This window comes from Chiroxiphia lanceolata, chromosome 4 (genome assembly GCF_009829145.1).
Source record: "Chiroxiphia lanceolata isolate bChiLan1 chromosome 4, bChiLan1.pri, whole genome shotgun sequence".
Classification (NCBI taxonomy): domain Eukaryota; kingdom Metazoa; phylum Chordata; class Aves; order Passeriformes; family Pipridae; genus Chiroxiphia; species Chiroxiphia lanceolata.
In genome coordinates, this window is record NC_045640.1 from 6,776,236 (window position 1) to 6,848,178 (window position 71,943).

General features: G+C 46.2%; 1 protein-coding gene across 1 annotated transcript; it reads right to left on the minus strand.

The window, feature by feature from the left end:
• Nucleotides 1–7,782: 7,782 nt before the first annotated feature.
• Nucleotides 7,783–32,776, minus strand: ATOH8 (atonal bHLH transcription factor 8). Its single transcript, XM_032686624.1, has 3 exons — nt 32,351–32,776; nt 17,867–18,058; nt 7,783–9,437 (listed from the first exon to the last, which is right to left on the minus strand). Exons 1-3 carry the CDS (start codon nt 32,774–32,776, stop codon nt 9,432–9,434), a joined length of 624 nt encoding a protein of 207 aa, XP_032542515.1. The 3' UTR covers nt 7,783–9,431.
• Nucleotides 32,777–71,943: the final 39,167 nt, after the last annotated feature.

A 71,943-nucleotide genomic window follows, 5' to 3' on the forward strand; every position in this document is an offset into this window, starting at 1 on the left:
GAGCAGGTTCCTCCCGAGCCGCTCGCTATCAGGAACGCAGGCATAGTGTTTCCATGAGTAAGCCTCGCTTGCAGGGGTGCATGTTTGCAGGATGAGGCCATGGAGTGAATTAGTGAGTGAGCTCCCGGCCTGTTGTGGAGCTGACAAGGTACATGTGATGTGGAGCTGGGCAAATGCACGCTCGAGAGCTTTTAATTTCACGCTTCCTGAGCAAGCACACTATTCTCCGTGAAAGCTGCAGGACTCTTACTGCTTTTATTTCTGTATTAAATTTAGCTTTTCTTTAAAGCTAGGAGAAACTAAAAAATGGGGGTGATACAGAGCTGGGGCATATTTGCATGTGGGCTGGGGCAAGTGACATCTTTCTGGTTTGCACAATATGGTGTGGTCCTGCCCCGTGCATCTCTGAGAGAGTGTACATCACTGAATATTCAAAAGTACACGTTGCAAACATTTTTCTCAGCTGTGGCCCTTCCCTTCTAAGCACAGTGGGTAACAGATGAGGTGTGAGGTAGGGGTGTGCAAGGGGACCCCAGGCAAAGTCAACAAGGGTTAGTACCCCCAAACAGCAGGTCCCCAGTCAGGTCCTGATTGCAGTCTAATGTCATGTTAACATCGCAGAACTGGAGCTGATGTGCTCCCACAAGGACTAATTAGTCTTGATTCTGGATGATGCTGATGTGTCCAGACCATTTCCAGGTCTGAGGCCACCTCTGGGATCTGTGCACCGTGCTTTGGGCTGCTGTGCTCCCAGATGTTCACATAAAGATACTTCTCCCCCACTTAGTGAAGTGCAGTGAAAGAAAGACAGTACTGAATGTAGCAAAACTGCTGGGTTTGCTTCACATAAATGTAATTTTTTTTTCTCCTTTCCTCTAACTCACTGACTGCCTTAAACACCACCCTGGAACAGCAAATCCTCACCAGATTTCCAGTCCTTACCTGGCTTCTAATCCTTTAAACCCATTTTCCTTCATCTAGTAGATAGCACATGGAAAACTTTAGGTTCATGGTGACACTGCCCGCATGGATGTGAATGCAGTCCAAGCAAATAAATCCTGAGTGCAAGCATTCATACATGAAGAACTTCACACTCAGAAACATGACCACACTAAATTGCTGCCAGAGTTTTAAAGGCAGCTTTTGAAAATATTGGCCCTGCATCTTGTATTTCTGGAGCAAATGGCTTGATTCATCAGGGAAACACCAGCTAACTGCACATCGGGCTGCATCCTGGGGATGCAGGGAGGAGAGAGGCTGGGATGAAGACAGCTCTCTGCTCGTAAGTAAATACACCCTGGACTGATTAGCTACCAGAGGAAAAGGAAATCTTTATGATTTCTGCCTTTATTTCTCATGTTTCTGTAATTAAAGACTTGATATAGAAGAGTATCTTTCAAGTATATAAAGCATATGCTCCCCAGAAACACTCAGCAGCAATGTTTTTGGCTCCTGTAACTAATGCTAGCAGAAGGTTCAATTTCCTGACCATCGGCACCGGTTTTTATTAAGAATGAACATTTTCCCCTTTGTTTTTCCCCCAGTTCCCAAAGTCTTATTGATAGTTGATTATTACTATTTTATGTGAGGTCATAGCACTTAGGTTTGAACTGTAGAGCTGCAAATGTGCAGTCTGTAAAACTCAGGTCAGTGTTGGACTGCAGAGATAGAACATGTCTATAAACCACCCTGAGGCTATTAACTCCATCATGGAGAATTTAGGAGATTCCAGAATGACGATTTTTATCTCCAATCTTCATTTAGCTTTTAGAAAACTATGTTTTATGATTGACTCAGGACCATTATACAGTATTTTTGTGCAGGATCCTCTCTATTTAACTCACCAAAGAGGCACTGCTCTCTCAGGGAGCACCCACTCAGCATTTTGTGTCAGCCCCATGGCTCCAACAGGTGACAGATCTTCACAGCTCTCCCTGTGTCAGCCTTGGCTGCTCGGGGCCCAGCTCACCCCACAGTCTCTCTCTCTTCTGCTGGCTCAAGGCTGTCCATGGATCTTGCCAACTTGTCTCACTTTCAGCCCTCTCAGGCTTCTTCCAAAACAACTCCCTTGCTTTCCTCCCTACAGCAACCCCAGGAATGATTTATGGTGTAATTCATGATTTATATACTATTACAATGTGTATCATGGAAAGGGATGGAGCAATGGGATCTTCTGCTTTGCTGCAAAGACCCCTGTACTTAAGCCCATGGTTTACGTTCTCTTACGTATGTGGGATGGGGGCTAGGATATTAGGGAAAAATTCTTCACTGAAAGAGTGGTTAAGCAGTGGAACAGGCTCCCCAGGAAAGTGGTGGAGTCACCATCCCTGGAAGTGTTCAAAAAATGAATAGACTTCAAGATATGGCTTATGTTGGTATTAGGTCAAAAGCTGGACTTGGTGATCTTGCAAGTCTTTTCCAACCTTAATGATTTTATGATTCTATGATTTTCTATGATTTGCCAGGTGTCAAATGAGAGGGAACATGCTCATGGTGACAGGAACTCGATTTTAATATCTACAAATATTTGAAGCTACATTATATTTTGTTGCACAAACCCCATCCCTGACACTGTGCCACTGGGACACCAAGCAGGTTTCTTGTGCTTAAAGCTGTGACAAATCCCATGAACTTCAGGAAGATCAAGCACGTGCATGGATGCCCCTGAATCACACTTGTTGTTTAAACATTTATATGAAAGGACACAGATTTATAAGTTATTGGTGTGTTGTGGGTTAAAACTTTTAAAACAGTGTCTTGGGCAGGCTTATTCTATGTGTGACTTAGGGTTAAATTTTATACTCCTTACCTTTTATAACACCTTTTGCTTCAATCAGGATTTTCTTGAATTCACCCGGTTATATCTGAGGGCAGCATTTGTCCTTCTCTCTGTTGCTAAGTGTAGTCATACTTAAAGTGAAGAGATGTAGGATCCTTAAAGGAAAAGGTACAATTAATAACAGTAAAATTCAATGACAAGGTGTTGTGGAAAACATTTTGATCTGAACAAAACACTTAGCTCTATACAAAATGAAATATTGTCTGATATCTAGGGCTTTTCATAAGCAAGTGGAAACAAATGTAATTACGATAGGCAGAGAGAAAAAAAATCAATGTTTTGCTTTGAAAATTAGCCTTTTCAGGATTGTTTTTTCTGGCTCAGACAATCCGACAACATTTTATGAAATATTTTGATCTGCTTGAAATTGTCTCTCTTTCTCTCTCTCTTCTTGTTTTATTTTTTTGTTTTTTAACCAAAAAGTTGTATTTTTGGCTGAAAATTTTTACTGCATCCAGAAAGGGAAATTGTTTTGTCAAGGGTATTGTAAAAAGCCCTGTGTTTCATTGCCTTTTAATGGAACCTTAATAGAAGTTGGCAGCACAGATGACGAAGCTGGAAGGCTGCAATGAAATTAAAACAATCAGAAGTTGTTCTGAGGTTCATGACCATGAGAAAGCCCTCAAAGCCTGTAACTGTTCACTGGGCCATAAAAATGGCTGATCTCATTTCTTCTCATCACGTCCCATCCTTGGGAGAAACACTCACAACTGCAAGAAGCCCACAGGGGACCTTACTATTGCTATTGATTTTAGATGGAAGATGCGCAGATACTGCAGTGAGGAGGGGAAGAATAAGCTTCACCCAAAAAAAAAAAAAAAAGGCATTGAAATCTGGAAAAACTCTTGGATCTGGGAAGGAGAGGATAAATTTAAATCAATGTCAATGTTTCCAGCCGATTTAGAAAAGCCTGACTATGCATTAAGATGTAATGACCTCTGGCAGACTTTTAATTTAGATGAGAGCATTTTAACTTTCTTTTTTGATGATGAGCATAGCTTCTAAATCCTTTGAAACAGTTGCATCTGAATGAGTTTGTGCTACTTGCAGCTTACATCGCACCCACTGGAGGTTCCTTGGGTTTTTGCTGGGGTATTCCTGAAATCAGTTAGAAGAAATATTCCCCCGGGATAGCATTACCTGGACTGGCACTTCTCTTGCTCTCCTGAAGTGGTTATTTGTCCCCCTTCATTATTGCTACATACTCAGAAGGCTTCTGGATTTTAGTCTATCGATTTGTGTATTGCAGAGCCTTTAATAATGGTTATTTCCTGGTTGTGAATGCTGAACTTGGTCTAGGGGGACCTGTTTGTAGCATAGTTTTCTGTAATTACCCAAAATTTACACAGCAATTCCAAGCTTATTATTTGGAGCATAGTATGTAATTACAGGCATAACATATTAGGTCCTAATAACAGCAAATATATGATTACACAAATCATTCATGTTGCTGTGCTGATACTTTTATATGGACTAAGTGAATACAATTGCTAATAATGAAAATACACATCCTACAGCTGCAGTGTAACTGGTCCACTGCTACATGTAGCAGGGCAGGGGCAGGAGAAAGGAAACTTCCACTGAAGTACAGCTGAGTCCATGAAATATCACATTCAAAAACTGAGGTGGAAAACCCTCTCTGTATAGTTTATCTATGACAATTGTACTCATCACAGCAACCACTCAGGAAGCGGGATCTACATTTTGTTGTTCACTGATGGATGTCCTGGTTAGTTATGGGAGAGGGAGATGGTTCTCCAGACCCTAAAGTTGAAGAGGGAGAGAAGGAAACCTACAAATGCAACAGCAAGCAGAGTTGGGGCAGCAGGTCACTAGCTTGGAAGAACTGGGCTCAGCCCAAAATTTGGACTAAAAGTGCTTTGCAGCACTGTGAACCTTCCCTGAAAGGTGATCGCTGATCCCTGCCAAAGGTAGGTAGCTTGTAGGGAGAAAGTGATAGCGTTGTCATCTGTCAGACAGCACTGGGTGTGGGTTAAGGACATAGGAGGGGTTCAAGGCCAGTCCTGACCTTTGCATGCAGCTCTGTGAGGGATTTGGGTTGATGCACATGGGTTTATGAGTGATTTGGGTTGATGCACGTTGATTAATGGGTTGACTAGGCACTGCCATCCTGGCACTGCAAGATGTATCATCTCAATCTTTGACATGGAGGGTAGAACCAATGGAGATTTCTTTTTCCTATACCACTATATCAAAAAGTTCGGGTGGTGCCTTCTGTTTCAACATCTACATATTTATATCTACTGCATGGTTCAGGCTGAAATTTGTTTCCTTTGCTGACAGGTTAACCTACTTTCTGGGCTCTGTCTGCAGCAGCCCACCAGCACTTTTGCCAACACTAACCCGGATTTACAATGTCGAACCCCCTTTTTCCACAGCAGCAGGATGAGAGTCAGCCACTCTCATTTTTTTCAGAGCATCTCCAGAGCACCTCGAAGTGACAATAGGAGGAGAAAAACACAGTGGCTGGGGTGTGTCCTGAGGCACACCCTCCGGGGCACACAGTTTGGAGTTATCAACAGGATCCAGTTTGCACTTGGCCAACTTGGTTTGGGCAGAAGTTTCTGCTTTGCCTGTGCCATCCTATTTTGGTATGGAAATATCCCAGTTAGAGTAGAGATGATGAGCAGGAACCATGGGATTCAGAACCAGCCTGCCAAAGTGATTTTACCCAGCCATGCAAATGCTGATGGGTCAGCCTGAGTGGGAGTATTTCTGTTGATGCAGAACAGAGGGAGAGGAGCTGCTCAGCGGAGCCTGGTGAGGGTTGTTGTGCAAATGTGGTTGTGTTGGTCTACAGAGGTCTACAAATCATACAACCATAGAATATTCTGAGTTGAGGGAGACCCACAAGGATCATCAAAGTCCAACTCCTGGTCCTGTGCAGGACAGCCCCAAAAATCCCACAATTTAACTGACAGCATTGTTCAAATGCTCCTTGAACTCTGTCAGGCTTGGTGCCATGACCACTTCCCTTGGGAGCCTGTTTCAGTGCCCAACCACCCTCTGGGTGAAGAACATCATCCTAATGTCCAACCTAAACGTCCCCTGGCACAGCTTCATGCTGTTCCCTCGGGTCCTAATGGCTATTTCCAACTTTGAAAAAAGTTTACATTTAGAGGTGTCTGTGCAGGACAGAGCTCCTCCTGAAAGAAGGACTCAGCAGCTGCAAGGACATTTATTTAACAAGCAGGTGGATGGTGACTGCTGCTGCGAATCCTGTGCCGTACTCTGAACAAGTCTAACAGTGTTGTCACATTTATAAGATGACCCTCACTTTGGTCCTTGGCTTTGTTATCTCCTTGGCTGCTAAATTCCTTCAGCAATTGTTAGATCAGAATTAAGGGGAAACACTGATGCCCTTCACCCACTACAGCTGGCATCTGTACAGTGGATGAGTAATGGGGCAATGCTTTACATCCAGGCAATGTCACTGTTTTCGTGTGTGATTTCTGGTTAAATATGGCATTCTGGTTTAATATGGCATTCAGCATCTGGGAAAAAACCAAATAAATCCCACTGGCCTCTCAGCACCCCCTTTAGATAATGAGCATCACCTCCCCTCTGTTCCATGGTGGATCATGGTAAGCTGAGGGGAACTGCCATCCTTTGTGGTGGCTGTGTTATCAGGGCTCCCATGCCCTCCCATCCAAGAGCTGGAGGTCAGTGCCAACTGGGAGCAAAGGTTTTGGCTCTGCTGACCCTGGGGAGGTGACAGCATGAGGGCTGTTTTGCTTTTTCAGAATGATAACAAACATCATTCCCTTGTTATCTGCAGAGGAGAGTGATCGCTCGGTGTGTTTGCTGGGGAGGAGTGAGGCAAGGTCAGCTCCGTACCTCAGCTGACGCTGGTCTGTGCCTGGCCAGGAAAGCAAAGTGTCACCTCCATGACGATATCCAAACTCATGACTGCTACCCTTTGGTAAACATTTATCCTCCTTGTTGTTGCCAGAGTTGGTTGCTGGAGCTGGGCTGGGATGCACGGGGCAGTTGGGGCAGCACTGCTGCTCGTCTTGCCTCGTCTGACCTTCTGCTGCGATACGAAAGTATCCACACAGCCTCTTGCAGAGTCTTGCTCACTTAAATCAGGCAAACCGGTTTATTTTTTTAACTTTTAGGGACTATCTTTCTGCCAGCATTTACTGGAGGGTGGGAATAGCAGGGAATTTTTAAGGGAAGTGAATCTGGGAATTTGTAAATGAGCAACTTGATCCCAAGGGTTAATGTTTCCTAATCGGGGGGACAAAGAATACTGCATGACCTAAAGCCCCAGTCGCAACCTGATGATGCTGCCCAGCTTGTGTTTACGTATTTGCAGCAAATTCCTTACCTATAACAGGCATAAAAAGGGGAAAAAAGGGCATATCAGCAGTATTGTGTCGCTGACTCTCCCTGCAGACCTTGCCTTACTGATAATTATTAACTCTCTCAAACTGAGAGCCACTGCAGAACTCATAACTAAAATATGATGCTGTTTCTCAAATTAACAATGCTTGGTGAATGTTTCATTCCACTCAAAGAAAAAAATGCCCACAGGGTTTCCTTAGCCTGTGCATATCAGGACAACTTGGGGTTGTCCCCATTATCTTGCTCAAAACCCAGATGGGAGAACTGCAGCATGGCCCACAGAAAACCTGCAGTTCCTCCTTTAGGCCATCTTTTGAGGTTGTTTCTTCCACTGCCTTCCAGTCCTCTTCCTCTGTTTTCTCTGGCTCAGCCACACGCATGAGGTCCAGTTTCTTGCTGGTTTTTGAAAACACTCGCACTTTAAACCCAACCCTTCGACACGGGTGAAACAGCCCAGGAGTGTTTCCTGTGGTCCACGAGCTCCACCCCTCTCCCCATTATAAGCTAAAAAGCTGGCTTTAATGTGTATAATGAAAGACATGGTTAAAAATGGTGCTTTAATAAAGAAATACAAATGACAATCTAAAAATATCTTTTATTGGGCTGCTAATAATGACCAGCGGTGAGAGTGGGGGGGTAAGCAGTATAATGAGCTCCTGGGAGGGGGCTTGGATACAGCTGTTCCATGTGTCCCAGAAATCAGGTAGAAGATATCTCGAGCTCACCAGGAGCCAGGGGACTTGGCAGTGAGCAGAATGGCACACCAGACCCAGACCCTGCTCTGGTGAGCTCAAGTTTTGCATAGCAGCTCCCCAGCTCGGTGCTCACCTGCCAATTGCTCAGCTTGGGAAACAAATAGGCAAGCACTGAGGAGTTCAAGTTTTGTATATTCATGTCAGTCAAACAGAGACTATTCCCTCCCCTGCCCAATAATTCTTGCCCATCCCAGCCCCTTGCCCGCCCCAGTGCCGGGTGATGCCCGGCCAGATCCACACTGGAGTAAGTCAGACACCCAGGAACCTGATTCATGCTGATGTAGCCAGGATGTGAATGTGGCCTCACAAATAACATTTCCCCCTGAGTGGGAAACAAAACATGTTAATCTTCTTGGTTTGGAAACCCATACTTTTCCCCCTTGAACACAGAGCTCTGTCCCCCCATCATTAGCAGATGTCTTGCATACGAACTGCATTACCCATAAAGTCTGCTTACTCCAAGCAAATGTTTCTCCACCTTTTCTTTTTTTCTTTTTACTTCAATTTGAAGTGAAAGGTACAGTATAGGATTCAAATGCTTTTGCATTACACGGGTTTCTGATCACTTGAAAAACCCCACAGAAAAAAACGACTTCGCAAACCTGAAACGCTGTCTGAATCATTTTGCTGCATTTCGTTCTGCCTAGCTGAACTTCCTTATGATTTCTTTTTTTTTTCTTTGCTTTACATGGCACTTTGCTTTTGCTTGTTTATAACTTTATTCCTTTATTAAAAAAATAAATTCATAGCTCCTGTTTCAGCTCTCACTTCATGTCAGTATTTCTACCCTGTGGATGTGTCACACAGGCAGGAACGTCAGGAAATTGCCCAAAAGGCAGAACTACAGAGTAGCTCAAAGGAAGAAGCAAACCTGAATGCCGAAGCACGGTTTGGTGTTGTCCCAGCTCTTTCCCACACCAAATGCTGGCTCCAGGGCTGCAGGCAGGGACGTGCAGGCAGAAGAAATAAGAGGCAACTCATAGAAGGGTTCAGAAATTGGGCTTTGTCACCGACAGCTGGCTGGCCTGCTCGCCATGATCTGAATGGCACCTCTGACTTTTCTTTGGCTCAAAGATTTAACATTAAGGCAAAAATCAGACACAGTGCAGAAGCTCCATCAAATCTTTGGCACAACAGCAGCAACAACAACAACAAAAAATTACTGTACACATGAGCTGAGAGGGTAACATTTCCCAGTTAAGCGAAGGGAAAAGTGCTAAATAAATTGCACGTACTAAAAGGTGGCTGGCTTAACAACAATAAGAAGCATCCCTGTCCTTTGTTTTTTCTTTTCTTTTCCTTTTTTCCTTTCTGTTCCAGAGATTAAGAGAGTTCCTTGGCCAATCGTCATCTCCAAAAGGGGTTTCTGCAAAAAAGCTGCTTGCAGTCTTCATCTGGATCATGCAACCTCTGCCAAGACCAGATGTAACTCTGGCTGGAAGCTCGTCTGAATCCTCCCTTCCTGGTTTTTACTCCTGGAAAGAGAAAGATGCACCATCAGAAGAGGGAAGACATGGTATCCTGTCGGCTCCTTGCATGGACAACTGTCGCTGACGCACACTGTAGCATCCTTGGGGACTGTTGGCCATGGATCTGTGATTTTTAAGAACAGGGCTCACAGAGGAACCATCTGTAGGTGCCACAATGGTGGCCAGAGATTGCATAAAGGAGAGGGACCGGCAGACATAGGGGATGTGGAAGGTTTGGGGAGGAAAAACAACACGGTAATTAGGTGTTGGCTCCAACTTCTGATGTAAAAAAAGAATAATTTAGAAGTGAGACAAACACCTGCTTTTGAAAAGACCTGGAGCCTTTTGGTCTATTTTCAGTTTCAGAAGCTGATCTCAGAAAGCAACAAGCTGGGTTTGTGCAGGAAATGGGCTTTATTTCTGTATTTTAGCTGTTGTATATACTTTTCTGTGTACATGGCTGCTCTGCCTGTGGAACTGCAACCTGTCCCATGAGCCTGTGTATCCCCTGCGAGTCACTCCCATGGCAGATGTACTTGGGTAATTGCACTGGGCTACAGGATATTATGGCCAGGTTCACTGGAAAATGCTCAACTTCAAACCAATTTCAGACAAGGAAAACCTCATCTAAACCCCCTTTCACATTAAAGCACTGCGAATTTCCCACAAACAATTGTTAGCGTAGTTCAAAATGAGGAAAATCCTCAGGGCCTGAGGATTTCATGAGATCACATCTCTGTTGTCCAAACTGCCTTCATCGTGTGGGCTCCCAAATCCTCATTTAAGTAACTTAGGAATTAGAAACTTGGAAATGAGATCCCGTTTACCAAGTGCAACCACCGTTTTTTGCTTTTTGCCAATGCATTTAAGAGCCCTTCCTTTGGACATGGTCACTAATTTCCTGGAGAGATCAGCCATCTTTCTGACAGTCTTAAAAGGTTAAACTCCTTAAAGGTTAGCCTGGAAAACATTTTTTTCCTCAATCTGTTTTGCTTGTGTACTGCCTCTCTTTTTCCATCACTAGATATTTTAACATTAAGGTACAAAATATTAGTAGCATACTGCTACTTGATTTATTTTATGACTATCATTAGGGCAGCTGCTGTGAGATCAACCACCACAGCTGAGCCTCCACACCAGGTTAAGGTGCAGGGGAACCCAAAATCCACCTTGCCACCCCCTCCTGCCAAGTGCAGACCCTGGGAAGCACAGGATTGCCCCAGGACCATCAGGGTTTCCCTTGATAAGAGTATTTCACTGAAAGTACCCACATCATCCTCCACGCAATAAATGCTGGTGTCTGCTGGACCCCAGAACTCCTGGAGTTGGGGTCAGCACACCTGGATATGGTGGAGGAGGCTCTGCTGGAGGACAGGATGGAGCTGCATCCCAGCACATCCCAGGAATAACAGTCCTTGGATAAACTCACTCCATCGGTTCCAGCCCGCAGCAGTTGTTCTCCTACATAAGCAATCATGATCTCTTCACATCTGGCATGTGCCAAATCTGAAAACAGAGCTCATTATTCCAATTATGAACAGCAAGGAGGTGTCTCTGCAGACTGGATGACCCTACCTGAGTGCTTCTCAGAGCAGAAGATGTAGAAACTATTGCCCTAATTCAAGGCCTTAATTGGTATTTGGGATTTTGAATAAATGAGGTTTGGGTGGGAGGATGACAAAGAACCTTGTGTATTGCAAATGTTTCTGCTGGGAACCTCCTAACATTATTTTCCAACAATAAATAATATATATTAATAATGTGTAATAGAAAAGTCAGTTGTTTAATTTATCCCACATGGAAAGAAAATGTAAAAGAAGAAAAAGGAGGGAAGCAATGACCACTCTCATTAATATTAAAAGACAGTAGAGAGATCAATCCCCCCCTGTTCCCGCCTAGAACAGCAGTCTTAGCAAGCAAAACCTTTTCAACTGCAGGAACGAATTACCCAGCAGTAGCAGCCTCCTGTCCTAAGCCAAAGCCACCAGAGTCACAGGCCTCTGGTGCCCTTTAAAGTCCTGAACAAACAGGACCTGGGATTGCAGTTAAAACCTCCTGCATTTGCTGGGAGAGACCCTACCCTCCTGCTCAGGGTGCTGATCAAAAGCATTGGTGGGTTTGGGGAAGCAGGATGGTTTTAGGAAGAGAAGTCTCAGCGGCAGCTCTCCTCTGTGAGGTCTCTGGGGGGCAAGAGGGAATATGCACAAACCAGCCAAGGGCAGGTAAGGGCTGTCCTGTTGTACCTTTGAGGGGAAGGAAATGCAAAGGGGAATAGAGAGATCCCTCTGCACCGCGATGGAGATGCTCAGCACACCTCACTCGTTTGTCCCCAGGCACTGCCCAGTGCTGGCCATGGGTTATGTTTGGTGGGAACAGGCTCCGTTCTTTCCCCCTCCACCCTTTTCCACTCTAGCCAGGAGCTCTGAAGACAGATTTATTAGCGTGGGTCTGCTCTAAACTAATAATATCGGAACTCCCATGGCTCTTGAATTTGACAACTGGCCCAATGACCTTGGTGAGTTTGCAGCATCCCAGAGCATTTCAATCTCTATAAATCAAAGCAGTTCTGGAATTGAGTCAGCCTTTGTTCCAGGGTTTCTCCTGTCTCCTCTACTCACATTTTCCTTTTGCTGTAGTTACCCAATATCTGTGGGGTGGATCTTACCCTATTCTTGGTAACACCCTTGCTTTAAAGGGAAGGGACCCTTTGCTGGGACTCTGCTCCCACCATGGGAGCAAATCCCTGGCCCCAGTCTTTGTGTGCTGTGACATGGCTACTCCAATACCCCTTAAAGCAAAGGGGCTTTTGGGGTGCTGTCATGCAACAGGGAAGTCCCACCTCACATCCTTTCGCAAGGAAAAGCTTTCAGCCCTGCTCTTTGGGGTACTGATGCTTAGCCCCCCCAAGGGTGTGCAGTGGCTTTGGGGATGCACACAGCTGCTGCTGCCTCCTTGTCCATCCTTGGGTGAACTTATCACGAGCCTTAACACCCGCGCCCCACCTGCAATTGCTACTTTTGCTTGCAGGGACATATAAAATCCAAGCAACAAGCAAATGAATCTCACTACCCCCTCAACACCTTATTTTTAAGCGGGCCCCTAGGTGTGTAATCCTCCAGCCAGCATGGGGCAGGGGTAACTCATGACCAGGCAGATCCAGGACCTCCCCGTGCCCCCAGGGATGCTGCCATCCCGCTGTCCCGCGGCAGATGGACAGACGGCTCGGGGCGGGTGGCTGCTCTCCTGTGGTCCAGCTCCTCCCCGGAGCCCGCGGAGCTGGCGGCCGTGGGGAAGCAGACTGGCTGGCTGCCCGCTCTCGCCGGCAAGTCCTAGCAGGGAAATGAAGCTATTTTTAAAGAGGAACCTCTGCTAAGTCAAACTGCAGGGAAAGGGAGGTCAAACCTCATCATGAGACCCCCCTCCGCACACAGGACAGGGAGCTGCGAGGAAGAAATGCCACGAAGATCATCAGGGTTGTACTGTGCTGGCTCTGAATGGTCCTGATAATCAATATCAGATGATCAATAACAGCAAGCCCCAGCAGCCAGGATCATCCAAGGGGTGGGACCTGTGGCTTTATCTCGGGGCTCTGTCTAAATAAATCACAAGTCATGATACAGTGTTATCGAAAAAATATGCTCCAATAAAATGGTTTCAGTGCCATACAAATCAAGCCTGACACTACCATTTCTCTTTCATAATATAAACCCTTTACTCATTCACTCCTGCAAGTAAAAACGCTTGCAGAACGCCCTCCTGTCAATTTTTTTTCAGTGGAAAGAAGTGTTACCCACAACGGGAGCTCTGCTTTTATGAAAGTAGCAATAAGGTGGCATCAAGGCATGGCACAACACGACAATAACTATTTTATATAATGCAATAATTGCATACATAATGTCAGCCCTTTTAGTGCAGCATATTGCAACAAACAGAGAGGCTTTTCATTCCACATGCGATTCTAAATCATTTAATTATCTGGGAAAAGATATATATATATCTCCATATATATGTGTGTGTGTGTGTATATATATATCTATAAAGCGTATTTTTAATTTTTAATTCCTTGCATCTGTGCTCATCCACACACACAGGCACAAAAACAAGAAACTAAATTCCAGCCCAAAACTTTTATTGAGCTCCAACTGCTCGCCTGTTATTCATAACCCAGTTTCCTCTCTCACAAAGAGACCTTTCGCATGGTTTTGGTTTTTTTTTTTTAATGTGTGTGTGTGTGTTTCTTTTTTTTTTTTTCCCCTTCTGCCTCGCTAACAGCTGCTCGCAGTGTTGTATCCTGAGTGATGATGAGGTTCTGAAAGTGTTTTTTTGGAACAGATGGCCAGGAGAGAGCTGGGGAATGTGCCAGCAGCGAGCTGGGGAATGCGCCAAGTCCTGCAGTGACTGAGTACTCCGGGTTCCAGCTCGCGTGCCTTTCCCCTGCCCTCTGCCCCAAGTGGCGCCAGCAGGACTTCCCAGCTCGCGCTCCGAACATCTGGAGTCTGCGACTGCCAGAAGAGCCGGGACGGGGGGAGGATGAAGCGAAAAAAATCCCTCACCCATCCCTCCCTGCTCCGGCTGAGCTCCCAGGGCCGCGGCGATGTTGCTGCCTAGCACGGGGGCTAATCAAGAGCAAAGAGGGGAGGGGAAGGGAGAGAAAATGAACCTTGTGATGGGCGCTTGGGGTTTTTAGTGCTGGGTGTGCTGTACAGGGTATTTATTGGCGGTCGGATCCTGCCCCGGGTAGACCAAAGGGCTGTGTCTGTACTGCCTGCTGGGGGAGTAAGGTCTGCCCCATAGCCTTGGGGCCGGATCCTGTGGGGCTGGGGGGCCCAGGGGGCTGCAATGCACAGCTCTGCACCTCCACAAACCCCAGTCTCCAGGGAGAGCCCCTGGCCATGTACCCTACAGCCCTAACCCGACCCTGAGCTGTAACACTGCCTTCCTGCAGGAGGAAAGAGACTGTACGAGCAGCAAGCTGGACCCCAAACATTACAGAATCCATGTGAGGTTTTGAGACGACCTCAGGATCTGTGCAGAAACCACGTACATCGGGGATAAGGAAACTTGGACTCCCCTTTCTGATCCAACCCCTTTCTGGAGGATGCTCCTGGATGGAGCTGAAGGCGGCTCCCTCCCTTTTCCCAGGATATCAGTGTGGCCCCAGTAGGACTTGGGGCTCTGCTGAGGGTGTTGTAACCCAAACCTCCAATGTGATGTGACTTGGGTGCATGGTGAAGGGCAAGGCTTACTCCAGATCACTCTAAAACTAAGCAAGAGGCAGCTTGAAAAAATGAAAACTATCATCAGAATTTACCCCCTCACACCACAGGCAGCTTTTTTCCTTTTTTAAGAAAAAGGCATTTGAAGCCTCCTTTGTTGCTTATAAATGAGATCTCCCATCACCAAACACCCTCAGTCAAGTCTCAACTGCAACAACTAAAATCACCTTATAACTGTAGTTAGGACTGAAAAGGGGATTTTTGTTTTTCTAGTCAAGTTTGAAAGGCTAAAGCCAACCTTTCTAATTAAAAAAATGGAGTAGAAAGGAGAGGAGGGAGAAAATTACTCAGTAAATTTCCTATTGCAACAGCAAAGTCTGAACAACAACCCAACGTTAGGGACACTGTCTAATTCGTCCTCCGAACCAAAGCAAGAGGCAACGTACAATCCAGCAAACGCAACATCTGGAGTCCCTGCCTGCCAAAACAAACTCCAACCAGCTACTTTTTTTGTGTGAAAAGCTCACGGTGCCACAGCACATCGCAACCAGAGAGCTGAGAGAGTGAGTGAGAGAGGCAGAGACACAATAAAATGGAGATGACAGGAGATAAGGGTGTTGTGGACCCAACCGCGGAGCTCAAGGATCAGAGGTCTGTGCTCAGGCTTGCTATAATTTTTTTAAAGAGAGAATATAAAAGGAAACTTAAAAAAAACCAACAACAACAAAATAACAACCACCCCAAAGTCGATAATTCAGAGGAACTGCTCAGTGAGCAGTGGTTTCAGAGACCTGATTAAAAACACACAGAGCTTACAAAAACGTGCCGATTTCAACATTAATGAGGGCGTGGTGTTTTTGGGCCAAGCCATTGTATCCTCATACAGCTGCCTGCGTGAGACCTCCCAGTAGAGACATCCCTTCACACCACCTGACATCCAGAGCTTGGATTGTCCCTGCACAGCCATCCCGGATCTGTAATTTCCCCCTGACAACAGTCCTTTCCTCCCTTGTGCTCACGATGCCATTGATTTGCTTGGCTCAAGGAGAACGGGAGATAGCAAGACAAGTCCTTCCAACCCAGGCTTTGCATTTCCACTCCTATCTACTGGGAATTATCAGAATTATTTAGTGGTACCTGCTGGTTTTTGCTTCATCATCATCTGAATGTGCTCTTGCCATCACCTGAGCAAATACTGCTGGAAATAAAATTAACCATATCATCCCAAGAAAATCTACACACTCTGGGGCTGCCCTAAACTTGGACTTTCCAAACCAGCCGAAATGCATTTGCTAGAATTCCCAGCGAGAAAAGCAAGGCAGAGCTGGCATTAAGACCCTGCCTCAGGTACATAGCCTTGCTTTCTTTTCAGACAGGGCTTTTGGAGAAGGGTTAGGGCATGTGGCCTTCAAGAACGTGGAGAAAAGGTAGATTTTCTCCTGGTGACACTGTTTCAGCGGGTTGGCGGTGGCCTGTTGCTGATACCGTGTGAGAGTTTCACTGTTCACACACTCTCAATGGGCTGAGGGCTTTTCTCCATGCATCTGCTCTGGAGAGAATTTTAGAGAACAAACGCCATAAATAGAAGACCTTTAATTCTTAATTTATTTTTTTAATTAAGGATGGGCCCAGCCCTAAGCCTCAGATGTGAACACCCTGGGATTTGGAGCCATTTAAAATCTGGCTCCATATTTTCTGTCTTTAAGCTTGCACTGGTTTACATAAGCCAAGACAATGTGTCTCAGCCCATCGGGCACCCAAAGGCTGAATACCAGCCCAGAAATGTGCTGAAGCTCATCATGAAGGATGCTCATCCTCTTCTTTCCCCCCGTTTTAGCTCTGGGAGGAGACCCAAAACCTACCTAGCAATCTGCTAAAGTCTCAAAAAGGATGCTCATCCCCCTTTTCTCCCCCATCTTGACCTGGAGAGGGGACCCAAGCCCCAACTAGCAATCTGCCCAAGCCCCAAAAATGATGCTTTTGTTCTCCCCCATCTCAACTTCGCTGGAGACCCAAGAACCAACTCTCACCTTGCCCTGGAATTGGTGGCATCATATCAGTGTTCCTGGGACACCACTGCCTGTGGCACTACAGACCTCACAATGAAACCCCAATTTCGGGCTGTGCCCAGGAGCTCCCCCCACATCTCCCAGCTCCAGGCAGTGCTGTGGCTGTGGGTGAGTGGTGCTGTGTCTCTGCCTGGCACTGCTGCTCCGGGGGCATAAATACAGCCCGTGACAGCGAGAGGAAGCGACAAGGGAGTGTGCTATTGTGTTTATTTATAAACTGAATTGCTGCAGGATGATTTGTTGGGCTAAAGAGGAGGAAAAGTGAGGAAACCTGCCCGGATCACAGGCAGATCTTAACGACACCGGGGAAGGAGCCTGCTCCCCGGCTTAGCTGCCCATTCATCCATTAAAATCCCACTGATTTATTATCCCGCCTGACAAGCAAGCCCAGAAAGCAGGGGGAAGTTCAATTCAAGTTTACAAAACTCTTTTTGTCATAAAAGCCTGAACAAAGACATCAATCACTCCTTTAATTCACCCATGTCACTCTCTGAGAGGAAAACTGGCAGAACGCTCCGCTTCCTCCTCCCGCCGCTTGACGATGATTTCACCTAATTGGTTCAGTGTTAAGTAACCTAAAGGAATGCAAGGCGTAATTAGATTTAACGTTGTTTCCTCAAGATACCCACATGTCCTTCAGGTCATACATCTTACTAATGTGTTTATACATACAATGTCTCCATTAGCTACCTTTTTTTTTGTTGTCGGGCGATTTTTCTCAGAGATAAGTGTTAGATTAAACAAAACAGAAAACACAGGCGGGCGACCGTGTTTTATGGGCTCCAAAAGGCGACTCAAGGTTGGTTTGGTTTAACAAGTAACAGTCCCAAGATGACTCTTAATAGGATCACGCTCGTGTTGAAACACACGATAGGCGACTAACGAGGGGAAGAGCCCGGCGCAGAGGACGGGGAGGAGAGAAAAGCTTTTGATTAGGAAGGAATGTGGTTATTACAAGATCAGACAGATAGAGGAGAAAAAGCAAGAGAGAAAGGCAAGGGATAAAAAAAAAAAAAAAAATCAGGAAAATTTCACGAGGTTGGTAAAGGAAGGAAACCACTTTGGATATTTTTTTTTTTTTTGGCTTTTTTTCTCCCTTTTGTAACTTTTACTGTTATTTAGGGGGTGAGGGGGGGAGGCTGTAACATACCTTCCTTTTTTTAGATCTTCCTTCTGCTTGTAAGGTCCTAGTGCACTGCTCCACGCATTCAGAGAAGCTCATGTTACTGTGGTCAGCGCTGTAATCCAGGTCTGCTAGTCTGGCCAGGGAAAGGATATAGTTACAGGCTATTCTCAAGATGGCCAGTTTGGACAACTTTTGACCATAAGAATAGCAGGGAACCTAGAAAGGGTAACAGGGAAAAAGAAATAATTAAAAATTAGGCCATATAAACAAAATATCTTGCTTGAAGCATGGCAAAACAACTGGAAGTTATTTTCTTAGCAGTTTTTAACATAAATAGAAACTCTAGCGATAAAAATGCCATATGGTCCCAACAGGTTTTTAAGAAGAACTCCCCCGTTGATCTCCATGGGGATGAAAGCAGCACGAAGCCTCTTGATTTCAGCGGGGCAGTTCTGCTTAAAATGTGATGGCAGGATACGGCCTGGGATGTCTGCCTGCTGTTCAGTTCTTGGAGGCCCTGTTTCTCTCAGAAACCTGCAGCCCCCATGCCACCCAGTAACTCGTCTTGAATTACTCACTCCCCACAAGTAGCTCCCGTGTCATCACAGGTCTTGCAGAATAAGGCAATAAGGAAGTATGAGCAACTATATCACAACCTGATGTTCTTTGTGCTCAAACAGTATCGATTGTGTCTTCCAGCCCATGCAAAAACATGATGTTGCTGAGGAGCAAGACCTGGAGGCAGCAATTCCTACCTGCTTAAACATCCTATCATGGTATCTCACCCCCTCAAAAGAGACCAAACCGGAGCCTGGTTCAGGGCCCTGGATGTATCTTACACAATTTATTTCCTTCACCCTTAAGGATTTCTAGTGCAATGTGAAACATTCAGACAATTCAAACTAAACAGGATGTGTCTAAATAACCGAACAGTGTATGGTTCCTGCTGCAGAAGGGTTGATTGCTTTTCCATCGCGATCCAGCAAAAAACTTCATCTACACTCAATTTTGGGCATGTAACTTTAACATGTTATGTGTTTAACACCCAGACCCTTCCCCAGCTCCATTGTCCTTCTCTGGACATGCTCCAGCACCTCACTGTCTTGTAGTGCGGTGCCATACACACCATCTACTACTGATACCCCTGAAAAGACATGGAATCATGGAATAGCTTGGGTTGGGAGGGACCTTTCAAGTTCACCTAGTCCAAACTCCCCCCTGAACCAGGCAGAGGCATTGCAGAGAATCTATTAAATCATTTAGGTTAGTTCTTCTGAGTGTGATAGACTTGAGACCCCATTTTCTAGTTTGCAAAATTGCTAAAAGTCATTCAGCGCTTCGTGCACAAGAGTCTATTGCTTACGGGAAACTGGAGCCAGGCATTTATCTGAAATCCATCCTGGCCCCTCAGGTTGTCTGACCACCCATGAGTCTAAGTTTTCATACTACATCAATCATGGGAATGCCTCAATGTCCACCAGCCATCTGCCTCCGTACCAGTCTCCATCCTCCTCATCCCTCTGGAGTGTCACACTCAGGGTTGAAGATTTTTTTAATGCTTCTTGCCATGCTCATGCCTCAGCCTCTCTTTTCTCCACAGGGACACAAGCATGGGATCATCCCTGGAGTGATGTCCCTGATTTTACATAAAGTAAGATGGGTTCACCCCCTCCACAAACTCCACAGTGACCATACGCAGATTCCAAAGGAGGAGCAGAACAGCCCAGGCTCCAACTACCATCACCTCCACAACCTCATATAGATGTGCCATCCCTGTATTTAGTAGCCCATGACAGATCTTTTCTCTCCATTAATTTGGCCTGATAAGCTGAACTCCTGTCGATTTTGAGCAGCCACAACATCCTTTTGCAAAGTTTTCTTCCCGGTCTACATAAATTTTTCCTCCTTTTGCTTGTTTTGAACTTGGCTCCTACTGTCTTCCCTTGAGGTTCCCTAGTTCCTGTATTAGAAAAGAGGACAACAGATTTTTATTCATGTGACACATATTTTCAGTCCTCCAGCATCTCTTCATCCTCTTTTCCAGAAGGAAAAGATCAATCCTCCTTAGCAGACAGTTGTATGGAAGCCATCCCGTATCTTTCATGACCCTTGCTGCTCTTCCCTGAACTTTTCCTAGTCCCTCTGGAGCTGAGAGGATCAGAACAACACAAAGTATTCATGTTGTGGGTGCATCTATCTAACAGATGCTTATGTTAAATATTCCTTTAAATGTTCTGTTAAATATTCCTTTTTTTACCAGCTCTTGACTTGATTTGTGAGTGCTACCAGACACTGACTTGGGACTTCCATTGAATCATATACAGAAACCCTGAGGTCTCCCTTCTCTGAGATAATGGCCAGCTCAGGGTCTATCATTTCACGTGTGGACTCTGGTATGGTTTTTCCTGTAAGCATCACTTCACTTTATCTGCACTGTATTTATTTCATGTACCATATTATTACCCAATCACTCCAAGTCATAAGGTTCAGCACAGCTTGCACAGTCACAATTTCAGGTGGTGGGACCTTTCAGGTCTCCAGCCCAACTCCCTGCTGAAAGCAGAGTTAAGCACAGGGTCAGGCCCTAGTTTGTCTGCTCGGGACATCCCTCCCTGCAGGAACTGGCCCTTTTTCCCTACCCACCACTCCCTCCCTGTACACTCATCACTAATCCACACTCCTGTCCAAGCTGCTCAGTTTCTTCAAACGTTTCTAGGGAAGACCTCTGCCACAGGACTTACAGAAATCCAAACCAATTGGCTGGATCACCCATATCCATGAGCACATGAATTTTAGTGCTGTTGACCCTTTGGGTCATTTGTCTTGCATGATACATAGAATCATTTGGGTTGGAAAAGACCTCTAAGAACATTGAGTCCAACCATTAACCCAGCATGGCCAAGCCCACCACTAAACTGTGTCCCTAAGCACATCTACATGTTTTCGGAACACTTTCAGGGATGGTGACTCCACCACTTCCCTGGGCAGCCTGTTCCAATGCTTGAATACCCTTTTAGTGAAGAAATTTTTCTAATCTCCAATCTAAACCTCCCCTGGAACAATTTGAGGTCATTTCCTCTTGTCCTATCACTTCTTACTGGGGAGAAGAGAATCACCTCCACCTGGCTACAACCTTCTTTCAGATAGTTGTGGAGAGCAATAAGGTCTCCCCTGAGCCTCCTTTTGTCCAGGCTAAACATCCCCAGCACCCTCAGCTGCTTCTCATCAGACTTGTGCTCCAGACCTTCCCCAGCTCTGCTGTCCTTCTCTGGACATGCTCCAGCACCTCAATGTCTTGTAGTGCGGTGCCATACACACCATCTACTACTGATACCCCTGAGAAGACATGGAATCATGGAATAGCTTGGGTTGGGAGGGACCTTTCAAGTTCACCTAGTCCAAAGTCCCCCCTTTAATGGGCAGGGGCATTGTAGAGAATCTATGTATCCTATGGGAATACCCTGTGTCCCTGCTGCACTGACCTCAGCTGCACAGAGCAGAGACTTCTCTGCTGGTAACACCAACTCAAAAGGGATGGAGCCACTTCCATGCCTCTTCTGCTGGAATTGGCACCGTGTGTGCCATGGGATTTGACATACACCCTGTAAGCCCCTCTGCAAAACTGCCAGTCAAGGAAAAGGCAAGGCTAAGTGTTGTTCCCATCACTCCAGAGGGAATCAGAGGGGTAGCCAGAAATGGCTGGAGTCTGGTGGCATAGAGATCCCCTTTTGGTCTGACAAAACCTCTCTCTCAATCCCTGCCTTTACTTCTTTGCCAGCATTATGCACCCACCAGTGGTACTTGCCTTCAGACCATAGTACCTGGTCCCCAGATGCAATGAGCTGAGTTATTTTGAAAGCAAGAGCTTTGAGCAGCAGAAACACCCAAGTCTTTCGACGCCAATGTAACAAGAACAGCAGAGTGCCCAGATCAAACAGCATCAAGAAAGAACAAAGCAAGATGGAAACTAAAATAGAAGGATTCGGTGCAATGTGGGAGTAATTTCAGAATTAGAGCAAGAAGGAAGTTAAATCGAGTGGAAGTAAAATAGAACCACGAAATCCTTGAGGCTGATGCACAGACGCTGTCCAGTTACAACACAAGAAGGCAGACTAATGTCTTTTTTCCTCATCTGTTTTGCTCTTTCTTTTGTGTTTTGGTTTTTTTTTTTTTTTAAAAAAGAAAAAAAGAAACAAAATAAAAACCAATCTGGTTTTTTTTGTAGGATATGTTTGCTACAAATGGCAAGGAGGATCTCAGCGCTAACACAGCTGACAAAACCCTCAACTGGGATTACACAACATTTTTCCCACACCACTGCAGCAGAGTCCAAGCTGGAGCTGCCCCATACGTCCATGGGAAGAGGTTCACCTTGAGCAGCTCAGATACTGCTGTGATGGGTGCGGGGCACCAACATTAAAAGATAAGAGATTTTTTGCCATGGTAACAGTGTTAGAAAAACTATTTTATAGGAACCCTCCCTGTCTTGGCTCAGCTCCTGCCATTTTAATGTTTCCTTTTGAATTAAACATGGGAAATTAAGAGAGGAATGAGCCACTTAGTTCAGATCCAGAGTCAAAGCTTCCCCAAGTGTGTGTGTGTGTGTGACTTTGGCATTATCTCTTCTTTAACACAAAGTCAGCAGGAAGGAGGGGACGGATTTGCACAGATTGGAGAAAAGGTTGTCAATGACACACCTGGATGCCAAGAAATCTTCAAAATCCACCTTAAAACAGAGAACGTGTCTTAGAAATGGGAAAATGCCTGACACTGGTGTGGCCTTGCAGCTGTAACCCTCCCAGCTTCCATGGAGTCTCCACTACACAGATCTTGGGCAGGTGGTAACACAAGCAGGTATCTGTCACACTCCTGGCAAGCACCAAGCCCTTCCGTCACTTTCTTGTTCCTCATGCCTGAACTGAACAGATTTTGGAACTTTGGTGGGACAGCTCCAAAGATGGTAGCTGAGCAGGTCTGTTCAGAGCCAGGGGGAACCAGGGCAAAGCTCAAGTTCCTGTGCAGTTAACGAAAATATTTCCCTTATCTGACCTCACTGATATCTCCCGAGCAGCAGCACAGCTCACCCTCTTGCCTGCAATATTTGCAGTGATTAAAAGGAATTAGGAAGGAACTGCAACTGAAATTTCACACTGATTCAAAGGAATGCAGTTGTCTTCTAGAAAGGCAGAAAGGCTAGAAAGGATACTGGCACCATCCTGGGCTGTGGGAGATCAGCATGGAGTGGGCTGGGACCAGCAGGAACCAGACCTTCACTCAGAGTATGTTTCTTAGTTGTGTCTGCAAAGGGCTCTGCAGAGTCTCCTGGGTCTTATCAGTGACCCTGAGGCTGGCAGGAGTTGAAGCAAGGCAAGAGGAATGCTCCTGAGACATATTCCTGTGCAGAAGAGCCCTTCTTTGGCAGGAAGATAGAACGGGATGTGACCTAACAGGTCTCTTCCATCCTTGACGTCTGAGATTCAGAGGCAGCGCCCTTGGAAAACCAAGGATGCTCCCTTTGAAGTCTGTGGGAAGTCTGCCGTGCACTTGACCAGAGCAGTGCTCGGCCTGCAGCCAGCCCTCTCCAGAGAGGCAGGGATCTGCTGCAGCTCCCCAAAGGGTCACTGACATCCACTGAAGACATGGGATGGGCACTGATTCTGACCCAGGGCACAGGAGAGGAGACAGTGAGATGAGGCTGAGGAACAACTGGAGAAACAGATGTGTGAGTGGGTACCCCTGAAACATGAGGGTGAAGGGTATGTTCACCATGGTGGGTCTGTGGGGAACAACCACGAGCATCCCATGGACTTCAGGAGCATTAAGCAAGTTCACATCATTGAGCCTTCTGCCAGGCAGCTCTGTCTTTATCAATACGATACGATTTCTGTAAACACATTCTGGACCTGTGCAGATAACATCTGTAAAACCAAGTCTGCTTTTACACTGCATAAAGACACTGGAATAAAGAAGAGTGTCGAGTGCTGGGGGTCCAGACCTCTCTGGTATTATGCTTGAATCGTGACTTAGCAGCACAGACATGCACAGATCCCCTCCACACAAAGGTCATGCAGGACAGAATTGGGTCCCCTGGGCACAGCGGGGAAGACAGGGTGGCTCCACAGCAGAGAAACACCCATGTTTGCGATGGCTAAGCTGCCCCGACAGCTAGTTCCTCAACATGCCATAAGAAGCTGCTGAACCTACCTGTCTGCTAACTGATCGGGTTTATTTTTATGCTGGGAGTTAAAACACATCAGGCCTCCCTCCCTCCCCTCCCCCAGGAGAGCACTTGGCTGCCTCTCCCCTGCATCCGAACACGCAGCCCAGCGGCGCTGTCTCATTGTTTGTGCTGCGGCTCCTGCCAAAAATATTTCCAGAAGGTTCATACAAATGTCCAGTACTTAATAGTTCTGGCTTTTGTACATCACTCTTTCCACCCCTGGGTGAGTCAGATGTTTCTTAGAGTTAAGACACCTTGGGGGAATGGTGGCAGGTTGGGGCAGCAGGATTGCCAGTGTTCCCTGCTTGTCGGTCCTGAGCACAGGGGAAGCCTCTCTTTCATGATCCTGAAGTATCTCCAGGGCTGATGTCTGCAGTGCTACTGCAGATGTGTGGGTACCTCATCCCTGCAAGTGTCCAAGGCCAGGTTGGATGGAACTTTGAGCAACCTGGTCTAGTGGAAGGTGTCCCTGCCCATGGTAGGGGGCTGGAACGCGATGATCTTTAAGGTCCCATCCAACTCAAATCATTCTACTTCTAGGAGTAAGAAGGCCTCACCCAGAAGATGAAGGCCTTGCCTGTTTTCAAGACGTGTTACATTGCGGAGTGTGTTTGGGAAGGGTTCGGAGCCACCCTTTTTCTTTCCACCCAATTTTGTGGTAAAGTGAACACATATGGGTCCTCCTGCTTCTCACAGGACTCATTGTTTGATGGTCTGGTTGGTGTGTTCAGATTCACCAGCAAGGAACTTGGCTTCCTTACCTTGCTCTCAACAGCTACATGCCCTGAGTCCTTCTAACATCCCAGGTAGGACAATGATGATTTAATGTACAGATGTATGATGGAAAAGCCTGCAAGCATTCCCAGGATGTCCTTTCACAGTCCTGCCAGACCCCTTCAGACCTGGTTCCCAAATACCCCTCCTCCTGCCCACAGCACAGCAGCAGCTAGCTTCCAGCAGTGGCTCCTCCATGCCACTGGTACTCACTACACTGAACTGGACCTTTGCGGCAGCACGGTGTGGGTTGGAACAAGCAAGGACAGATTCTGCTTTGTGGATATATGGCATGGTTCTCAGGGGAGTGCTTTTGGAGAAGGGCCCCATAAGAGTCATAAAATAGTTTGGGTTTGCAAAGGACCTTTAAAGGTAAGCTAATACAATCCCCCTGCAATGAGCAGGGCCATCTTCAACCAGATGGTTTTCTCAGCCATCCCTCTGATCATCTTTGTGACCTCCTCTGGACTCACTCCAACAGGTCCATGCCTTTCCTGTGCTGAGGGCCCCAGAGCTGGAAGCAGCACAGCAGGTGGGGTCTCACCAAGGCAGAGTAGAGGGGAAGAATCACCTCCCTTGACCATCTGTGGGTGTCACAGTGTCAGATGCTCCACAGAGCTCTATTCCAGCCAACAAGGGGCAGCTATTCCATACCATGGGTGAGGGAGGCTTTTGTTTCTCTGCCACCAGACTGCGGTGGTGGGGAAGGGGCAGCCCCGTGCTAGCACAGCAATCATTGCAGTTTGAAAGGAAGCCCCATCCCTGTCCCACCACAGGGAGAGAAGTTCCCACCCAGGGCCCAAACCCAGCTGAAAAATGCCAAGGAGAACAAAAGCAGCATCGCTCAGGCAGGAGCACTAGTCCTGAACGAGGTGCCTTTGCCTCTTGGGTGGGTGCACGCTGCCAAATAACCCAGCTCCCGGTTCCCTCCCAGCTCCTGGCTCCCCCATCACTCACATTGCAAAAACATGAGTTCACTCCTTGGAGCGAATGAATTGGCTTCCTCCAAACAAAACCTAGGTGTGGTGCTGGGTGAGTTCACCCCGGGAATCTCTTCCAAATGGCAGTCTGGTTAACGCTGCCCCAGGCCTGGCTCCACTCCGTTTTGGACAGTCCTCCCGCATTATCCCCATTTTGCTACCCCAACGCCTCCTGCACATCCTCAGGGCATACAACAAACACTCTCAGTATGAAAAATATCAAAATGCTGGGCTGCAGCAAAGCTCTTACCTTACTGTAGGCTCTTTGAACCACTGCCCAAAATAGTAACTACGAAGAGGACTACTGGGTATCACAGGAGAAATCCCAGGGCCACAAGGCACAGAAAATCTCCTCTGAAAGGGGCTACCCTCAAGCACTATAGTGGGGAAACACTTTTTTGGGTGACCGTTTTGTAATGGCCATCTCCATCTTTAAGGTCTAATGAATCCGATTCCCCTGGCAAATAGGAGACTAAGCTCTACCAGAGATAATGGCATTGCCACAGCCTCAGCTTGGCCTTGGTGACTCTTCAGTCACCACCCACTGCTGGACACCACGGGGTTTTCCACTCCTTTGCTATCACTGCTTAGACCCAGGAGCTGCCATGAGCAGCTGCAATGAGCATAACCCTCCCTCTGCTTGCATCCCTGCATGGCACAGGGGACAGTGCAAACTGGGACCAGGATGGGATATATCACTTTGGGAATGCACACGGCAGGGACCAAAAGAGATGTAGGATGGGAACAAAGAGCCTGGGGGGCTCTGCTGCACGGTACTGTAAAGTGTCCCATCTCCCCACTGTAGTCCGGAGAGGAATTTGAGAGTGGATTAAGGTAGGGAGCAGAGGCTGGATTCAAAGCTTGACAGAGAAAAGCAGACTCTTTCTTCCAATTTCAGCGGGAGCCATAAGAAAACATAAAGGTTAACTTAGGGTGGCTGCAGCAGGCAGAGCAAATACCTCCCGACAGGAGTGGGATTTGTAGCAAAAGATAAAATCAGCCAGACAGCAGCCAAGAAAGCAGAAAAGCCCTGTTCTTGGTGACACACAGGCATTGTTTTCAAGATTTTTGTCCTTTTGTCTGGTTTCTCCCTTATTTTCTGTCCTCTTTTGTTGCTTCAGGCCAGTATTTTGCCATCTTCTTTAGCTGTTAAACCACAGTGCCACCCCACTCTGCCCCAGCTGGGCTCTAAATATCCATCAGCGTCACTCGGGATGGGCTGTAACCACCGAGATACTCCGGTTAACACTGTGCTGTTCAATGACAACACACAGCAGTGGTGTTGTACATGATGTCTGGAAGATGTTCCAGCTCTCCTGAAGTCCAGCAGCATCTCTCCAACCATCTCTTCCCACCCAGCTGTTGCCCCCAGAGCTCAATGGGTGGTTTGTCTTCAGGAGCTGGGTTTTAAAGCATCTTGGGGTTTCCTGCTTGTGGGATCACAGAGGGATGAATCACTGGAAATAGGGTAGGGAGATGTCAGCAGGTGATGGAGGAAAGCTCTAAGCCTCCTCACCACACAGAAAGGACACGCCAGAGACACTGGTCACATGCAGTGTCGCGCCTGCAGAGGTGACAAACCACGGCTGCTTTTGGGATGACATACAAAGAGGGCGAGCACGTAATGACACATGCCCAGAATAGCTTCAGCCTCCTCTGGCTTGTGGCTAAGGACTGCTCAAGTCATGGGTCCTGCCTCCATTTAGTGCCTGGCTTGTCCTTCAAAGCCCTGCAGACAGCTTGCCCACATGCCACCCCACAGCCATGTAACCTCCTCCTGTGTGGCCTTGAGACTGCTGCTCCTGATGTCCCACCATGCTCCCAACAGGAGCAAGCAGGGGCTTTTCTGCACTGACTTAACAACAAACCACAGCAGCCACGTGCATGCCGGCAGCAAAAAGTGAAAGGATACTAGTGGGGGGAAAAAAACCTCCATTCCAGCAGCTAAAAAACCCTATAAAACTCTAAAGTATCTCCAGAGCCCACATGAGTGCAGAGAGCGAGGCTGTCAGCTGCTGAGGCACAGAGTGTCCTGGTAATGCAGTGATGAAAAGATTTAGAAAAATGCCAATATACTTCAAGGGAAAATAAATGCCTGTGGACACATTTGCTCCCAGCGCAGACTCCAGCTCGCTGTGGCTTGATGCATCGCTTTCTCGAGGAGGAGCTGGACAGCAGTGCTCCAGAGAGAAACCAGATGTGCAAGCCCAGGCAGGCTCCAGATCAGGAAGGCTGCTGTGGTTGTCTCTGTCCATCGACGGAGAGTTTGCTGCCACCTTAGGGTCTGTCAGCACAGCTGAGGAGCTCGATCCCAACTCCTGCAAGTGCAACATACTGGTGGGAGCTGGTTTGCTTGGCTGCCCACGCAGTCTCATGGTGAAAAGCACTATCTCCTTCCAGCCAAGTCCCCCAGGAGCAAACCTGGTGGCTAAGTCCATGCTGCAACAGATGTTGAGATAGTCCAGTCTTGGGATTTGCTGGAGTATGAGACTCTTGCTGCCAATAGGAATTTGCAGACAATAAAAAAAAAAAGGAGCCAGCATTGCTTGGCGTGGAGAGCAGTTGCTCTGAAGATATGCAATGTTGTTGTCACATCTTGTCTCCTCCAAATGGTTGCACTGCTTCACAAATCTGAATATCCACCAGCACAAGGACTGGTAGGAGTCTTCACATGGAGGAGGAGATGCCCTCAGGTTCTTGCAAACTTGGCACTATGACTCATCAGAAATGTTTGGGTTCACTGACCACCCACAACGGCAGGGAGACGGAGAGAAAAAGGATGGAAGTGACAACCCATTATGTCACTTATGGAGGGTCCTGCAGCAGCAGTGTAGGAATCCACTGACCAGGACCTGCCAGGGCATTCAAGGGCAGACCAGTGCTCCAGAGAGGAGCTGCCCAGTCACGAGGAAGAAGCAGAACCAGGAACGGACACCAGAAAGGCAGCAGTAGAAGGGCAGCCAAGGATAGCAGAAATATCTCCACCATCTCAAAGTGTTTCACAGCAGGTCAGTGTTTTCCAGGGGGAACTACACTGTGACCCTCAGGAGTCTGCTGTCAGTGGAAGGATCATCACTTGGACAAACGATGCTTGGGGGACTGAGAGTGGGAAAATCTTTTCCAGACTGAGTAGCTGAAGATCACAAGTGCCAAGACCAGGGAGAAGGAGATGTTATCTCAGGAGCATCTGCTCTTCAGCCCCACTTCAGTGCTATGGCCCTATGGTGAAGGCAGCAGTTCAATACAGAGAGAGGGAGAGAACCTTGTTCCTGGTGGCTGTGACACCAAGGGGTGAACACAATGGCAATGACACGCCTCACAGCAGCAGGCAGCTTCCCAGAGCTGGCAGCTGCCTGCCTACCTCCCACCTCTGAGGGGGCCCTGCCCTCAGCTAAGTGCTCAGAGACATAGCTGGATTAGCCTCCCCTTGTGTGAAACAACTGTGTTTGGCTCTTCCTCCACCAAGAACTGGAAGAAAAAAAAAAACTCCACACCCCTTCCTGCCATCTGGAGAGTTAGTCGACACAAGCCAAAACATGTGTGCCATATGTACACAGCTGCGGAGCGCAGGGACGCCGCTGTCAGCCCATCTGCCCGGCACGCTGAGTGCCAGTCGCCTGCCCTGGGGTGGGCTGCTGAGACAGGGAGAGTGTCCTGCACAGAGGCATGACTTCCCCTTCCTCCTCCTCACCAAGCATGGACAGGCTCCCTACAGCTTGGCTGTGGTCTGATCCTACAAGCAATAGGGTTTTATCTCACGCATGCCAGTGAGGATGGGTATCTCCAGCCCTGTACATCCAAACACGACAGGGAAAGGGATGACACCTGTGTGGGTGCTGGGTATCAGTGGTTGAACAGGGCTCCTGCTTCCAGCAGCTCCACATCCAGCACCTGAGCCCTTCCCAAAGGAAGAGTGTGGGGCGGGGGCTGGCTGTGTGCAAGCGCGGTACTCTCCCCTGCTCCTCGCCTGCCTGTCTGCAGGGAGGTATCAGTTTCAGTGCCTCAGGAAAGGCCTCCCAGCTGCTTAAGAGCCTGATATGTGATGACAAGGAGGGGACGGAGGACTAACCAAGGAACAAGAAGCAAACCGAGGCCTGTGGCAGACAGTGCACAGGGATTGCTTCAGGGATGTGGAAAGACAGTGCTGACCTGAGGCAAGAGAAAGCCTCCCTGCTGTGTGTGCCTCTGCCAGCGCATCTCCCTGCCCCTACTTCCCGACCCGCTGACCAGGATGAGACAAAGAGCAACGTACTGTCTTCTGATCTGAATCGCTCCTCAAAAACCTCTCCTCCGACCCCGGTGTGAATGACTTGAGTGACAAGGCAGCGCCGTGCGTAAGTGCAATGAAGCTGACTGTCACCTGATGTCACGTACAGCACCAGGCACGCCGCTGGCAGCCCCACAAGAAATGAATACAAATGTCATCCAATGATGGTCGGGACAGCCAGCCCACCCCTCAGCAAACTGCTAGGAAAACCTCGCAGCAAATATTTCCCAGAGAATGATTTCTTTCTCTTTGCAGAGTGAATACAGCTCTGCCAGTATGTTCCCGTGCTGACCCTAGAGACCAGCTTTCATGGGAAGAGAGGACAGCAACTTGTTCTCCAGGCTCTTTGGACTCCCAGCTGAGTCCACAGCTGAAATGATTTATGGAGACAGGGCCAAGGCCAGGAATCTGAGGCTTTTCAAGAGTTGCCCATTTCCCAAAAGAGCGCAGCTTTAATTTGTTGCCTGCCTGACTCCTGCTTGAGGCTCAGCCTAGAACAAGATTGCCAGTGATTTGGGAAATCAGTGCTACTTCCCCTTGTGGTTTTGGTGGTGTAGATGTCTGTCCATGGAGAATTAGACTGACACTTCCAAGCGTGTTACAGACAGTTGCCAAACAACCGAAATATGGAAGCAGGTTATAGAAACAAAATATATCAAGTCTGGAGTCTGCATGTACAAGGGGCAGCCTCTCAGCACTGGGGGACAGCATCCAGCACACACTGGATTACTGGGATTTATGACAGGAGCTGTCAGATCCCACCCTGCGCGGTGATCAAAAATGTTTTAGTTTAGATGCTCATCAGTGATTCCCTCCTGACATACAGCCCCAAGTCTCAGCCTGCGCTTCTATTGAGGTCAGGGCTGGAAGCCTGTTCACAGAAGCAGATGACAGGGAAGGATTAAATCTTGGGGTGCAGCTACTCAGCACACAGCAGTCATTGAGAAGGGCTGCAGGCAGCATGATGGAGTTAGGAACAAGCAGAGCTCCGCTAAGCAGGAAAGAGCATTGAGTCCCAAAGTGAGCACACTTGCAGAATAGCTTGGATTAGTAATGTTTGAAAGATGGTAGTGAAAAGCCTGGGTGTATGACCCCCCCTGCAAGCAGAGCATGCTGCTCCCACCAGGCTGGAGGGACCATCCTGGGAGAGGCAGCGCTCAGCATCTCTCACAATCAGACTCATCTGCAGTTCACAGCCCTCCAAGCCCTGTGCATCTCGTCCTCTCCACACACCTGGAACAGTCCCATCAGCATTGACCAGAAAGGCAGAACAGCCAGAACAGCTGGGCTTGCAGAGTGTGACAGCACATCTTTGTCTATCAGTGAGCTGTTACACAGTGCCTACACACAGTGAGGGCTGAGTACTGGGGCCAGAGTACTAATTTATCCTTGTGCAGAAGATGCAAGAACCTTGTGGCTTCTCTGGATCTCTCCTCATCTCAGGGAGATGATAGAAGGATTTAGTCCAAAACATCATTTACCTTTCAAAAGCTCCACCCTGACAGTGAGAACCCGTCTATTATGCTTCACAAACAACCATGAGGATTTTCAAGTCCTCTCACCAGGCAAACCCAGCACTGCACACGCTTCAAACACACACTACGGTAAAACCCACGGGAAACTAACTGGCAGAGGACTACAACTCAACTTGGCTATCCCTGGCAGACAGGGCACATGGAAAGCTTCAGAGGCTGCTGCAGGAACCCCAAGCGCCCTGAGGGGTCAGGCACCCTGCACTGAAGTCAGCAAGAACATGGTGCTGCCCAAATTCCCAGTGATTCCTTTGGGGCAGCTCACCGCAGCCAGACAACTAGCAAGTACACGTGCTCTTGCTACAAGAGCATCACCCCAGCTCGCAGCTTGGCCAAGTGCCTCTCTCCACACTCTGTTCTCACTTGGAGGGATTTCTCGGGTTTGTTTTATTTCTTCCCCCTCCACACCATTCCCTCTCCGGGGGAAAAAAAAAATAAATAAAAAAGAAGTCCAAAACTTTCTAACTGCAAGCAAATTAAAAGCCCTTATTTATTTATCTTGAGCGTTAGCACAGTTCTAGGGTTGGTACTTCCAGGCATTTTGAACCGACTTCCCCTCCTGTCAGGCGGCTCCTGCCCTTCACCTCCCCCGGCCCCCGGCAGCGCGGGCGCTCCCCCGCGCCCTGCGCACCCACCAGCCCCCGACGCGCGGCACAACGCGGGGGGTGGGTTTGGCGAAGCGATGCCCGGAGCCCCCCGCAGGCGGGCGGCGGCTCCCGGGGCGGCGGCAGGTACCTGCTTCCGCAGCGCCTCGAAGGCGGCGCTGATGGTGTGGACGCGGGTCCTCTCCCGGGCGTTGGCCAGCAGCCGCCGCGTCTGCTGCAGCGCTTTGATCTCCGGCGAGACGCCGGACGCCTCGCCCGGCCGCGGGCGCGGGGAAGCGGCGGGCGGCGGCGGCGGGGCGGCGGGGAAGGCGCTGCTGTTGGCGGCGGCGGGGCCGAGCGGGGCGCTGCGCGGCTCCCAGGCGGGCTGCGGGGCGGCGGCGGCGGGGGGCGGCGCGGGGGGTGCGCGGAGCGCCGTCCGCCTCCCGCTCAGCACTTTGAGCTCCACGCGGAAACTTTTGCAGCCTCCGTGCTTGCGCCGCAGCCGCCGCAGCCCCCCGAGCTCGGCGGGGCAGAGGCGCGGCCAGGGCTCGCCCTCGGCCAGCGGCGCGCTCCGCATGGCGCGGGGCGCTGCTCAGCCGCGGCCGCTCCGCCGCTGCGCTGCTCCCGGTGCTGCTGCTGCTGCCGCCGCCCCGCTGCCGCCCATCGGAGCCCGCCCGGTCGCGGCGGGCAGCGCAGCCCCGGCGGGACGGCTCCCTCTGTCTGTCTGTCTGTCCGTCCGTCCTCTCCGAGCGAACGTGCGCCCGCCCGCCCGCAGCTCCCCGCAGCCTTGCCTCCCGCCGCCGGCAGCCGGCCGCCGCGCAGATGAGCGGCTTTAAAGAAACAGGAAGGCTGGCCTCTTTTTTTTTTTTTTTTCTTCCCAAAACAGCTGTGCTGCCAATCTCCTTTGTTCATCCCCCCCCACCCCCCCTTCCCTTCCCTCCCACCCCACTCCCACTTTCTTCTTTAATCTCGCTCTTCCATGCGATGGAAGAGAAATCCTGCCCCCCGGAGACTCGCCGCGACCCACCGCGTGCGCTTCCCCCCCAACCCCCCGCCTGGCTTCCCCAGGGAAATCTGTGATTTGCTTTGGTTTCCAACCCACTTCATCCCGCTTCTCCTCTCCTATCGCTGCTTTCCCGCATCAAGACCCTCATCTGCGGGGCCGGGGGCGCCTGACTTCACGTTGCCTTCTAAATGCGCCCGGGAGCACGGCGGGCACCCCGGCGGGATGGGGAGCTGGGGGAGCTCCAGCACCTCGCAGACATCCCTCCCGTCGCTCCTGGAAACCTTCGGTTGCTGCTCCGCTACCGAATCGGATCCACTTGGAAGAATTATTCCGCAGCAACGGGCTGCCCTGTTTTTCACGGGGATAACAAGGGAGCTTGCACGCGTGGGTACTTGCTACCAGTCGTGAGCAGCCTTCTGCTGGCACCCCGAAACCCCTTAACTCCCCTTACCCCAGCCACGCCGGGGGGAGCAGGGCCAGGGGTCTGTGCAGGGTGGGCAGGCAGGGTGGGAGAGAGGGATGGAGAAGTGCAGTTCGCAATCAGAGCTGTGGCACAGCTGGGAATAGAATGCTTTTCTTGGGACTGTAGGAAAATTCAGGACAGAAGGGACCTCAGGAGATCCTCTGTCATTTTTAAAAGTATCTCTGTTATTTAGGTGCCTGGCTTCTGCTTTCAAGTCACCTAAACCGCTTAGACATTAAGTCATACTGAGAATCAATGGGATGTAAGCTGTGAGATGCTTGAATTCGCAGCAGAGAAAGGGCATGTTGGTTCCTAAACCTCCTTCTCCCAGGGCATGTCAGCCTAGCAGCCATCAGAACCACATGGGGTGAGCAGAGGGAGCTTCTATTGACCTAGCTGAGGTCCATGATGCAAGATGAGCTCTTGCCTGGTGACTAATGTCCTCTGCTTGGTGCTACTGTGACCAGGCTGCCCCAGAGCAGACATAGCAAGGAGTTCTTCAGGTGGAGAAAGCAGAAGTACTGGAGATAGTACTGGAGAAGATATGCTGAGCCCTGGTTCAGCACCACATCTGTAACAGCCGTGCTGCCTCCTCCGTTACATGCTGTGTCCCAGGTGTCACTGCAGCTTGATTTTCTTTTGCAGAAGGATTTCAGGTGAGTCAGTTGAACTCAGAAGTGCCTGACTTCCCAGTGTGGGTAGCAGCACCCCCCTGCCTTGTGGTGGTGCTGGCAAACTGCCCTGATATCCTCAGCTAGAGCCTGTGAAATATTGCTGCTAATACTAGGGCATGCCTTAATGACTATTTTCTCCATCTTTCATCTGAGTTCCTCTAAGTCTCAAAGTTGAGAGCCAACAAAGGGATTTTCAGTTGACTGGGTTTCTCCCAAATGTCCCTGTGAGTGGCAGTAGCGCCAGCCCCTCCAGCAGGGTCTGTCCTTCAGTGTAAGCCTGTGTTAAACATTTGGTGGCTCTTCTCACAAGAGGAGGATCAAACCCAAGATCTTGGACAAAATTACAGTCTCAGCCATTAAATTCTGCCTACCTAAAATCCCCTTGCTCTTCCAGCTTAACTCCATGGACCAAATCCCTTTGGGTGGTAAATAGATGAAGCCCATTAAAATCAAAGACATTTGCAGCCATTTTCACAATTTTTTTCTCATTTTGCCCTTAAAGCATGTGTGTCTTCTGGGCGCTGCTTATGTAGCTGCTCCCTTGGCGGTCACTGCATTACAGAGCACTTCCAAGAAGAAACCTAAACCTGAGTGTCCCTAGTCACATAACCTCCTGTCAGACCTTCCCCTTCTCTCCTTTTAGTATCCTTGTGGTTATGGGTATCACAGGATGGCTGGGGAGGCCCAAGTCAGGGCTGAGTCACGATGGTCCTTGTCCCTGAGAGTGACGCACTGTGTGGTGCACCCAGCCCGTCCCTGCCTGTTCCCCTTTCCTAGGGGGTACAGAGAGACAGCTGCCAACCGAGGAGACAGACACTGTGCACCTACAAACCTGCATCAACTGCATTTACCCGCTTTTGCTTCCATAGTTAAAGCTGTGCAAACTGTGTGTGGACTCTGTTGTTACCACCCGAATGGGCTGTTCCTGTTTGCCTTAAAGGTGATTGAAACTGAAACTTGCCTGAGACTAAACTGAAGAGAGACAGATTTAAACTGCAGTGAAAGGGTCCATGCAACCTCTTCTATCAGCCTATGTTATTTAGATGAGAGTTACTTTTTCAATTAAGCAACAGTGAGTTTCTTGAAGAGCAAACCCAGCTCTTCAATGCATGCCACAGTAGCCCCAGAACCACTGGCATGCTTTCCACGTGCAGTGGAGATGGGAAGCCATGCCTGAGCTCACAGAGACCACCTGGCCTCTGGAAATCAAAGCAGTGTGGCCGTGCTGGCATTGATATTTGGGCCAGGAGCAGCATGCTCCTAGCCTTGTACCATGCCACTGGAGAAGCATGGCTTTCAGGAGCAAATGCAGGAGAATCTCCAGGTGGTGCTGACTGCTCTGTGCCATATGGATGCAGCAGCTCTTTCTGCTGCAAAATGATGGCATGAGGTGAAAAACAGATGGAGGGAACCACCTGGCTATGAGGGAGTGATGCAGAGTAACAGGACCATAGCCACGAGCTGTAGCAAAGCTTCTGACCTTTCCTTTCTGCAGAACACGTTATGTCAGCCTTGTCTGCACTCAGAGTTGCATCATTTTGTCAGTCCTATGGTGTCCTATGGGTCTGTTTTTCACAGGTATGGGTAAGGCAGGTACTTGAAGGACATAGACACGCTCCATCTATGGCAGAGCCCATCTGATGGTGTCACTGTCCTGTCCCATTGCCCTGCCTTCTTCTTGCTGTTCTTCCATATCCTCCCTCTGCCAGCTCTGGAGTTCTCTGTGCTTGAGGTGAGCAAAGCTGTCCCAGCCCAGTCCTGTTTAATATGCCTGGCATTTTGTGACGTGGTGGTGTGGCCATGGCTGCACACTGGTGAGGTGGGAAAGGGGTCGCTTCTCTGCTTTGATGCCCACCAAGAAAATAGCTTCAGTAGAAGCACCAGCCAAGAAACTTGTCATGCAACTCTGATACCTCTGCCTTCGAGAGTAAATAAAGGACAAGAGGAAATGGCCTCAGGTTACACCAGGGGAGGTTTCTGTGGGATATTAAAAAAAAATTTCATGGCCAAAACAATTGTCAAGCTCTGGAACAGCCTGCTCAGGGAAGTGGTGGAGTCACCATCCCTGGAGGTATTTAAATGATGTGTAGATGTGGTGCTTAGGGACATGGTTTAGTGGTGGCCCTGGCAGTGCTGGACTTATTAATGGTTGGACTTGATGATCATAGAGGTCTTTTCCAACCTAAACAATTCTATGACTCTATAAATAAGGAAACAAACCCTTTACCAGTTCCCTGTGAAGGACATAAGAGTACTGGGTAAAAATCACTGGACAAGGGTTAACCTCTCATCTCAGCATCCTCTGGCACTGTGCTACTCAAAGTCATGGATTAACTTTGTCCAGTACAGGGTCGAGCTCTCCCTGAGACCACAGCACCATGCCCTAAATCACCACTACACCACTGCCTTCTGATAGTGGGTGAAACACTTTGTTGGGTGGCTCTCTGCCCTGATAAAAACTGATGCAGTTGAAAGAAGTGACTGTGAGACCCCAGAATGTGTCTTCAGACAATGTATTTTTTAAAAAGATAAATAAGTAGAAAGGAAAAGGAAATGGAAAGAATATACTAAGTGGCAAGAATTAGTTGTAGGTGCAGTTGGGGTGTTTTAAAGGCTTGTCCTCGGTGCCCAGGATAAGGGTTGGGGGAAAGGCATGCTGCAGGTGGGTGTCAGAAAGATGTCTCCCAAGCAGAGCCAGAAGGACAGGACATCTCCCCCAGGAAAGCATCCTGAGCATTTCTGAGAGGTGATTCAGCTGGTGACAGCTTTGTACTGCTGCAAAGCAGAACACACTTCAAACCCTGTGAAAAACCAGAGCTCTGCACTTGTTAAAAAGGAACATCTACTCTCATGTACATTTTCCAACATCCTCCTTGTGCAAGGGGAATTATTTTAAAATGCTGTTGAAGAGCAAAACCAGAAGTCTGATCGCAAGTGGCATGCTGAGGATATCAACATAAAGTTGAATCATCAAAGCGAGACTGAGATGCAACCCTAATCCTTCTTCTTTTAATGTTTAAATATGTGTCATGTACTCTGACATTATCATTAATAGTCTGACAGCATGTGAGCAGCCGTCTTCCTCGGGAGGCTTCAGAATTCCAGTATGTGTTTCGAAGTGTGCAAGATATAAGAAAGGAGAAAGGGGGAACTTTTCATTTTTTGCAGTAAAAATTCCGTTGGGAGCACATTCTTTTATTGTGAAGTATTTAAACAACAACCAAAAAAAAAAAAAAAAGAAATAAAGAAAAAGCTTGGCAGGCTAGAGGTTTTGTCCAGTCCTTGATCTGAGAAAAAAAATAAAAAGGAAAAGGAAAAAAATTGGAAAAAATGGCTCTGTTTTTATAGTTCTATGAAAAATACATCTTAAAAAGCAGCAATTTGAGAATATAGGCAGGCAAGGAGAGGAAAAGTGAGAAAAGGCTGCTGAAACACATGTCTATTATTAGTGAAGAGAAGTGAAATTTCTCCAGCATTAGGAAAACCCTGTAGCATTGCTAAATGCCCATAAAATGTACAGTGGGAGTTGTAAGAACCCGTAAAGTTGGTGGTCTCTCATCAGTGGGGTTTTTTAAAGCTATTTGGAGACTTGGCAAATGTGCATGGGCAGGATTATGGGATAGTCCTCTTGGATAATATGAAACTGAGGAAGGATAGTGAAGTGAGGTAGGAAATGAGAATTATTCACACACAGTGTAAATTGGAGTCATATCTGTCACTGACTTAAAAATTTTATTTCTTTTTAAATGCTTATTTTTTACTTGATACAGTCAATATGCACTTAGAGGGAAAAGTGCTTATGACAGTCTGAGGCTTAATTTTATACTCTTAGCTTGAATGATGAGATTTAATCCCTCCCCTCCCCTCCCCTCCCCTCCCCTCCCCTCCCCTCCCCTCCCCTCCCCTCCCCTCCCCTCCCCTCCCCTCCCCTCCCCTCCCTTCTGCAACAGTGATCAAAAGTCTGAAAAATATATTTTGTCAGTGTATCTCAACAAAAAGCAAAGGGTGAAGGTGCTCGTGGCCCATTCACGTCTCCATGAGGAGGATATTGCTGCTGTCCAGCAGCTTTCCAGTCCATCAGAAAGAAGTCAGTGATATCCAGAAGCAGAACAAATGAGGCTTGTGATAAGAGCTGAGCAGTTATGCCGAACATAATGATCTCTGCAATATGTTACGTAAAGGAACAGTGGAGTCTACCCTGCTTGAATTGCACAAATAAAATCTGGACACCTTTTAAAAATATATGTTAAGAGTTTAAGCTGTGGACTTGGTGCAGGAGTTATTGTGTGATTTTATTTTATGTGGAAAGCTGGACTGAATAATCCCACAGAATCCCTCTGGCCCTGATATCATTGAATCCCCAACAGGTATCTGATCTTCTGATACATCAACGCACTTCTTGGTGGGAGACACTGGGTCCTTGACAGTCTTGCAAATCAGTTTGGAGGCACTCTGCTGCAGGTTGAGAGGCTCAATTTTATAAAAACATGAATTTGTTTAAAATTAAAAAAGCCTGAATTTCTCAGCCTAGCCCTAGTGGAAGTACTGCATTACCCAAACCAAAGCCTCAGTGCCTCCCTCCTGTGACCCTGGGGCCATCAGGGCCAAGGATAACTCATCCCTTGACTTCAGAAGGAGCAGATATTGGCTCCAAAATTACTTGGGTGTTACATGTATGGGAGGTTGAGCAGCTGGGTAAGGACCTGCAAAAACCTCAACTCTTTCTCCATCTGTGAGCCAATCCACTGATTTATGCACAGTTGCACTGGCAGCTGGTCTGGCTTCAGCTCGATCTGACCTCACCGAGCATTAAAACCAGTAAAAATCCTCCTATTTGTTTGTTTAGGACCTGTCTGAGGCTGGGAGGTTCTTCCTGTGGTCAGGAGAGGGGTTGTGTGTGGAGATGGGCATGAGGTGCAGCCCCAGCTCTGCCAAAACTCCTTTAGTCGGCTTTTCCCTGTAGTGTTCCTGGTCTCCTGTGGATCCTGGCAAGCAGGAGTACTGGGTTCTTCCTTGCCCTAGCCGACCTCCTCACTGCAGTCCCTTTGCCCTACAGCACCAACAGGATGCCCAGGATCAACATTAGCTCAAACTTAGTTTCCCCAAGTGCACTGGGCATCCTTTGGGCTTTGCTGATTCACTTTCTAGAGTTTTGAGTCCCTTGACAAAAAAAAAAAACAGAAAAAAGGATGAGATGTGAGGATTAAAGTCTTTCACTCAATATTCTTTTGTTTTAGAAAAAGGACAGTGGACCTTAAACAGAACATAGGTACAGGAGAGTCTCTCTTTTAGTTAGAACCTATGAATTTTTGGTGGAAGTTTACTTTTGTGGGTGAGTGTAATGCAAGCACTTGTTTGCCAGATTTTTCAGTGGTGGCTGTTGACCGTGGTTGGTGAGGTCCCAAGAATTCCCCATGGCTCTTAGTAGTCACAGGAAAAAGAGTGCAATTAGATGCATATTTATTGTAAAGTCTCTAGTCAGATGCTTCAGATGTAAAAGAGCTTTTAATGGTGAAAAGGGAAGAGTATTACCCCTGAAAGCTTCATTTACATGAGCTAATGTTCCCACATCTCCAGGGGGCTGTCACCACATGGTGGACAAATCGAGATTTTGAAAAGTTAGAGGATTCCCAAAGAGGCTCATCTTCATAAAGGAGGTCTTATGACCTGCTAAAGTTCATTATTTTCTTGTATTAATCATTCATCAGATGAGCTGAATTTATTATTAGAGTATATCAATATTGTAGCTTGGTATTTTTCCACAAAACTTCATGTAGCAGCTTATTTCTGGTTAAGGCTGAACTTCACATTGGGGCGCATTACTTTAGAGGTATATTAGGGAATAAGGTCATGGGAATCCAGGATTGTGCTGTCTTGGACTTCTAAAAAAGAAAGTTTGTAAGAAACTGAAAAAAAAAAAATAAGAAGCATGTTGAGTGCAGAGTCCTACCCATGCTACATCATCCCAGCTTCTGACAGTCAGCATCTAAGGGGTCTCCCAAACTAAAAGCTGAGTTTGAATTCTGGTGTTTAGCAGCCCTGCTGGAGCTATTATTTTAAACCCATTTGTACTAATTTGTAATTTTTAGTGTTCATGACAGTCCCGTAACTCATTTGTGAGAGAAATGTCCTTTTTTTCTGTCTTTAACTCTTTGTCTCATAATTTCATTAGTTAGTGTCTGGCCCTTGAAGTTCTGAGAAATGGTGCACAATTATTTTCCGTTTATTTTCTCCATGCAGCTCATCACTTGAGAGACCTCTCTCAGATCTCCTCTGCTGTTTTTTATCCCAAGATGAAGGGGTTTAGCCTATTTTGGCTCTTCTTTTCTGGAAACTGTTCCCTGTCTCTGGTGTCTTGTTACCCTTTCTTGCCTTTTATAGTTCTGCTCTATCCTATATGAGATTGGTGCATTGGAGCTATGTGCAAAAATTTGTTATATTGCTCTGAAGTTTTTTCCTACTGGTTTTTAATTTTGTCTTTGCGTTTTAAATTCCCATAAAGCACTAAGTTCTCATTTTTAGAAAACCACCCACACTAGCTCCAGGATCTTATTCCCAACAAGACTAGCTAAGGCAGTGCTCATTATAGTGAATGTATCCTAAGGATTGCTCACTTCATATCACTTCTGTTACGCTGAATGTTGTCTTCCATTTTACTGTGGAGCCACTTAGCATTGTAGGTCCTTCTGAATTTTTTGCTCACAGCTTTAGTTTGGAATATTTTAGGTGATTTGGTATCATCAGAAAAAGTCAACCACCCTGCTTTTGACTTCTTATGCCTTTTCTAGAATAAATGTGTGTGTTGAGCACCAGAGGTCCTAAAGGCTAGAGCCTCATCCAGTCCTGCAGGTTGGCTCCCTTTCTTGTGAAACCTGGTCATTTATTCCCTGTTTGGTCTCCTATCTTTAACCAGTTGTTGAGTCATAAGAGGACCTTCTCCCTTGTTCACGAACAATTTAATTTTTTCATAGGTTGCCCCACTGGGAAAGGCAAGTGAATGGTATTATTCAGATCACTATCCCCCAAAACTCAGTGACCCCCTCAAAGACCTTGATCTGTGAGACGTGACTTCCACCTACAGATGCAATACTTGACTCCTCCCCTTTACACCTTGCTCTCTGATGTGTCTGATGCTCTTTTTTGGAACACTTTTCAGTTTGCCTTACACAGAATCATACTTGTCTGTATTCATTCCTTTTATGAGCCATTTCTGGAAGCTTTTTCATTTTGCATCACATTTACTGCTTCTATTCTTTTGACAAAGGCTGATTTAAACAGCAGGTTGGCTCTGCACCATGGATAACCATGCAGCAATTTCCTCTTTGGATTTCCATAGAGCTCTTGAGTGAATACTGTCTGGTCTTGCAGATTGGTCTTATTCACTTTATCAATTTGTTGGAAATCTTTTCTACTCATGCTTCAATTTGAGGTATCTCTTCAGACATGTTCCCAGTAAGGAAAGGCTGCAGTGTGGGGTGCATCCTTAGTATTTATTTGACTTTGCTATCATGAGATAATGTGTCTTGAGTGCTCATCTACTGCATATTGATCATCTATCAGTCTGAACAACTGTCTGGCAAACTACTTGCTTTGAAGTGTTTGAGGCAGCTTTTATTATTACCTTCCAGAGCTTTAGGAAATTGCTCTTCAGAATGTTTTTAATAGATTTATATTGATTTTAACATTAGTTTACCTATGTTCATGTTTCTTCCATATTCCCTTTTTGAACTTCATCCCCATACTTTGCTTCTAATAGACTTTATTCTGTTGTTCATTCTATTAACATTTAGGTACTGTTTAAATAAACTCTATGGGTCCTGAAACCATCTTAAATTTCCCTTTCAACTTCCTTACAGTACAAGTCTTCAGTTTTGTGTTACTGCCTGTCAGCATCCTAAAAGTAGAGAAAAAGTTCAATTACTTAACATATGAAAGATATGACTGATAACCAATACATCAGTTTAATGCAGGACTTAGGTTAATACTAGTCAGTAAATGTCTTCCTAGGTTTAATATGTTATAAAATATGACCCCTGCCAAAATCCAAGCCAGTTCTGCAATATGGTTTCTCCACCTTGGCCTCCTAACATGTTTCACAGCACATACCAACTTTCTGACAATTTGGTCTGTGAACTTCTCACTTCCGTGCTGATCAGGGTCCTGTGAACTATGAACAGTGTACCAAAAAGAAACAGGGAAAGAGAAATTAGTGATGGGTTGAAGTAAAGCTGTGAACCTGTTATACACAGAGTATCTCTATAAAGCCCAGAGTGTTGATGCTGCTGGAGAACCAAGCTTTGGCTAAAATTTGTTGATCCAATATGAAGCAGCCTTAGAGTGGGAGTTTGGCCTCAGGATTGTGTTTTGGCATCCTGCTATCTTGGATATGAGTCATTCAGTGCTGAGAACTGGGCACATCCATCCACCTGGGTGACATGAAGGCAATGTGAAGAGGTTGATTATCAGTTGCCACATCTGTGGTTTGGCACCTCCTTCCTTCTTGACAAGTCACAGGAGTGATGGTCTCTCAGCTGGCTGAATATGGATTGGCTTCTTGTTGTTGAATTTGTTCCAGTCCCTTCAGCCTGGTGAAGACACTGTAGCAGGACTGTGTCAGTGAACCCATCCAGGCCTTTCTTCCCCGCCATGGGAGCTTTCACAGGAGAGCAGAGGGACCACTACACCATGGCCATCCTCCAGTCTGCATCCAGAGGTGCACACCACATCAGAGGGCCCCTCTCTGAGCTCCAAGTGGGCCAACATGGAGTTTTTCCTTTCTATCTTTTTTTTCCCTTGGGTGGGGGTGAGGAACATTTAGCCATCCGGAGCCATAATTATGCTATGATTGATTGATCTCGTTGCTGGAAAATGTCCTTTTTTTTTTTCATTTATCATTATGCATGCAGCTGGAGTCTTTTCTGCTGTTCTTGAGTGGTCTTGGATATAAGTTTGAGCAAGTCAGGCAGGGCTCAAAAGAAGTGAATGAGGACAAATGAGGTCAATGGATATGAATTTGAAGAATACAGTGGTCAGGATAAGTGAAGTGAGTGGCCAGAAATTTGGCCAAAATATGTATAGGAACACTTTCAAGAAGAAAATAAAAGTTTAGCCTGGAATTAAGTTGAAGATTACAAAGAGCAATGCCACAGGAGAGGATCCAGGACAAGGGCAGATGGGATAGAAATGAGATAGGGCAAATGTGCATCAGGGAGCAGGTCTGAAGCATAGGAGAGATCATGCTCAGGACATAAAACCACAACCCAGGATGGTGAGGAGCAGAAAGCAATGAGAAGGACTCCTTGAATAGTGAAAACTCTCAGGTGCTTGGGCACTTTTTTATTTTCTTTTATTTCTTTTTTTTCCCCTTGCTACAGAGTTCAAAACTAAGGCAGAAGTCAGTACTGATATGGAAAACATTTTGGGATATAGCCAGAGAGCACATGAGAGACAGTGACACAGAGACTGCAGGTCCCATGAATAACTCTGAAAATGGGCTGTGAGTAGTCCCTCACAGTACTTGACTATGTTTGTGAGACACATTGATATTCATGGTATTAAGTGGCGTCACCCAAAGCAAAAATAGCAACAGAGCTAACACACAAGAGTTTGGGTAATATCTCATTAGTGATATTTCTTGGCTTCTCTAAAATGTGATTAGACTAACCTTTTCCTAGGTGTCCAGATGTTTTGTTGGAATATGTTCACTGCTGTTTGAGTGCCTGTTCGAAGGAGGAACACCTTCCAGCAAAGCTGTAGAAAGCACTTTTCTATATAAAGTCTTGCACTTTCAGGCGTGATCCAAAACCATCTTTCCATTGGTTTTCACAGGCTTTTGGATTAAGCCTCATATGCAGATTTGCCAGTGCTCTCGGATGAAAAACAGTGAAGGATATGAAGTGCCAGATGGCATTAAGTGAATTTTATTGGGTTTGGAGGTAACAGAAACCCTAAGCTGAATGGACCCAGAAATTCTGGCTGCTGAAGTGTGATTCCCCATCTGTACTGAACATCAAGATGGCTCAAATAAAGGTCAGGGACCCACATTACCATTCTCTGTTCCACTGGTGGCTTATAAAATATTTTAGGATGCACTGAGTGGGCTGTATATGAACAGACTGACTAGTTTAGCAGATGTCAGCAGTACAAGAATGTCTGCCATGATCTGGTGTCTTGTCCTTTGATAGCTGTTCAAAGAGCAGGCAGGAAATTGCACTGCTGAAAAATAAATTGGATATTAGCACAACAGAAAGAGCTGATAATGTTTCTCTTTGTGGTACTGGGCTGAGCTGACCAGAAAGCTAACCTTAGCTGCCCTGAAACAGGAGCCTTTTGAAATATATGCTGTGGACCCGACTCCAGTTTTCTTGTGAACATTTTTATTCTTGTGCTTTCCACCCACCTTTGAGCAGAGCCAAACATGATGCACAGGCAAGCAAGACATTGAGGCCCCTTAATTTTCACATTCACCTTAATTTACAGCCATTTTACTGCTGCTGATTGCTCCTAATGACATTCAGAGCCCCTGACAAATTCCTGAGATACTCATTTGCTTTCAAATCTGCGGGTACATATCCTGATAACTATTAAACCTGGTCACAATCAAGGTGGAAATGGGATAGGAGGAAAGCCATAGAGCCATTATGAGGATCTATTGCTGAGCTTACCTGTAAGGGAGGGTAAAAATGATTTCTCTGTTTCAAGATCCAGATGACACTGATATTTGAAGTAAATAATGTGCACTGAACTGAGCTGGACAAAAGAGCATTTTCAGGACTGCTCCAAAAGGTTTACCTCTAAAATGTTTTCTGTCAGAAAATGCCATTATGGATTAAGCAACTTTTTTTGGGAAGTGTCTGTTTTCAGCATGAAATTTCAGGTGTTTACTGACGTTTTTCATCTAAAACCAGAAAGTTTATTTTTAGCTGTTTCTATTTTTTTTTTAAGTAAAAGTCAGGATTTTTGTGAGAAAAGAAGAAAACTCCATTTTCAGACCAACTGTAGTCCATTCACTCTTCCAGATGGAGAAGAACCTGAATAATGACATGTTGAGGTGTCAAGCTCTGTGTGAACATCGGAAACCCCTAGTAGGGTCCTGGCTAGATAGGTTTAACTCATGTCTGTCACATGGCTTCACTGCCTGCCATAGCAGGAAAGGAAGGAAAGGAAAGGAAAACAGGACATGTATGAAACCCCTAGTAATAATTTGTAACAAGATCCTAAAACTTCTCAGGGTTGAAATCATGCACACATGTTAAATGTATGACTGCCTTTAGTATAAAATATTTGTACTCATGAAGGCTCTTTGAGTGTCTTTCTTTCTTAAGAAGTGAGCTCCAAATACCAGGTTATGTGCCTGAGAAAGGAATCTACCATGTTGCCTCGGGTGACAGCCACAAACCTTTTTGTGACCAGCTGCTTTTGGTGCTTGGTGCTGGCAAGATAGTGTGGTGCTGGCTACACTAGAGTGTAGCATTTTGATGTTCTGACCACGTGTACCAAGTTGAGATGACTGATGTACCACACACTGGGATTTTTTGGGCAGTCAGGGTCCTATATTTGTTTGTGCTATGTGGCAAATGGTTGAGATACAGCCAGAGCAGGACACAAGGCCAGCTGAGTGACTGCCATTCTTGATGGTGGAGACTTGATGGTGTCCACAATTTGCCTTGGTCTTCTGTCACAAACTCTAGGTGCCCACTGGTGCTGATGCTCAGCCAATTCTTCAGTGCCAATTACCATGTGAGCTGGATGAACCAGAAAATTAATTTGGAAAGGCTGATACAGAAGGAATTTGAGAGTATCTTTCTCCTTGGAGAGAAAGGTTTGTGCAAGGTGCAAGGCCACACGAGGAGAAATCCAGTTCTGCAGAGAAGTGTTTTGCACATCCTGATATGATCAGATAATCACAGAATTGTTAGAGTTGGAAGGGACCTCTGGAGTTCATCTGGTCCAACCCTCCTGCCAAGGCAGTGTCACCTGGAGCAGGTGACACAGGAATACATCCAGCTGTGTTTGGAATGTCTCCAGAGAGGCAAATTCCATTACCTCCTTGGGCAGTCTGTTCCAGTACTCTGCCACCCTCAGCATAAAGAAGTTCTTCCTCATATTGAGGTGAAAATTCTTATGTTTTAATTTATGGCCACTGCTCTTTATCCTGTTGCTGAGCACCACCAAAAAGAGTCTGGCACCATCTTCTTGGCAACTATCTTTGAGATATTCCGCGTGACAGTGGATGTGTTGTTTGTGACTGCTCAGCAGAAGCAGTGCAGGGGCAGTTCAGGATTTTAAGTGCCTTCAAGGTGTGTGCACTCCTTGCTGGATCTGAGCCTGCGGCCTGAGGTTTGCTGGAGAGAATGACTGCTCCTTTCCCCCATAACCTCTCCTACCTTCAAACACAGTCCCACAGAACTGCACCCCGGGGTAGGGCATGGGGTCCCAACGTTGCACTGACACTGTGTGCCTGCATCACCCTGCCCAGCACCCGCAGAGTTTGGGTACGTGTCTCCATGCACGGCACGCTTGAAGCACTCAGAGTCATTGTTTGATCGTTTGGTTCCACAAACAATCTTGCTCCCTCCGCAGGAGGAATTATCCTGTTTTCCATCAGTTGATTTTGGATCTTCCCACTGCAGAGCGATCCAAGCAGTGAAGAGCTTCTTAATCCCATTAGTGCAGAGCTGTTCTGAATAAACTGACTCACAAGGTAGCAGCTGAAAGGCTCCACATAAAAAGGAGAGGTTTGGTTTGTCCTCCTGAGATTGATGCACAGCCTCTGTTTTGCTGCTGAATTCCTATGTGCCACAGAGGGACCCTCCTTTGTGCTCCTGCTCCAGAGGCAAAGAAGGCAGCACTGCTTGGCTCTGTGACGTGCAATCATCTTGGCCATGGATGTGTTGGATCTCCGGGGGGAGCTGCTGGAAGTGATGTGGGAAGCTCAAACCTGAAGTCATCCTTCCCTGCTTGCCAGAATGAATCATTAAATCATTTGCTTTTACAGGCTGTGGCCAACTACAAGCACCCGTAGAAAGGGAGAATTCAATCTTGGTCTGCCTCTGTGCAGCCACACAGGGCCAAATCCCAGCCTGTTGCCAGTGGCTTAACACTAATGATATTCACTCTTTTCAAAACTAAGGTAAAAGTGGGGTTTGTTTGTTTATTTGTTTGTTTTTTCCTCAAATCTGGTCTCACCCAAAACTTCTTTAAGGTATTTATAAAGCACTGTTGGGAGGAGTTGAGAAAACCTCTTGATGCATCTGAGCATCTATCCAGAGATTCCTCCTATTAGCCCACCTTAGCAACATAGGGTTAGAAAGGCAGAAAGAACAAGAAGGAAGTAAGTGCATGCAATGGGAACTCCCCTTTTAATGTAGGAGATCTTTCCTCCCTGACACCCAATGGTCTGCCAGGAAATGTCCTGTGTTCACTGATGATGAAGTTGGGCTGCCACAGCTGGCTATGGGTGAGCTAAAACTGTCAGAGCTGGTTGTGGTTTCTGGATGATTCTTCTGGCAGTGGGAAGGAGGATTTTTTTGAGAAGATGATTTTGTTCAGATTGAACAACTTTACTAAGCACAAGTTCCTTCAGAAAATCCAAAGTTGATGGCAAGCAGAGCCTTTGATTGATTCTCTCATCTCATTTCCTTTTTTTGGGTGGAAACAAAGCAATGGGGTTTTTTCTCTCAATTACTGAGATAACCTTTTTTAATGGACAGGCTGCAGAGGCGGGAAGGTACAACAGCAACAAAACATACAAATAGCCCAGCAGACTATGGACACCAAAAGACAGAAAAATAGCTTGAGGTGTTAGAATAAACACAACTGGCACATGACTTATTGATTACACCCGTCATATGATCAGCCTTTAGCTAGTTATAAATATTATATTAGAAGTATTAGTGAAACCAGATGGGTTGCAACCAGTCCAGAATGTGGTGAGCCTGCGGCCTGAAATAAAGAGGGAAGAAGCACAATGCTTTGGCATTAAAAATTATTACTGTGCTAGAACCAAGAACTGATGATGAAAAAGACGAAAAGTCACAGAGCCAGCTGTGCTGTGCACATGATGCCTGGGAAATCATTTTTCTGTGTCCCAAAGCACCAAAATCTATTTCCTAAGAGCCTGTGGTTCATGTTAGGCATTTCATCCTGATGCTAACTAGCTCTGTTAATTAGTCAGATTGCACTTATTTTGGGTCTGCAGTGAAAGAAAAGAGAGAATGTGGAGGCCATCACCCATTGCAAGTTTCTTCCGAAAGGCCTGGACATGGCAGGACTTTTCCTCTGGGTGTTTGAGGGTTGCACAGGACTGATGCTTAGGTTGTTGTGGAGGAGCTGAGGAAATAGGTAAATACATGATCCTCCATCAGTACCCCTTTCCCTGACCCCTTCAGATGCTATCCCCAATGTCTGAGAAGGTTTGAGTCCCCAAATACATGACGCCTGCTCCAGCTCTGGCCTCTGACTTCTTCATATGTACTCAAACACATCCCATCCACTTCACGTCTTTTGTGAGTCCTCCCTGTGTTAGCTCCTCTCACAGAAATTTGTGCTGGTCTCATCTCTGCTTGGAGGACCCCAAACATTCAGCTACAGTATCAGGAGACCTCTGGAGCCCCATCAGCTCAAGGGACTGGACCAGGAGCACCAGGAGCACTGGGCATCCCATGAACAGTGACCAGAGGCAGCAGGACTCGGTGGGGCTGGGCTGGCCGCACACATCGAATCCTGCCGTGGAGCGAGCATTATAGGTGCATTAGCGTTTGCATCAGTCCCGGCCGCAGAAGAGCCGCGGGGTTGTCAGCGGGGAGGCTGATTTATCTCCGTGCCCGGGGACGGAGCGGTCAGTGATCCGGCATCAGAGCGCTGTCGCCGGCTGTTAATAGCCGGGCGGGCCAGGGTCGCGCAGGTGCACACCCGGCCCCGTGTGACAACCCGCAGCCCGCGCAGCTGACAAAATATGCCCGGCATCTGTCACTGTCCTCGTGTCTGGGCCTCCAGGCTGGCATGCCAGCCCCGCGCAGCCGGTGCCTCCCAACGCGGCCGGAGCTGAATCCTTAACACAAACACACGGACGCGGCTGGAGGGGAGCTGTGCCAGGGACGGATTTGGCCCTGTCGCGCAAAGCAGCTCTCGGTCGTGCTTCCAGCCCGGTTTGTGAGGTCCTCAGGAACCTTGCCTGTGCCTGCATCTCGCCTGCTTCCAGCTTCCTTCCCCCAGCCAAATGTGAGTCACCCACCTGGTCCTCGACAGATGTCATGCTCTCCACTTGGTCCCCAGGCAGGTCCCTCTGCCTGCTCTTGTTCCTCTACAGTCCTAATGAAAGGTTCATGGAGATCCTGGGGCTTGCAAGCTTTTTGAGGACTGGTTGCATCCATCCTGCTCAAGCCATAATGGGGAAATTAGCTGGCAACTTCTCCTCAGCACCCATTGCATGGTTGAGCTCCTGGGCTGGATGACTTTGGGCTATGCCCTTGCTTTGGTGGGTTGTTTAGATCTGTACACACTTGCAGCAATACATGGATACAAATGACTAATAATAGGAAAGCATGTGCTGGGTCTGTGTCCACTCCTTTCTATCCCAAAAAGGAATGGGCTCTCTCCAAGAGCCCTAACCTTGTCTTGAAGGCCAGGACAACATGCTTTGCTGATGAGGTGGCCTGAATTTCATCACCCTCATATCACTTTTGGTTCTTGGCAGACGTGAGAGTCTGCTGCCTATAATACAACCTACCTCTTTAAAAGGGCTGTTCATCTGAAAGGGCTTTAAAAAGAAGACAAGATCATTATTTCTGTGTTCCAGATGGGGAAACTGAGGTATGTGAAACTGAAATGATTTCCCCAAGTTACACAGCAGCACCGAGGCACAAGCAGGGGAAGGGCTCAGTCCTGCCCATCTCCACTGGCCACCCTGCCTTGATCTGCAGCCCCTGGAGCACACGGCTGGGTGGGAGAGCTCACTGTGACATTTATCCTTTGAGGTGACTGAGTGTGTCCTCTCTTTCCTCTCTGCCCATCAGTGCTCCCTTGGACCACACTGAAAGTGTTCCTGGGAAAAAGGAGGCCCTTGCAGGCAGGTGATTAGGTGCCATGATTGAATGGACAACTACAGCACCTGGAACAGTCGTATGGCCTGGGCACTCTGGTGTGATACTTTTTACAAGGATTAATCACGTAGAGAAGAAGTTGCTGAAATGTTTTTTTTTTTCCCCCAAGACATTGTCAGGAACTTGGGTATTTTGTTAAATAATGGTTAAAGATACTTTACAATAAAAATAATAAATAATAGATAATAATTTTCACTGTTTTGCTGTGCATACATGTTGCATGAGAGAGTCTCTTCCTTAAGACTAAAAAAAATCACAGCAAGGAAAAGAAAAGGTTGCAATATCCATTTTACAATAGCAGGATCTGGGGCAGGGCAGATCACACAAGAAACTGACCTGGGAATGCATTCCATTTTTACTAAAGCCCTTTTCTAGTGATCTAATGACAAGCTCTTGTTTCAAGTATGAATCTTAATAACATGAAAAGGGATGCAGAGAAGGAGAGCAAAGGAGGCCTTGAACACTGAGGACATTCTGGTCCGTTCTCCCCCGCAGCTGAATCAAAATCCAAAACCGGGATGAAAATGTAAAAAGAGAGGTATTGATGGAGAGACAACAGCGGTCAAGCTAAAATCATCTTTGCTGGACCAATGGCTCTGGAAGCCAGAAGTGGGGGGAAAAAACTGCATTTCGGGTGTGGATTGTGTCCTGAACTGAAGGTGCAGTTCAAAACCTGATGGTCTTTGGATTTGTGTGAGCTCGTGGCTGTCTCACTGGGCACCGTGGCACAACAGGGTAGCTGCAAGGGCAACTGCCAGGTCAGGAGACATCAGAAGAGCACATGTAGAGACTCTGCTTAGGAGACACCTCAGGGATCCCTACCTGCTGACCATAGCTGTGATTTGCCTCCAAACACCTACGCTTTTTCTCCATTTTTTTCATGGATTGAAAAGATTTGCCTTTGTGGAAAATCACCTCTCCTCCGTCTGCAGCAGCAGTCCCCTTGGGTGCCCTGTGGAGTGGTGACATTGTGGTGGAAGATGGGTGGGTGCTGGTGTTTAACTGTGAAAATGCTTTGGAGTGGTACTGAACCCTGTGGGTTTGGAGTCTCAGGTACAGCTTTGTCTTCGGGTTTGCTTTCACAATAGCTCCCCTCCCTCTCACACATTGTGTTTTACCCATATGGACGGAGAAGGCAACAAAGAAGGCAATTTTATCGCTTCTTTTTACCTCTGGAGAACTACCACAGTTGACATCAGCCCATCATGTGTTGGTGACTGTGCTGCATTCTGCTGCGTGTTAGCAAAAAGGGCAAATCCCTAATCCTGGTGAGTGGGCCACCAGCTCATTTAGAGCCTTTCCTGCTGAGACACCCCCCCTCTGTGGGTTATTTGGGCTCTGTGCAGCCTGGCACTCAGCACAAATGATAGAGCAATGAAGAACTACAGATGTGCAGATAAAATTTCCTGTGGGGTCTTTTCCTCCTCCTGTGCTGTGGGGAGTTAATGGACACCGTTTATTAGGGGAAATTTTTCTTTTTGTCTTTTACCTAATTTTTCCACTCCTGTGAGCATATTAACCTTGAATAAAATCCCATTGCCTCCTCAAAATATAAACAAAAGTATCTTCTTTAGGATTTAGTACTTGTTACTGGAGGAAAAAATATTCTGGTTTGCTGGAGGGTATTTTTGGAGGCATTGGCACTGCTGCCCCACCCTTCTGCCCCATCCCTTCCCTGGGGCTGCCCACTGCTCTGGAAGAGCCAGCACACTCTGCTGCATCTTCTGTCTTGTGTGTGGAGGCAGCAGCGGGCAGGATTCAGCCTCATCCATCCCAATGCAACAGCTTCTGCCAGATGTCACCACTGTGCAGCCGAGCAGACCACAGGGGTATTCCTGCAGGAACGTGCCTTTCAGAAATACCATTCTCCAGCTCCCCAACCTCAAAACTGCTGGGGCTCTGTTTGCCTAGGGGAAAAAAAAAAAAAAAGAAAAAAAAAAAAGAGAAAAAAGCAACATGCGCACACAAGGAAAAAAAAAAGTCTGAAGGCATCCAGTTGCTCCTGGGCAAATTGCCAGTGATTGAGTGACCTGCTGCTTCCCCAATATTGCATTCCGCTGGCATGTCTTTAGCCCTGGCTGACGCCAGCCATCTAACTCACCCCCAAAGCAAACATTTCCAGTTGGCACCACTGCCTTGTTTTTCTGAAGAACCGATTCATGCCTCCCTTAAAAAGTTTTACTATATCCATTTTTTTCTATTTTTTTTCCTTTTTTTTTTTTTTCTCCCTGGTGCATGGAGCCATGGGGGAACTGCTGCCGCTTCAGGGATTTCTCCTTAAAATATAGGGGAGAAAAAAAAAAAAAGAGAGAGAGAAGGGGGATTTTTTTACCACCTCCCTTTTTAGCAAGCATGATAAATCCATTCAGAGCGCTCCTTGTGCGAGAGTGTGGAAACCTTCTGCAAAAAGAGTTATTCTGTTCTCATTCACAGATAATTGCTCCCCGAGGGGCCGGGGAGAGAGCAAGAAGGAGAGACTGATAATCCGGGAGGACATGGACACAAATATCAGGCTGCGGCGCTGAGTGCCTGCTTAATTTATTGGGAACGAGCTGTTACTCAGCACTTTGCAGGATTAGGCCTGCTGTAATTCTGTTATTTAAGGAGAGACGGGGCCGAACGACAACAACCCACCCGGGGCCGTTGTGGAGACGGGCGGTGTTGGAGCGAGGAGCACATGCTGGTTTATTTTGTACGCTATGGAAAGAATGAGCTTTTAGGACACAAAGTCCTCGCGGCCAGCGAGGGGGAGGTGGGAGGGGAGTGAGGGGACAGCCTGGCTCCGCGCTGGCCGCCCTGACGTACAGACCCAGGTTAGGGTTGCTGCCTGGCCAGCTGGGATGGTGTGTGGCAGCAGGGGGGCTCCCCTGAAAAGGGCACAGAGCCGCCTCCAGATGGCACTGCCAGCATCCTCCTGCAGGCAGGTGACAGCACCCAGTAGCACCCAGGTGGCTGATGGCCTGGTCCACCATCAGTTCCTGCCGGCTCCCACTTAGACCACAGAGTGGGTGTTTTATTGATTATATCCGATTGGGTCGTGAACCAGCCCCTCATCCGATGGGCTGTTCTTACCTAAGGATTTCATGCAAAAGTGAGGATTCGGCCCCCTTCCATATTCTACTCTTCCTAGGATTCTTCCTGCACCCCCCAAATGGGGGTACTTTACCCAGCAGGATGCCAAGAAGCTTGAGCAGGTTAAAGGAAGATGCCTTCTCTTTTTTGTCTTGGAGGACCCCTTCTTTCATTCTGAAATCCCTGCAGTATTTGACACATTTGTCTGAATTTTCACTGGCCATTAGGAAAAAGAAAGCAACCCTTCTGGGAAGCCAAAGGCCTGGAAAGAAATGTTTAGACTTTCTAGTCCAAGTGGAAGTTTCAGTGACATTAAAATGTAGTGGATTTTTTCTGCACAAGGTTGTTTTTCTTTGTGGAAAATAAATATATTGATCTGTCTAATAAATCATCTATCATTTGAACAGAAAGAGCCTGAACATGGCATGCTGTTTTTTTCATGAGGTGGTCCAAAGAGGGCTCTTTCTGTAGTAATTTGGGCTATTTACTTCTCCCAGGTTCTTGGGAATATTTCTTAGCTAATTTTCTCTGTATTTGAGTACTCCTTCAGCCAGGGAAAGAAAATCAACCACCTCATAAAAAACTTGATTCCTCCTTGGACACATCTTCCACTGTCAAACCAGCAGCTCCCACTATACCCGTTTTACAAGTGGGGAAACTGAGGCAGCATGGATGAAATAACTTGCCTAAGGAAAATTTTGTTGAATAAGGGAGTCATAGAGCACTGTCAATCTTTGTTTAACACATCTGCTGCAGTAAGAGAACTGAGAGCCACTTCAGGGCTTCTCTACGTATCGAATAATTTTAGGAGAGAAGAGGCTTCTTTGTGGCAGGAGGATTTGAGAACTTTGGTGATGCTGGAATAAATGCTCACTTATAATTCCCTTGAATTTGTTGTTGGGTAAGATTAACGGTGATTTTCAGTCTGAAGGCTGAGGATTGCAACCCTCCATCAAGGATACTTTTACCAGTGAAGTTTTCCCTTCGAAGATCAATAATTGATCCCCTCCTCCTCTACTTCTTGATTCTTGAGTGATTTTTGACCAAAATGACCCTGTGCTCCTTTCATAGTAGCAGCTAGAAGAAAAGCTGACAGCTATGAGGTAGTAAAGACAAACGATGGAAGGGAGAGATTTAGGAAAGCGGGTCTCAGGCTGTGCTTGTGAGGAGTGATGACAGCAAACCCGTTTCTCCAGCAGAGTGAAACGTGAAGGGGAATACTTTGCTCTTTCAGGCTGCTAATGTAAATAAAAGGCACACAGAGGAACGCTGGTAGGTTAACAAACAATTAAAAGCAAATTTCTCTCCCTGTGTGATGTTAGAAGACTGTGGGTGATATAACATGAGACAGGGATGAGACACCATGGCGAGTTTCTTGGGTAGTGCAGAAACTTTAGACACGTTACTTGACTGAGAGAACCAGCCCAGCAGTGGGGTTTCCCTTTTGGTTTGCAGTTTCACCTTCTGGGAATTCTTCAGGGATACCTTTAAATTCATATAAACAATTGATTTGATTTCAACTAGAAGAAAAATGGTGAGTACATTTCTACTGATGTTTCAAAAAGTCTTAGGCTACAGATCTAATGTGGTCTGACTGTGCCTCTTGAATGTCTTAATGGTGCTGAAAACACAAGTTCTGTTCCCTGGAAATGTCTTTCTTTAGCTGTTATCTGATTGGTTGTTTTAGTGATGATGTTGTAATTCCATGATGTCATATCTAAATTCCTCAAACCTTTTCCATCTGGTTTCAATGCCATTGTGAATCAGGGGCAGAATGGGAACATGTATCACCAACACCAAGGTTAAATAAGCCCTAGGAAGTGATTGCTTTCAGTCCATGATATCAGGGGCACTTAAGTGCAGGGCCCAAAATACCCATCTGGATTTCCATGTTTTACAAGCCATGATTTTTATTCTGCACTAGCTCTTCATTGGAGCTCCTGGTGGGATGAAGCATGGCATGGTCAGTGGCTGCACCCCTGTCCATGTGTGCCTCTGGCTGTTGTATGAACATGTGGTAGCTACACCACATCTAGGAAGAACCAGCCACAGGAGATGTGCCCATCACCTGCTTGGCCCCATCACGCCTGATCTGACCTTCCCACATACTTGGGAGTTGTGATTTGGATGGCTCCCTGGGCAGAGCCTGCAGCTGGGTGGGATGGGGGAGCTGCAGCTGGAGGATGCTCCAGCCCATCCTGTGTGGGCAGGATTGGACCAAGCCCGTGTGGTGTCAGGGCCTGGGGAAGCTGCTGGGGAAGCTGCTGTCCTGCTGATTGCAGCTGCCCTGCAGGCAGGAGGAAGAGGAGGAGGAGGAAGGAGGGGTGCTTGCTGCCAACTGTGCCCCTGGGGCTGACCCCAAGGCCACCCTGTATCCCACTGGCAGCTCCAGCTGTCGGCAGCAGTTGCTGTCTGTGGCTTGTTGGCTGCCTGGGTGTCGCCGGCACTCTGGATAGGCACAGCTGGGGAGCATCTCCCATGGTGCCAATGGCATGAAAGTATTGTTGGTTTGGCACCTGCCTGCAAAATACTTATGGCTGCCCTGTAAGCACCTGAGTCTTGTACAGCCGACAGTGTGCAGCCTCACAGATGAGCTGGGGAGGGAGGGTGGAAATGCCCTGTATCATCCCTGTTATTTTGCCAGAATCTGTGTGCCTTGCTTCCCTGAGACACCCCACATCTTTGGCGGACCTGGCAGGAGAAGAAGTGACACTTGAGTTCCTCTGCAAGAGACTGCCCTCATGTGGGGCAGCTGCTGGTGACAAAATGACCCATTAATGTTAATGCCAGGGTCATCTCTGAGGTGGAGTGCAGCCCATTTCCTTTCCCTTTCTGGACATGACAGGACACATACCCAGCCTAACCCTGCTGGGACCAGCTGACATGAGAAAACCTCTTGCTGGGTGCAGGCTGCTCTAGTCTCCCTCAAACACTCCTCTCCCAGCATGTGCTCCAACCAAAAAATTACTACAGTTGTTAGCAGACACAGAACTGTACCATGCCCTACTCCATTTCCTAATTGTCTTTTTCGTCTAGTGGTTTCCTAGGGTGGTTTCTTTACTTTGGATGGGTTGAAACCAAACTTCCAAACATCCCCCAAGGTCAGCTCTGAACTGTGGTTTGAACCTTGTAGCTCAGCCCCATGCCTGGCTCCGATCATAGATTCTTTTAGTGCCCAGCACTTCCATGCCTTCCTAGGGAGCACATAAATAGCATCATAACAGTCCTAAAGCTTAGGAACCAGAGTGCAAATAAAAGTACACTTAAAAAAATTTATATATCCCCTGGTTCTGAAGGCAGTCTCATGACCTGGGAGCCTGACTCACGGGTCTGACAGCTTGCCTCTGGCAACAACAAACAACTTCTCATCACCCGACAAGGAAGAGTGATGAGCAATGTCAGCATCCCATCTGAAACACTGCTGAGAATATAGATGCTTGATTGTACAAAAATAAATTGTACATTGAGGGAATTTATGGGGATGCAGCCCCGGAGCTGGCTAAGAGCATTCTCTAGCACCATCTAGTGCTCTGAAAGCCCAGGTTCTTAAAGAATGCTGAGGTTTAATCATCGTATGGATCAATACCATAGGCAATTTGAGCGCCGTGGTGCAGAACCGTGAAGTGATGCATATCTTGGAATATATTACATGAAAGGGTGAGCATTAAATTAAGTATCGGCCGTGAACCAAGGTAATAAAATGTGACATATATATTGCAGACAGTGCAGATTTGTGATTTATGCTGGCTGGGCTTTGAAAGCAAGAATCCATATTATTAAAGTATGTGTTCAATCATTTCATAAAATCAGAACGGATTCATAAATTTAGACTTCACTGGCTGAGCCTGAATATCTCTGAAGCATGTAAAATGTCTCCTCCTTTTCCCCAGAGCAGTGCTGCTTTTTTTCCCTGTATATCTCTGTCCCTCTCCAAACATGTCCTATCTTAGAATCATAGAACCATGGAATGCTTAGCATTGGAAGGGGCCTTAAAGATCACCTAGTTTCAACCCCCCTGCCGTGGACTGGGACACATCCCACTAGACCAGGTTGCTCAGAGCCCCATCCAGCCTGGCCTTGAACACTTCCAGGGATGGGGCATCCACTTTTGCTAGGCAGCCTGTTCCTTAATTTACATCATTCCTATTTTTGCAAGACTACCTTCATTGCTAATGGGATTAATTTCCAGAGGAGGATACCACAGTTGAAAGAAACAAAAAAGGGAATAGCAACAATCAACCATCAACATCTCCAGCAGCTGAAGGTAGAGCTGCACTGACTCTGGCTGCTAAGTTGGGGGACTGGGGACAAGTAGCTCTATAGAGGATACCAGCTGTTTAGTTAAAAGCCCAAAACTCAAGCCAAGTTTGTCAGACACATTCTCAGTAGTCAATGAAACACATGGTAAATCTGGAGCCAAGTTTTGAGCGTCAGGAAGGGAAAACAATGGCACTGTGCTTTTACTTAAATATGGTATTTTCCTTATCTATTTGGTAGATGAGGTCATATGGAGCTGTTGTTGAGTTGTGAACCCAACTTGTGATGTTTTCTATTTGGTTTTATGCCTGACTACCTATTGCATGATGTATCTTAGCTCAGTGTTTTCAGGACTTGTCAAACTCTGACAGGAGATATTTTCTACAAACGTATCTAATTTCTCTGGTACAGTATTTACCCAAAACCTTCTTTTGGAATGAGGTAAAACTGTTAATAAGGAGATGATGGCAATGGTTCTCATAACAAATCTTGTCAGATATCAGGTTTTCTTCCCTCAGAGTCCTTGCAGTAACAAAATTACTAATAGGCAATGACAGGTGGATCTTGTCTGCATATTTCCTGTGTTCAGCTGGTCTTTATCTCTTCTCCATCATCCCAAATAAGCCAAAGCAAGAGACTTAGAGGGCACATGCTTTACCCATTAAGACATTATAGCCCTAATCAGTAAGCTAGTTCAGCTCAGCTGCATTCACTTCTCAGACTTCTGTTTATATATTCATTTTTTCAGGGTCAACAGCAGTGAAGCTTTGGCTGGAAAGTTGTGAGGGAAAGTTATTAAGGCTTCATGAAATTTCAACACCAAAGAAAACCAACCACTATGACAGACACAGCAGCCTGCTGCATGATTTGTGCTGGTGCCAGGGGTTACAGGAGGACAAGGAGCCTGTACTGGGAGACATAGCCCAAAACAGCTGGCATGCAAGTGAGGATGGGACACTGCACCTCTGGATGGTGTCTCCATCACCAGCACTGCTGATAGTCTCTCTTGAAGTAAAACCCTCCTGAGCCAAACTGACACAAGGAAAAGGGGTGAAAAAGACAGCAAGAGGTGTATGGTCATGCAGGCTGCTCTCTGATCTTACCAAAGTGGGCTGGCAGTATTTTGCAAAATATAGAAAAGAGTAGAGAGGTCTCTTTATTAAAGTTAGGTGCCAAAATTTGGTTAGATTCACACAGTCATGAAGAAGAAATGGTAATAGGCTCAGCACATAGAATCCTAGAATGGCTTGGGTTGGAAGGTATCTTTTAAACTAGATGGGACAAAATGCATGAAATTGTACTGATGGGGAGCAGTCAGAGACAAGGAACACGTGGTCAAGCAACATCCTACCACTACTACTATATGTACTACAGTAGATCTGACTGTCTGCACTAAGGGTGGGACACAGCCAGACTCCAGGTCTGGCCTCACCAGTGCTGAATAAATGGGATAACCCCTCTTGACCTGCTGACTATACTTGCAGCCCAGGATATCACTGACCTTCTTGGCGTCAAGAGCACGTTTCTGGCTCATGTTCAACTTGGTGTTCACCAGCAGCCCCAGGTCCTTTTCTGTCAAGCTGCTTTCCAACTGTGTGTTCTCCAGCAGGTACTGGTGCCTGTGGTTGTTTCTCCCCGGGTGCAGGATTTGGCACTTCTCCTGGTTGAATTCCATGAGGTTCCTGTTGTCCCATTTCTCCAGCCCACTGAGGTCCCTCTGGATGGATACACAACCCCCTGGCACACCAGCCACTCCTTCCAGTTTGGTGTTGCTGGCAAACTTGCTAAGGGTACACTCTGCCCCATCACCCTAACTATTAATGAAGATGTTAAACAGAGCTGGACTCAGTACTGACCCCTGAGGATCAATCACTTGTTACTGGCCTCCAACTTGACTTCATGCCACTGATCACCAACCCTGGTTCCAAGTGCTCAGCCAGTTTTCAACCCACCTCATCACCTGCTTATCCAGCCTGTATATCATCAGCTTATCTGTGAGGATCTTATGTGAGACGGTGTCAAGGGTCTCACTGAAGTCCAGATAGATAATATCCACTGCTAGTCCAGGCAGAAAATATCCACTGATAATGGTCTTCGAGTGAGAATTTCTCTTTTAGAGATATCTTTTAAAAAGACCTGATTCAGAGCTGATCCACAGTAGCTGTGGTTTATGAGAACTCCAGTGGTATGGGAATACAGGCAGGTGCAGAAAAATAAGTGTCACCAGAAGACCCCAGCAGAAAACAAAATGAGAAACAATTACAGTCTGAATTTACACTCTATCAGGGCAATTATATTATTGTAATAGTGCACATTGACTCGTAATGGAGCTCATGCTTGTGGAAAAAGGTGCCCAGCAAATGCATTCTCAGCTTGTGAAGTCAGACCTTCCCATAATGTAATAATTCTCACTGAAGATCTGAGACTCAGAATTTCTCTTCTTCTACCTGGTTCTTCAGGTGGAGAAGGGCAATCAGCTTGGGAGATCAGTCCTCTGCAGACTATGATTGCTTATTTCATTTAAAGAATGATCCCTCAAATATTTAAAAATGTTAATTAAAAAAAAAAAGAGAAAGAAACAAACCTTCAAATCAAAATAATTGGATTTTCACTTACTGGGAAAAAAAAATCCTTGTAAACAGTTTATTTCTGGCTCCATTTTAGCAATATGCGTCACCAAAAGATATTTGAAAAACTTGCCAAAAATTGGAAATCAAATCTGTTTAAAAACATTTTTATTCTTGTCTTATTCTGCTCTAATTCAATGTCCCCTTTTCTGCTATAATATTTTCTTTTGCAACATTTTAAGCTCTACATTTCTAAAATACATTTAGAGGTGCAGGATTGAGTGGAGCAGGTAGAACAATTTACAGTGACAGTCTTGACCTTGGCTAAAAACCCTTGAGTCTGAATCTAAACAAGAATGTCTCCATGTTTGGGTTTTCTTGAAATAGCAGGTGGCTGTTCAGATAAGAAATGCTGGTTCTGCCCATTACACAGACAGGAACCAGGTGTGAGGTGCAGATCTGCACTGGAGCTTCCTGAAAATCTGGGAGTCTACAGCCAAAATGTTTCTTGGATCTGACCATTGGTGCACTTCCAGTTATAATTATTGTATAATAGTGTGTCAAATTGCCTGCAACTGAAAACACAGTCTAGAAACGTACAGAAATATGGCAATGAGAACTGTGCTAATGAGCAATTAATAAGCTAATGAGCAATGCCATATTTTGGAAATTCTTTGCCTTCAAAGATGAATGCTGCCATGTGTTATTACAGACTCACAGAATCACAGAGTCATTGAAGTTGGAGGCAGCTTGTGAAATCTAGTCCAACCTTGAGACTTAGCCCAACCCTGCTCAAGCAGGGTTATTTAGAGAGGCGTGTTCATAACTTCAGTCTGGTTTTGAATTATCTCCAGATCATCACCAGGCAACCTGGTCCAGTGTTTGACATTTCTCACAATAAACATTTTAAGTGTTTAGTCCCTCTTGTCCAGTCAGTGAAGAGTCTGACTCCCTCACCTTCCTCTCCAGGCTGAGCAGTCCCAGCTCTCTCAGTGACTCCTGATATGAGAAATGCTCCAATCCAGTAATCATCCTTGTGACCCTGTGCTGGACTTGCTCCAGTACATCTGTGTCACTCTTGCACTGGGGAGCCTAGAATAGGGCACAGGGCTCCAGGTGTGGCCTCGCCAGTGCTGAGTATAGAGGAAATGTCACCTCCTCTTGACCTGTGGGCTGTACTTTGCCTAATGCAGACCAGGATGCTGCTGACCTTCTTTCTTTCAGGGCACATTGCTGGCTCATGGTCAGCTTGTTGTCCACCAGAACCTCGAGGTCCTTCTCAGCAAAGCTGTTTTACAGCCAGTCATCCCCAGTGTGTGCTGGTGCATGGGGTCATTCCTCTCTAAGTGCAGGATGTGCCATTGCCCCTTGTTAGACTTCAAGAGATTCCTCTCTGCCCAATTCTCCAGCTTGTTGAGGTCCCTCTGAATGCCAACATGACCATCTGGTGTACCAGCCACTCCTCCCAGTTTTGTTTCACTTGTGAACTTGCTGAAGGTGCACTGTCCCATCATCCGGGTCATTAATGAATATGTTAGACAGTGTTGGCCTCAGGAATTGAGCCCTGGGGCACACCCCTAGAGACTTTCCTCCAACTTGACTCTGTGTCACTGGTCACAACCCTCTGGGTCTAGTCATTCAACCAGTTTTTAATCCATTTTGCTGTCCACTTATCCAACACATTAGTTCATCATCTTATCTTTGATATTATGGGAGACAGGGACAAAGGCTTTACTAGTCAATGTAAACAACATCCACTGCTCTCCCCTCACCCCCCAAGCTGGTCACCTCTTTGTAGAAGGAAATCAGGTTGGTCAAGCATGATTTCCCCTTTGTAAATCATGACTGGCTACTCCTGATCCCTCCTGGTCATTATATATACCGTGTTTTGAAGTCAACATGTAGGGGAGAGGAGAAGGAATGGGAGCTCCAGTGGAGGACCTGTGGAAATGCAGACGCTCATTTAAGGCTTTTAAATACTGTGACAGTGGGAAGGACATAATATAAGCCATGTGATGGCCAGATGGGCCACTGAAGAAACTCAGCAGAGTCCTACTACTACAGGGAGCTAATGCAAGAACAACGTCATACTTAAGGAAGGACTCACAGAGTAGGAAGGTGAGAGAGAGCAAATTATGGCTGAAAAGATTGGTGACTGAGGTGTGGCTGCCAAAGAAGCAAATCTGAGCTATGGACTCCTATGGAAGCATTTGTCCTAGTGCATTCCTTGTCATGGCAAGGGCTTCACATACTGGTGGGTACTGGATTCCTTTGCTGTCAGATCCAGACATGTTCTAACACCCAACCACTACCCTCGCAGCTCAGTCTTACACTGACCTTGATTTATTTCGTTGCTGTGTTTGCTTCAGTCCCATCACCCCCAATTAAATGTCAATTTGCATGCAGAGAACATCTTAATTATCAGTCTTTCAGCACTCATTGAACATATTTAATTAGGACAAATATTTAGAAGTGTAAAGTTCCCAGTATCCAGTGCTCCTTCTGTGTATGGGGAAATCGACTCTGTCACCTGCCAGTAAGGAGAAAGACGTAAGGTCATGAGCAGCTGAAAAATGTACAGAGGGAATTCTTAACTTGGCTTTCTCCAGTATTTTTGCAACTTATTTTTAAATAAATAATGAGATCACAGCTATGGTCCCAGAAGCTCATCTTTATAAACAAATAATCTGTTTTCCACTTGGAATACACACTAGAGAAATCAGATAGTGTCTGATTAAGCTGGAGCATACATTATTTCTTAGACTAGACAAGCCATTAACAGGCTGAGTGGGACTGCAGGTATTTGTACTGCTTAAGATGTAGTTGTCACCTGAGGTTATGCAAATGCCTCATCTGCACTAGACGTTAGATGGTGGTGTAACGTGAATGGTTGATCAGAGCCTAACAGGAGTTTCCAAGAGGCCTGTGTTTATAAAATATATCACATAAAATCACTGAACATTAAAAGTGAAGACATGGTGGATTAATTCTGACAAAAATCTTACTGCTATATTGTATAGTTCGTTTCCCACCCCATCTTCAGAGCACCGTTGAACAAGTCAGTCATAACCCGTCCCTCAACCTCTGCCTCCAGATGGCTTTCCATTGCCTCAGGGGTATTTAAAGAGTTCTTCTGAGAAAATGGAAAAGTAGTACATGCCTGACTCATAGAAAGAGCTTTCCAGAAATGGCCAACACCTCTGTTATGGAAAAATTCACACTGGAGGAGATCATACAAAAACCTTCCACAGGACTTTATTCAGCTGAGATAAAGTAACTCATGCAATTGGGTGAAAGTACTACAGATTTATAATGCTTGTTTAAAATAACCTTTTCTTTAGGTTGTTATGTATTATTTCACACTTCATCTCACTTATGTACATCCTCCCTTTAGCAAATTTCTCATATTTGTGGGTCTGATTTTACACCTACTGAAAATCAGATGTTTGAATTTGCATCTAGACAATTGGAGCAGCATTTCCTTGGGTTTCTAAGGCAAATATCTAACAACCTAATTTCATACAGCACTTCACACAAAGATCTAACTCATCTTGAGATTTAGATGAATGGAGGAGTCTTTTTGGTTTTGACACACTTTGGAGCTGGTTCACACTTCAACTCAGGAGAAATTTGCCACTTAACCCAGAATCCCCTAAAATGGCTGAAATGTTCTCCCAGTGCATTTTTTATTTTTATTTTTTTTTAAATTATGGCTGTTCAGCATTGAGGTGGTGGTCAGATTTGAAAATCTAAACTCTTGGGTACATCTGTAATATCTGAAGAGGGAAGGGATCCTGTGATACATGCTGGGCAAAGAGTTGTTTTATTAACACCTATGGAAAGCAGCCCTCAAAAATCCAGTTCGTGACTGTTGAGTTTAGTTTTCTGCTCCGTTCTCTTGATGACCACATCACCTTTGTGGGGTTGTGTTGGACACCTTGGTCTCAAAAGCAGGGCCAAACCCCACTCAGCTGAGGAGGGAAAGATGGGGATCTTTCTCAGGCTTGCAAGACCTGGAGATAAATGGGGGATGTAGTGCAGGACAACTTGTTTTGCCATGGTGTCCTGCATGGTTATTGCCCCCTTAACTGCCTGATATCCTGCCTGCTCTGCAGGGCAGGTCACTGTACCTCATATTGGCTCACAAGTGACTAATGAAACAACAGCATAATATTTTCCATACCTCATATTGTGTCCTTGCTACAGTGACTTACATGTTGCTTGTAAAATATTTGCTCTGCCTGTTTAAAGGGGAGGAGTGGGGGTGGAGAGGGTCCCTTTCACTGCCTGATTTATATGTCAAATATAAAACTAAAATGAAACATGTGGCTGATTGCCTACAAAGTTTTATGTCAGGTGCAGAAGTCAGTGGCCCTGCTCATAAATCACGTTGCTCATTTGTAACCATTGCAACAGATTTATGCGATTTATAACTGGGTTATTGAACTATGTCATCAGTGCAAGCATTTTCTTATTAATAAAAGTACTGCTAAATTGAGAGATGGTTTGTAAAGCGGTTGCCCTTAACTTTTTTGATGGGAGGAGGGAGATATCTTATTGTTTGTGATCTATTAAAACAAAATGCTTGTGAAGGTCCTGGGCCCCTCCCTGAGCTCCAAGTGCTTTATTTCTTCTCTAGGGACCTGCAAAACAAGCTCCTTATTCATAAGTGTGAGATGAAGCTGTGAGGATGATGTTTCCTTTGGTGATTCATGTGATTTACTCAGTATGTTTGATTCATCCATGAAGAAAAACAACCTCTGGCTGAGAGACAGATGCTTATGGGGATTTGACATTTGATTTTAGCTGGGTTATACAGGGTTATGAACAGGGATGGTTTTTCTCTATATAACAGCTTTCCCTAGAGCAGGAAACCAAACTAATGTCCTAAAATTTTGCCTCCAGTCTGTATTTGCAAAGGAAAGGGGGCATTTCTGTAAGGTTTCAGTTGGAAATTCCACTTCTAAATGTTCTCATTATGTTGGAGGTTGTTAAACCAATGGCACCTTCCAAAAGGGAAAGGATGGAATTGCACTGAGGGGTGAAGAGCCTCAGGTGCTGTTGTTTCAGGATACCTTAGGGTGGAAGATGCCATATAACCATGTGATGTTTGCTGCAACTGAGGGATCTTCCAGCCAAAGTGAGGCTCTCCACGGATGTTGGGAAGTAGAGTTAATTGAGATTCCCAGGAGTGGCTCCAAAAGAGACCCAGTAGGTCCTCTGACCCCAAGCTCTGGGTCAGATAATACTGCCCATAAACTGGACCTTTCTAGTTCCTATTCATAACAGGTAACTTTAAAATCTTGGGTCTGAGCACTCAGAGTTCTGAGCTGGGTTTCAAATTTATGTTAGAATTTCACAATTGGGGTTCCCGTCTAATATTTTTTTCATTAAATTTTAAAATTATGTCTAATATCTAGAAATTATTCTATCTTCTAATTAAAAAATTACTTTTCTTTCTCAAATAACTTTGTGTTTGAAGTCTCTTATCATTAAAAATTACTACAAAGTCCTGGATGAACAGTGATTTGTAGCCCTATTTTATGGAAACTTTTAAGAAAATGTCCCCTGATGACTATATCTGAATTCTATTTAATTAGTGTTCTCTACAAGAAGGGAGAGAAGCCCTCCCCTACTGGTCTCTGTCAGGTCACTAAAACCAAAACTCAAGTCAGATTTCATTGTAGCAGCAGCTAAACCTGTACATCAAAGGAGAAGGAAACAAAACTCTGCTCTTCATGGGATGAGTTCCTGTGTGAAGATTGTAAGGAAATCTCAGCACATTTAGTAAAACTATACTTTTCCAATGTAAATTTTAAAATTGTTTTGATTAATTTAATACTTTTTCTTTGGAAATTATTTGCTTACCTCTTTATTTATCTGGAAATATACACAGGGCTGTGGTGGTTTCTCCAGCTATATCAGTTCCAGGAAATGAAACGTACCTAGGAACATTTCTAAGCCTTGAGGCCAACTGGTAGGTGATGGCCTTCAGATCCCCTAGCAAATGTTTTCACCACCTCACCAGGTTGATTGCATCCAAAACACCAACTGGGAACAGGTCCTGTATTCTTCCAAACCCACACCAAACCTGGGAATGGCTTGGAGATATTTCTAACTGGGTTGGGACAGATTCACACCAAGGGATGGTTCAACAATTTCCTCACATGGGCAAATGCCTCCCATGCATGGGAATGTTGCTGGTCCAGCCTGAATTGACCAGGAGAGGCACAGTCTTCCTGTGTGATGCTCAAGGAGTGCCAGCAACCAGGGATACCCCTGCCAGGGGGTCTATATTTGAACATGCAGCCAAATCTGTTTACAGCATATGTGTCATTCCTGTTCCAATAGATTCAAACACTTCCCAATCTTAAATGAATCTGCCTTGCCAGAAGGGAAGTGAGGATGCACAGATGTTGGTGTTTCACAGGGGAAAAGCCAAGGTTTAGAAAATTGATGGAAGCTATATGTGAGGTCTGTGGTTATGCAATGATTTTTGGGGACAAACCACCTGTGTTTCTTCTTTAAATGACACATTCTTCGTAGAATCCTAGAATGGTTTGGGTTGGAAAGGACCTTAAAGATTATCTAGTTCCAACCTTCCACTAGACCAGGTTTCTCAAAGTCCCACTCTGCCTTGATCAAAGCAGAAGAGGAGTGCAAGCCCAAAATCTTCACAACTGAGCCTAGGTCTGGGTATTTGATGCCCTGAAGGTTGAGGCCATGTAATACTGTCAGTGATGGTGTTGGATCCAGCCCAGCAATGAGGATATGCTTGAATTCATCTAAAGCAAGGAGGATCCAAACACAGGGCTTAAAGTTAGGCAGGTGCAGAGGTGTTTCGTTGCATCTGGGGTGGAGAGAGGAAAAGCAAAAACTGGTTGAAGATACAGAGAGAAATGCTGTCCTAAGGCTCTTGTTATGTTTACTGCAATGAGAAAGGTCAGGCTGAAAGTTTGGCCAGGTAAAGGGAATGAGAACCCTGATATCTGTGCTGCTCTGAACATAGGTTGGGCAAGATATGGTAAAATCAAGAATCAGAAGACAGTACCAATCATTCATTAATTTCAACTTCACTTGAACTGCAGATGCCTTCCCCAGCCATGCACTGTTTTCTTATGTGCTTCATTGCTTGTAAAACATCTTAAGAAACTAGATTTTTAATCAAGTAAGAAAAAAAAAAGAAAGAAAGAAAAGGCATTCCTACTAGATTTTTCCTCCTCCTCCATTTGGTAAACTTTGCTTTTCCGCCCTGCTGTTTCCTATGGAGCCACAGCCAGTGTAATTTTCCAGCTTGTTGATTTCCTTGTGCCATAATTTTTAGAATTGCCATAAATATCAGCTCTCCTCTGGGGAGTAGAGGCAGTTCATCCTGCCCTCTCTGCTGGCTGCCTGTCCTGCTACAAGAGCATAGGGAACTTCTGGCCAGACGAGTATCCACATCCTGCAGTTGGTCTCTTTGCTTATTATAGATAAGAATGGTTTTAATAAAATGCTGGACACTGCTCTCTTCCATTTTTACAATTTCTGAGTGTCTATTGCTAATTATTGATAATTCTTTGTGGCCTTTTTGGAGGCTGGCAGCAATAACTTCTGCCCCAGCATCAATAAAAAGTCCTGAGAGTTGTGCTGGTGAGAAGGTGCACAGATGTCTTCCAGGAGGGAAGAGGTCACAGAAGTCTCCAGCACATGGATATCACACAGTGCAATTACAGAGGAGAGAAGCCACTGGAAGTCCTCTCTCATCCTATCACAGACTGTTCAGGACTTTGGTATTGATTGCTAACTGTTCACCTGCTCTTCTGGGTGCTAGCAGAGAGAATCCTTTGAAGGAAGGACTTGAGCTTTCTGGGAGAAGTGTAATTTCACTTTGCCTTCCTGATGAATCCATTTACCAGCTGCTGATGTGATGTGTGAGCATCCTCATTTTAAATTATTTGTCACAGGTGGAAGACCTGAGTGGTTTTAACTGACTTTTTTTTTTTTTAATCTGACGAAGTTTGTATTCTTGTAACTATCTGTGAAAAAAGAGCATGTTACATGTAGACACAGGTTGGGAAATAAAAACAGTAATCCAAAGTAGAAGCTAAATGCTTGCAGCATCTTCAAGAGCGTTGGAATGTGGGTCTTCACTGCAGAAAGTGCTACCTGAAGTATGTGTACAGGCTGATAGGGCTGCAGTTCTCAGACAACAGTGTTACCCACTCTCCACACTCCAAGGGAATCAGAAATCCAGGCTCCCTTCTCTGTCCCTTGCCTCCTTGCTCTACCTTCTGGCACATTGCCATTTCTGATGACAAAGCAAGATGTTAAGTACTCAAATACTTTTAAAGAAAATTCACATTTTCTCTTTTCTAGAAATGTTTCTGCCAAAGAATTCTGGAAAATTAGGGCAAATTAAAATTATTTAGGCACCATATTTGCCTTTCTTCTTCATTTTTTTCCTGCGGTAGAAGCAAAACATAGAGATGGAACAGTGTTGCTCTGAGTCTGATGATGGACTGTGTGGGGAAGGACCGTGATCCCAAGACCAGGAGATCCTAAGAAGTTGTACGTGGATGATTATTAATGTGGTGGATTTTAGCAACTCTTCGCTCAAATTTTGAATGGCCAAGGACCAACTTTTTTTTCTATTTCACGTGGTCTCTCTGAACACCAATGTCAGGACAGCCTACTCCAAAATGCTCCTTCCAGTGGCTTCTACACTGCACCCGAATCTGTGTGCCTGCTGTGCAGTGAAGGTCCACACTAAAGTCATGCCTAAAAAGCACAAAATTCTCACTTTTTGTTGTTCACATCCACAGGATGTTCCAATAAAGAGCGGAAGTGGAGGCTCCATGGAGAGGATGGTGATGTTCAGGTGTGGAGTATCTCTCCATCAGGTAGGCTGGAAGAACTGGGGCAGAGGAGGGATGCTCTGGAGGTGGAAGACAGCAAAATGTATGGTGGAAGGGTGGCAACCTCCGTCCCCAAGGATATTTAAATAGTAACACAATGAAGTGACAATTTATGGCCCAGTTCAGCTCTGTCTTGCACCTTGTGTGGTCCTCTGCTGCCAGACCCTGTTGGAGCAGAACTCCCCACTCCCACTGTTAACAGCTTCCCAGTGTGAGAGCACAGATTTATTGTAGGGGAAATTGCCTTTGAACCAACCCACTGGCATCCGCTCTAGGCCCTCCAAGGTTTGGGAGCAGTGCTGCTCCAGAGAGATGGGTTCAGTATCAGTTTCATTTTTATATATTTTATTAGAGCTGTTAAATAAATTAACCAAAACCCAAGAAAATATCACTGAAGTTATATTTTTTATTAATAAAATATTGAAATAACCCAACAATAGAATAGTTGAACTACCAAATGGACTGGCTGGGGCAAGACAGATTCAGTGCTGGACTGGAGCTGAATTATTAATTGCGTTGAAAGTGTAGTCAACTCTTTTGTAAGTGGTAAGAAGGATTCTAAGAATTTGGCTAATTATAAATGATTGGTCTGGAATTTTACCACTATCATTCAAATGCATATTGAAAAAATCTGATTAAATAGCTAAAATATCCCTTGTCTGAACCACAGCATTTCCATGTTCTTATATTTCAGTTCTCATGTTCAGTTTCAACTTTCTCTGTTCTCTCTCCCATAAGAGGTATCATAATTCAGACATTAATGAAACATTATATGACAGGTGGCTCAGAACCTTTATTTACTGGGATTTCAATGACAGCTCAAAATTTGTAAACTCCTAATCACAGGTTGTGTCTTACTGAGTGCCTCTGTTAATTTTGTTTGGAGTGTTGGACCTGGAGGACTTTTCTATCTGACCTTCTCCCATGGCAGTTTTATGAGTGCTCATGGGGTGCACTGACATCCTAAAGCTAAATGTGATCAGAGGACAATTCGGGCAGAAAAAAAATAGAAGCATGGAAAATAGGTTGCTGAAAGTGCTGAAACTTCAAATACTCATCCTCTGTTACTGTTTTCTCCACTCCTCTTGCTCTCACAGTGGTGTGTCTGGAACTGCTGACAAGCAGGTGGTGGATTGTGGCAATGGAAATTCTTTGGTGGCCAAGAGCTCCTCACCTTCAGGCCAGCATTGGACATACTACAACACTACTAAGAGGTGTTCAGAGCAGCACTCTTCCCTCAGGTAGCTTGGTTCAAAAGGCAGCCCTTCCTGGCCATATGTGGTCTTAAAATTCATGATTTCTGTTTTCCCTTCCATGCAGTGTGCGTTGCTGAAGTTTTGGGACATTTCTGGTGCACTGGAGCCCTGCAGCTTAGTCCAATCAAGTCAGAATTAGGTCACTGTTGGTAGTCACTAAGTAGGAAAAGTCATGCACAGGCCAAGAATTTTTAAAGCATTCAGCAATTTGCATAGCAGAAATTACTGCTGGGTTTTCCTCCTAGTAAATAAACAAATAAACAATGAAACACAATATCTTGGGACATCAGGTCACTTCGGAGTAATTTTCCATGTCCTTATTTGAGTTACTAGTCCTAAGTTTTCTGAGAAGTTGTTACAACCTTCCCTAGGCAAGATGAATAGGAAAATCCCAGCCTAGGTGGATCGGCTGCCCAAACACCCATTCATCAGCAAAATCATAATAAATTCACAGAAGCAGGAAAGCTCAGCATCATCCTTATGTCCTTTGCCTTTGGGAGCTTACAAAAAGACTGATTCTTCGTGGTGACAGGGTGATTATAACAACCTCCCTGTTTCTCAGCAGCTTGTGGTCAGTGATGTACATCTCAGCAGTGCAGTGCTGCTCCAAGAACAATCATGAACTAGGCTTACTCAAAATATGAACTTTAAAATGACCAAGCATAAGGAAAAATACATGTCCAAAAAAAATGGACTTCTGAAATCAAGCACTCAGATTAAATGCCTAATCATCTGGAGCTTAATTAGGAGCTGTAGTTTATTAAGGCTCCCTGTACAACCCGTATGCTTCTGTGCAGGGAGAGGCTGTGCCAGGGGGAAGTTCAAAGGACTCACTGCCATGGGGCAGTCTGTACTCAGATCACAGAATGGCACTGCTGGTTCTCTTTCAGCCCCTTCCCTGCTCTCCACCCTGTCACTTGGATGTGTCCAGATGTGTCTGGCTTTCCTAAATATCCATTAACTATTTCTTCCTTTGTGGTCTGCCCTTTATTTAATGCAAGTCACTGTGCTGCTGTTCTGTATTTTGCTTTAGTCATTGGACAAAATCTCTTTACAGGATGGGCTCATGACAGTAACAAAACCCAGGACATGCATTAGGAAATCCCCATAACTGGTGAAGAAACCCCTGCAGTATGAAGTGCTCAGCTGGTATTCATGGGGCATCATCCCTTGGGCTTATTCCTCCACACACTGGCTCTAGACTGTGCTACCCACACAGCATGATGGCTCTGCCCCATCACAGGTGTTGCATGAGTTGTATGTGGTGGTAGCACTTGGGAGCTGCTAGCATGTGTGTCTGGGTCAAAACCCAGCTGGCTGCACCTTTTTTTGTGTTTCTCCCTCACCCAGGCACTATGTATAGGACCTGAAATGATCTGGTCATTTAGGTGGCACATCTGGGTCAGGTCAGAGCTCCTGGAATGGGGAAGGTGACCTGAGGCTGGATAA

Coding starts and splice junctions, on each gene's coding strand:
- ATOH8 (XM_032686624.1), bottom strand. CDS start 32,776: ATGCGGAGCGCGCCGCTGGCCGAGGGCGAGCCCTGGCCGCGCCTCTGC. Junction 18,059..32,350: donor TCGAGGCGCTGCGGAAGCAG/GTACCTGCCGCC, acceptor TACCCTTTCTAG/GTTCCCTGCTATTCTTATGG.